Below are 72,089 nucleotides of genomic sequence, written 5' to 3' on the forward strand. Positions count from 1 at the left end.
CAAATGTGAAAATGTATATGCAAAGCAACATCTGGAGATAAGTGTCTCCTAGGTCACCTACTATATGTGTTTTGTTCTTCTGGTTGTCACACAGCTCACACAGTTCTTTAGTGACTGATTCCATTTCAAAACATCACACAAAAGAAAAGACTTTTAAAAATGACACAATTTTCTTTACTTGGCTACTGACTGATTATCTATTAAGTCCCTTTGTGATAAATCATCAACAGTGGTACATACCCTGATTAGGTTAGAGTTCAGATTGCTTTACAAAAAGTGTTTTTAAAAAGATCAAAGAGGTGGCAGACTTGGCCCAGTGGTTAGGGCGTCCACCTACCACATGGGAGGTCTGCGGTTCAAACCCCGGGCCTCCTTGACCCATGTGGAGCTGGCCCATGAACAGTGCTGATGTGCGCAAGGAGTGCCCTGCCACGCAGGGGTGTCCCCCACGTAGAGGAACCCCATGCACAAGGAGTGCACCCCATAAGGAGAGCCGCTCAGCACAAAAGAAAGTGCTGCCTGCCCAGGAATGGCACTGCCCACACGGAGAGCTGACACAGCAAGATGATGCAACAAAAAGAAACACAGATTCCTGTGTGACTGACAACAACAGAAGTGGACAAAGACGCAGCAAATAGACACAGAGAACAGACAACCAGGGTGGGGGGGAAGGGAAGAGAAATAAATAAATAAATCTTAAAAAAAGAAAGATCAAAGATAAGCAGACATAAACACTGGGAGGGAAAGACCTACTTTGTGATCAAGGGGAGCACTAATGAATCCCAGGTAAACAGAAATTCCCTGAAATGCTAGTCTGAGAATTGATTTTTTTTTATGATTGAAAAATTCAGCTTCAAACAATTATGCTATCTTTTTCCTGAGTAAAGCTTTCTCCTCATAACTCTCTTTACAGCTTCCTTTATCTGCTTGTTTCTAAGACTGTAGATGATTGGATTCAAGAAAGGAGGGACTATAGAATAGAACACAGAAGAGAGTGTATCCTGAAATGTGGGAGAGCTGGAGACTGGCTTCACATACACAGCAGCACCTGAGCTGACAAAAATTGTTAACACAATGATGTGAGGGACACAGGTGGAAAAAGCCTTTCCTCGCTCACCCCTGGTTGGAAACTTGAGCACAGTAGAAAATATGTGAATATAAGACATGATGATGAAGGCAAAGCTGCCACCAGCAATCACAACTGAAGAGATGAAAATTAAAATTTCATTGTTTAAAGTGTCAGTGCAGGAGAGCTTCAGAAGAGAGGACAGGTCACAGAAGAACTGATGGACCACGTTGGACTGACAGAAGGACAGCCTGAATGTGTTGCCAGTTTGGAATCCAGAGTGGACCAGACCACTGAGTACAGAGGCCAGAGTCATCTGAACACAGACCCGAGGGTTCATGATCACAGAGTAGTGCAGGGGCTGGCAGATGGCCACATAGCGGTCACGAGCCATGATTGTGACGAACAGCAGCTCTACTGTCACAAATGCGACCACAAGGAAGAGCTGAGCTGCACATCCAGCCATGGAGATTGCCGTGCTGTCAAGCAGGAAGATGACACATGCCTTGGGGACTGTGACGGAAATGTAGCACATGTCTAAAACAGACAGATTCCTAATGAAGAAATACATGGGGGTGTGAAGTTTCCAATCGAAGGTGATTAGTATGACAATGAGAAGATTCCCCACCAGGGTTGCCAAGTACATCAGTAATAACAGCAAGGCATGTAAGACTCTGAGCTCCCACACATCAGAAAACCTTGTAAGCAGGAATTCAGTCACTGTGGTGGAGTTGGGCATCTTAGGAAAATTTCCCTTGGCCATGAAGAGTCAGGCAAATAATCCCTAAGAAACATGGAAGATTCACATGTGGAAGGAATTAATCTAAGCTCATATATTGCCTCACATTAATACATTTATATTCTATTACAATGTTTTGGTCAGGTTATAACATACTTCCCATTCTCCTTTGGGCTCCCTGCTTTTTACACTTGTCTTCAGAATTGGGGTAGCAGTAAAATGTAATATTTACTAGCTTGTGCATATGTTTGCATCTATTTCTATCATTTACTACTTATAAAATGTATCTACTGGAAGTTAAGTATTTGCCCAGAAGATTAAAAAAAGATTTAATATAAGTAATTTCTATTCATCCCCATCTCATTAGTCAGGTTTCGTGTGTGTTAATATTTATGATAATGTGATAACCTTGTTGAATCTGAATAGAGATTGGAGGGTACTATTTATTCAGAGCTTATCAATATATTATAATCAATTATAATCCATTCCATGACCACTAAATCATTCCCATTAAATGCCACCATACATTTCTCATGCTTCTCCATGTACTCCTTGAATGTACATAGGTGCTTAGCTTTCTCTGTTGAAAAGAATCACTTACAACTCTTGATATGTAGGTATTACCTGTGGTGAAACTATTTATATATTGATACTATCAGGGTCTCTAAATTTAAAATGTTTATTCTTCTGTTTTTGTCAAATACTGTTATGTTTTTTCAATACAACTTGAACATACTTCAGAACTTGAAGAAGCTAATATGGAAAGACATTGCTTGAGTGTGAGTCATTACTTGTTGTTGTACTCACACATGATTCCTTCATAAAGTTCTTTTTCATATTCACTCTCAGCACTCAGCGACACTTACTCAACCCTCAAGTGCAGAATGATTTCTTCTGAAGTTCCTTTAGCTTTGAGTCATATTTTAACTCATGCCACTGAAATGGGAATGGCTTTCCTTGTTGCCTTGAAACCGCAGAATGTACCTTTCAGACTTGCTTTATCCAGCCTCTCTAACCCTCAGTGCTAATGCACTTCACCTTCCTGCTCTGTGTCCCTTTTTCTCCTGACAAATGTAACTACTTCTAGAGAAACTCTGCTCACTGTTAGAAGACAGGACACCTGTCACTTTCAGACTGACCTTCTGAGCTCAAGAGTAAAAGCTTTCTATCTCTGCTCCTCTTTATTTCAGAAATCTTCAAAAAGCTACTTCAATAAGTAGTTGTTCTTGTTTTATACCAACAAGTTTACTGAAAACGTATGATAGTATTGTATGATGAATCTGATTGAAAATTGCTAACTTCAACTATTCATAAGTAGTTCTAACCTATTTAAACTAGCCTCATGCAGAATTGAGATCATTAAAAATAATTGCTTAATTTTTTCCTCACTGAATTCCGTATCAGACTTCTACTTTATTACAAAAACACAATGGGATCTCACAGTTGAAACATAAAGTGAACATATTTTATTATTTCACAATCACCAATTATACATTTCTAGCTTAAATTTATAACATGTCAGCAGGACAGAGGTGAATTTTTGCAGACTACAGAAGAAGATATATTTTATATCTTGACTCTGCCATTTATTTCTATGTATGTAGATCTTCATATTTATCTTTGACTTTCAGTTTCTTTTTTGATAAAATGTGTAAAAATGCCAAGTTCATGAATTTAATATTTTTAAAAGTAATTAGAGATTCTCATAATGGTAGCAATGTTAATGAAAAATAAATGAATATGTACTAAAATTTCTAAAAGGGGGTTTAAGCACTACATTTCTTCCATCTCAAATTCATATTACTCTTATTTTTTTCAGAAGCAAACAAAGAAGCAAAGGAATGCTAGTACTCTGAATTTGATAAAGCAATTTTCTTTTAAAAGAAGTACATCATAAAGGTTATGCACATGTAAATACAGATTGTTAACCATGACTATTCTTAAATAGTATACAGATTACAGGAAGATAACTCACAAAGTAATGTCTCCTGGGATAACTAAGTTATTGCAGAGATGTTCCTATACATAAAATTGTAAAAGCAAATGACTGCTTGCCTTTTCTGCAAAGACCTAAAAAATTTAGATGACATATTTTGGTAATTAATATATTAATTTGTGTATTTATTGATTTAGACAATCCTTGTAATGTTCATTTACAATATGTACCTTTAAACATATTTTGGGGTGAATTATGTGCAGGCATTTGTCTGGAAGCTGTGGAACTCAATTATAAACAATGCTTACATGGGTTTCACAATATGTTATTAGAAACTCCCAGAATTACACGTGAAGTATAAGGAGCCATGTGCACTATTCATTTTTATGACAAGGACTGACTTACTCATTATGTACTACGGAATGAATATAACAGAGTGCTGGGGAAAAAAAAATGTGAAAATAATCATTGAAATTAATTGATTTGCAATAATACACATAAATCAAAGTTTATATTCTTTTAAGATAAAACACATCAATCAGAATTAGATCTGTTTAAGTATAAACTTAAATTAGCATTCTGCATACTGGAGCTCTGGTCAGTGTGCTGAGCAGCTCCTGCCCCTGCTCTGTCTGGTGTTGCAACCAGCTCACTCTTTGCTTCCAGGAACAGCTATCAATTCTGCTAACACTGCTTGAACTGTGAGTTTATTTCATTGAATAAAAAAGAAGTGGTTTATTTCACTGTGTGAGTACCTTTCATAGACCCCTTGACAGTTTCTCTTAAAAAAGCAACTAAGCAGTGCAGGAAAGAAATGCAGGTGATTTTTGGAGGGAACAGAAAGAAGAGAGAAAGAAAAGAGCTAACATCAAAGTCTCAAAAGTTGATTTCATTTATTACTTACACTGGATAGCCACATCAAGATTTCTGATAAGGGTCTACCTGGGGACAAGAATGAATGGGCATATTTGGTAGAGGTCACTGACATCCTGTCTGGAAACTTTCTTTTGTAATAAGAGCTTTTGTGTAAAGTTTTATATCCAAACAAGGGTCTCCAATGGCATCATAGAAAACCCCAGGAGCCCAGGCTTTGGCACCAATAATAGCCAGTGCCCACGGGTAATTTCAAAGAGATAATTGGTTGTAAAGGTTAGGGAATAGGACCCAAGTAAAATCTGTCCATGAACAGCACTTGTGGAGAAGACAATAGTGTATTCGAATGTAGAAAATGGTGTAGATTAAATGGCTAATCATAAAGAAAACCACAGTTCTCCTAATATTCTCAGTGCTCTTAGGGTGAAATGCCTGCGGATCTGAGGGACCAAGGAGCAGGGAAGACCCAGAGCCTGGCCTCGGCCCAGTCCCAGGACACTGAGGTTTCCTGCTCATCCTGAGGGTTTTCCTCTTAGGAACAGAGTGATTTTCTCTAGTCCAAACAAACTCACGGTATTTTTAAGGATGACAAAACAGTGTTTCTGAAATTGTCCAAAGCACATATGAGCCTGGTGCCAAAGCCCAGCACAGCGGCCTGTGAGCTGGATGATCTTCATCACGTTGCTTTATCTCTGATAACTCAGTAGCTCAACAGGTTAGCATATTAACAACGGTGTCCACCCTCATGTGCCATCGGAGGGTAGGACTAAATGGAGAATGTAACCACTTAGACTAGTACCCGGCACAAAGTGCAAACATATTAGGAAGCACTACAATAACTGTTCAGTCTTCACAATCATGAAATAAGTGGGTCATTTTTATCATGTTAGGGAAGTAGAAAGTCTCAATATGTTTCTTAGAAGTGCTATGGACCTTTCTGTCATTGATTTCCAGTATAATTCAAATGTAAGTAAACAATATACACTTTTTTGTCTTTATTTTTATACTATTACATTAAAAAAATATGAGGTCCCCATATACCCCCCATCCCCCTCACCCTACTTCTCCCCTGATAACAACAATCTCCTCCATCATCATGAGACATTCATTGCATTTGTTGAATACATCTCAGACCACCACTGCACCTCATGGTCAATGGTCCACATCATAGTCCATACCCTACCACGTTCCACCCAGTGGGCCATGGGAGACATACAATGTCTGGTAACGGTCCCTACAGCATCATCCAGGACAGCTCCAAGTCCCGAAAAAGCCTCCACATTTCATCTCTTCCTCCCACTCCCTACCCCCAGCAGCCACCATGGCCACTTTCTCCACACCAATGCCACATTTTCTTCAATTATTAATCACAATAGTTCATGAATAGATAAGTCCACTCTAATCCATACTGTATTCTTCCATCCTGTGAACCTTGGAATGGTTGTCTCCACTCCACATCTGTAACAAGAGGGGGCTTAGATTCCACATGGATGCTGGATGCAATCCTCTTGCATTCAGTTGTAGGCAGTCTTGACTCCCTGGTGTGGTGGTTGACCTTTTTCACCTCCATGTTAGCTGAGTGGGGTAAGTCCAATAAACCAGAGTGTAGGAGAGCTGAAGTCTGTTGAGGCTCAGGGCCTGGCTATCACATGGTCAATCCAGAGATTCAGGTCCCCTGGATATATATTAAACACCAGCACCAACTACAGTTCTGGTAAAAGTAACAAGAGAGGCTTGTGAACAAAGATTACATCTGAGTCCAGCTCCATCACACAGAAACACAAACTCCAAAGTAGGGCCAACTGACATGGCACTGAACTCCATCTGCCATGACCATAGAACCTGTTTGTCTCTGTAGCCCTCAGAAGAACCAATACCAGGGTTGTATCTACTTTATCTATCTCTGGGACTCTGCTGAGGTGTGCATAAGGGCAACCCCTCTGATAAACTTCTGGCTCTTTTTGGAGACTTGTAGCCATCTAAACTCATTTGTCCTTTCCATTTCCCCCTTGATTCAGGTCAAAAAGCATTTTTAACTCCTGGTATTATATGTAGATTGAGATATTCTGCTGGTCCGAGTTGACCCTTTTACTCAAGATCATTTTCTAGTTACATCATCAGCTGGTACTTGGCAGTAATCCCTTGGTGCCAGGGAGGCTCATCCCCGGGAGTCATGTCCCATGCTGGGGGAAAGGCAACGCATTTACATGCTGAGTTTGGCTTCAAGACTGGCCACATTTGAGCAACACAGAGGCTCTCAGGAGGGAACTCTTAGGCACCCTACAGCTCTAGGCATTGTTCTTATTTCAGGTGCACAGGTTAACAAGCACAGTTATTAGTATAAAGGGTTCATTGTTGGGCCTTCCTTCTTTTTTGGTCTTTGCTGTTGCACTTGGGGGATTGTTGCTGTTCCTTTAGGGACTGTGAAAGAGCTCCCTGGCTAGGAACTTCACACTCCCTCAGTTGTTGTTCTTAATTGTATCCACTATGAAAATATCCAAACATTTTTATGTTCCCTGGATATATGCCCTATAGAACTCCCTGCCAACCTTGTGTCCCCTCTCAATAACATTCCACACCAGTATTCCTCCCCTACCATTGTTGAACCTCTCTGTGATCCAAAACTTCCTGAAAAGTGAAGTCCAATATATTTCCAGGTTCCTTTAATAGTAAAATGGAATATAGCAATAAGTTTAAAGGTTAGATATATAGAATGCATATTAATTTAGAAAAATTAAGGTAAAAATAAATTGGGGCATCAAAAAATTTAAAAATGCAAAAGCTTTGTATTTGATGTTTTGCCTTCCATCACTGCAATAAATGTTGCCCTATATGCAAATTGGCAAGGCAACTACTTACGTCTTTTCCTCAGTGTCTACGTCCTATCTTTTCCTTTTATTTTTCTAATTATTAAGCTTATCTTCACAAGTTTTAGATCACAGTAGTTCATATATACAATATACAGTACTCCCACATATCCAACATAAAACCTTTTCCCTTCAACAGCAATAATCTTTTTACATATTCATGTTATATTTACTCAAACTGATGTACAGTTATTGAGACAAGAGCTTTCAAACAAGGTAACATTTGGGTTTACACTGTGGTTTATATTTTAGACTATATGATTTCTAAATGTTTAGTTATCTTATGTTTTACATTATGATTTACATTTTAGCCTATCAGCCCCTATATATTTTTGGTGTAATTTTACATGTCTTATATCCATCCATGCATATTCTTGTGGAACACTTCTATTGCCCACACAGTTACATTGGTTCCATCTATTCAATACCTCTTTCCCCCTCCCCTCAGGGCCCACAGTAACAGTCAATCTTTATTGCTTGAAGGGCCATGTTCAGAGATACTTGCAACGGTGTTGAGGGCTTGACATGCTCAACTGCCCTAATGCCCTGGGAGCCACCCTTTCTCTTGAGAGATACAGTTCCCTCTATTTGAGGGCATCAGTCCTCCCCAGGATGTGGGTATAACTTCACTCTCATTATATGGGTCTCTATCCAATGATATAATCCACTTTGGCAAAATGAGCATTCACATATTCCCTAGGAGCCTGTCCTGTGTCAGATTATACCCTTTAAACATCTTAAACAGGTAACCATCCTTATTATATTTTTTAAGAAGTTTTCTCAGCATTATACTCTCAACCAAATACATGACAATCTCCTATGTTCATATGATGCCCCACCCTCCCCCCAATTTCTTGGGCAATATTACTCATCCTCCCTTCCCTAGCCCCCCTCAAGCCCACAAAGCCACACCCAAAGGTAACCCTATGCCCCCATTTTATCCCTTCCTTGTACACATACTTATCTACAGCTTATCATAGATTTCACCCATGTAGGTGTCAGCTTACATCCTTCCTCTACCCCCCATTTTCCTGTAAGCCTATCATCCAGTCTCTAGCTTTCTAAGGGAGCTTGGTTTACTTATTTCATATCATTGAGGTCATGTACTATTTGTCCTTCAATGCCTTATGTTGCTTCACTCAACATAAGGTTCTCAAGATTCATCAATGTTATCACGTGTGTTTGTAGTGTATTCGTTCTTAAAGCCAAGTATTATTCCACTGTATGTATATAACACATTTTATTTATCCATTCATCTGTTGTTGGGTATTTGGGTTGATTCCAACTTTTGGCAATAGTGAACAATGCTGCTATGCACATTCGGGTGCGTATATCGGTTTGTGTCCTTGTTTCCAGTTCTACTGGGTATATACCCAGCAGTGGAATTGCTGGGTCATATGGCAAATCTATGGCAAGTTTTTTTGAGAAACCACCAAACTGTCCTCTAGAATGGCTGGATCCTTCTGCATTCCCACCAGCAATGGATGAGTGTTCCCATTCCTCCACATCCTCTCCAGCATTTGTATTCTTCTGTTTTTTTCATAGCTGCCAATCTTATGGGAGTAAGATGGTATCTCACTGTAGTTTTGGTTTGCTTTTCCCTGATAGCTAGAGATTTGGAGCATTTTTTCATGTGTTTTTTAGCCATTTGTATTTCTTCTTTGGAGAAGTGTCTGTTTAAATCTTTTTCCCATTTTTTAAATGGGTTGTTTATCTTTTTATTTTCAAGATATAGGAGTTCTTTATATATGCAGGTTATAAGTCTCCTATCAGATATATGGTTACCAAATATTTTCTCCCATTGTGTAGGTTCTCTTTTCACTTTCTTGACAAACTCCTTTGAGTTGCAGAAGGCTTTAATTTTGAGGAAGTCCCATTTATCTATTTGTTCCTTTGCTGCTCGGGCTTTTGGTATGAAGTTCATGAAACCATTTCCTATTACAAGGTCTTGTATATGCTTCCCTACACTGCTTTCCAAAGTCTTTATGATCGTGGCTCTTATATTTAGGTCTTGATCCATCTTGAGTTGATTTTTATATAAGGTGTGAGATGGTAATCCTCTTTCATTCTTTTACATATGGATATCCAGTTCTCCAGGCACCATTTATTGAATAGGTCATTCTCTCCCAGTTGAGAGGGTTTGGTGACTTTATCGAATATTATATGACTATATATATGAGGATCTATATCAGAACTCTCAATTCGGTTCCATTGGTCTGTGTGTCTCTCCTTGTGCCAATACCAGGCTGTTTTAGCTAGTGTAGCTTTGCAGTATGTTTTGAAGTCAGGTAGTGTGATTCCTCCAGTTTCATTTTTCTTTTTCAATATGTCTTTGACTATTTGGGGTCTCTTTCCTTTCCAAATAAATTTCATAGTTAGTTTTTCTAGTTCCTTAAAGAATGCTGTGTTGGTTTTTATTGGGATTGCATTCAATGTGTAGATCAGTTTTGGTAGGATAGACATCTTAATAATATTTAGTCTTCCTATCCATGAACAGGGAATATTCTTGCATTTATTTTGGTCACCTTTGATTTCCTTGAACAGTCTTGTGTAGTTCTCTGTGTATAAGTTTTTTACATCTTTAGTTAAATTTATTCCTAGATATTTGATTTTTTATTGACTATTGTAAATGGTATTTGTTTCTTGATATCCTCCTGAGCTTGCTCATTAATGGTGTACAGAAATGTTACTGATTTTTATGCATTGATCTTATAACCTGCAACTTAACTAAACTGATTTATGAGTTCTAGAAGCTTGTTGTAGACCCTCAGGGTTTTCTATGTATAACATCATATCATCTGCAAATAATGAAATTTTGACTTCTTCCTTTCCAATTTGAATGCCTTTTATATCTGGTTCTTGCCTAGTGCTTGAGCAAGTACTTCTAAGACAGTGTTAAATAGAAGAGGTGAGAGTGGGCATCCTTTTCTTTTTCCTGATCTTACTGGGAAGGATTTTAGGATTTCACCATTTAAACAATGTTGGCTGTGGGGTTTTCATATATACTCTTTACCATGTTCATAAAATTTCCTTGTATTCTGATCTTTTGCAGTGTTTTATCAAGAAAGGGTGCTGTATTTTGTCAAATGCTTTTTCTGTATCTATAGATATAATCATGTGATTTTTTTCCTTCAATCTGTTTATATTGTGCATTACATTGATTGATTTTCTTATGTTGAACCATCCTTGCATACCTGGAATGAATTCCACTTGGTCATGGTGTATAATTTGCTTAATGTGTTGTTGAATATGGTTAGTAAGTATTTAGTTGAGGATTTCTGTGTCTATGTTCATTACAGAAATTGGTCTGTAATTTTCCTTTCTTGTGGTGTCTTTGTTTGGCTTTGGTACTAGGGTAATGCTGTCATCATAGAATGAGTTAGGTAATGTTCCTTCTGTTTCAATTTTTTGGAAGAGTTTCACCAGGATTGGTGTTAGTTCTTTCTGGAATGTTATGTAGAATTCACCTGTGAAACCGTCTGGCCATGGCTCTTTTAGTTGGTAGGTTTTTAATGACTGATTCCATCTCTTTACTTGTGATTGGTTTGTTGAGATCATCAATTTCTTCTTTCATCAATATAGGCTGCTTATGCATTTCTAGGAATTTGTCCATTTCCTCTGAATTGTCATTTTTGTTGGAATATAGTTTTTCAAAGTATCCTCTTATGATAGTCTTTATTTCTGTGGGGTCAGTGGTGATATCTCCTTTCTCATTTCTTATTTTGTGTATTTGCATCTTCTCTCTTTTTTTCTTTGTTAGTCTCGCTAAGGGTTTGTCAATTTTATTGATCTTCTCAAAGAACCAGCTCCTGGTTTTGTTTATCTTTTCAAGTGCTTTCTTATTTTCTATTTCATTTAGTTCTGCTCTTATCTGTGTTATTTCTTTCTTCTTCCTGTGGGTTTACTTTGTTGTTTTTTTACTAATTCCTCCAAAAGTGCAGTTAGTTCTTCAATTTTTGCACTTTCTTCTTTTTTGATGTATGAATTTATGGCTATAAATTTCCCTCTTGATACTGCTTTTGCTGCATCCCATAAGTTTTGTTATGTTGTGTTATCATTTTCATTAGTTTCAAGGTAGTTATTAATTTCTTTAGAGATTTCTTCTTTGACCCATTGTTTTTCTAAGAGTGTGCTGTTTAATTTCCATATCTTGGTGTGAGATCTGTGCTTCTGGCCCTTGCAGATTTCCAGCTTCATTCCACTGTGGTCAGATATTACTTTGTATGATTTTGATCTTTCTGAATTCATTGAACCTTTCTTTGTGACCTAACATAAGGTCTATCTTGGAGAATGATCCATGTGCACTGAGAGAAATATATATCCTGCTGTATTGGGGTGTAATGATCTATCTGTATATGTCTATTAGATCCAGCTCCTCTAATATGCTGTTCAAAGTTTTTGTTTCTTTATTGATTCTCTTTTGAGATCTTCTGTCCAAAGTTGATAGTGGGGTATATAAGTCTCCCACTATAATTGTAGAGGCATCTATTCTTTCACTTAGTTTTTCCAGTGTTTGCCTCACATATTTGGAGGCACCCTTGTTAGGAGCATACATATTTATGATTGTTTTATCTTCTTGAAAGATTGTCCTTTTCACTAATATGTAGTATCTTTCTTTGTCTCTCACAATTGTTTCACATTTAAAGTCTATTTTGTCTGATATTAATATAGCTACTCCTGCCTTTTTTGGATTATTATTTGCTTGTAAGATTGTTTCCCAGCCATTCACTTTCAAATTCCATGAATACCTGGGTCTAAGATGTGTTTCTTGTAGACAGCATATAGATGGGTCATATTTCCTTATCCAACCTCCCAGTCTGAATCTTTTGACAGGTGAGTTTAATCCATCAACATACAGTGTTATTACTTTCAAGGAATTATTTATGTTAGCCATATTTTGTTTGGACTTTTGTTTGTCATATTTTATTTGTTTTTTTCCTTCTCTTTTTGTCTTTTTTGTTGCTCTTACACTCTCCTCTAACTCTGCCTCTCCTATTTTTTCTTTTCTTCCTGCAGAACTCCCTTTAATATTTCTTGAAGGGGAGGTTTCTTGTTGGTATACTCTTTCAATTTCTGCTTATCTGTGAATATTTTGAACTCTCCATCATTTTTGAATGCTAGTTTAGCCGGGTAGAGTATTCTTGGTTGGAAATTTTTTTCTTTTAGTACCTTGACCATATCATACCACTGCCTTCTTACTCCATAGTTTCAGATGAGAAATCAGCACTTAATCTTATGGAGCCTCCCTTGTATGTAATAGTTTTCTTTTCTCTTGTTGATTTTAGAATTCTTTGTCTTGAGCATTGAATAATGTGTGTGTGTGTGTGTGTGTTTTAAGATTTTATTTATTTATTTATTTCTACCCCCTCCCTGGTTGTCTGTTCTCTGTGTCTATTTGCTGCGGCTTGTTTCTTTGTCCGCTTCTGTTGTCATCAGCGGCATGGGAATTGTGGGTGGTGCTATTCCTGGGCAGGCTGCACTTTCTTTCGGGCTGGGCGGCTCTCCTTACGGGGCACACTCCTTGCGCGTGGGGCTCCCCTATGCAGGGGACAACTCTGTACGGCACGGCACTCCTTGCACGCATCAGCACTGCACATGGGCCAGCTCCACAGGGGTCAAGGAGGCCCGGGGTTTGAACCGCGGACCTCCCATGTGGTAGATGGATGCCCTAACCACTGGGCCAAGTCTGTTTCCCATGAGCATTGGATAATTTGACAAGTATATATCTTGGGGTGGGCCTGTTGGGATTTATTGTGTTTGGGGTGTGTTGTGCTTCCTGGACATGTACATTCATCTCTCTCAGTAGATTTGGGAAGTTTTCAGCCATTATTTTCTCCAACACACCTTCTGTTCCCTTTCCCTTCTCTTCTCCTTCTGAGATGCCTATAATACATAAGTTTGTGCATTTTGCATTGTTATTCAGGTCCCTAAGTCCTAGTTGGATTTTTTTCTTTTTATCGATCAGTTCTACTATCTGTTTGATTTCAGATGTACTGTCTTCCATGTCACTAATTCTCTCCTCTGCCTCTTCTAATCTTCTGCAAATTGCTGAGAGTGTATTTTTGATTTCTTGAACTGTGGTGTTCATTCCCAACATATCTGTTATCTTTTTGCATATGTCTGCAATTTCCTCTCCAATTGTTTTCTTCATATTATTAATCTCTTCCTTTACTTCATTAAGTTGGTCTCTAATATATGGTTTGAGATCTTTAATTACTTGTCCAATGTTCTGCTCCCCTTCCTGGTTTTTAGTTTGTTCACTGGATTCTGCCATGTTTTCCTGATTATTGGTTTGGTTTGTGGTTTTTTGTTGAAGTCTGGTCATCATTTTATCTTGATGGGTTTAATCAGTTCCTTAGCTTCTTTGTCTATTCTTGGGGATTAATTAGTTGTTATTGGTGCATAAGTGTTATGTCTTCTCTTTGTCACTTTGTTCTTCTTACTCTATTTTCTTGTTGCTGGGTAAGTTCACTTTAAAGGAAAATATTAGGGCCCGGGAAAGCAAAATGAGTAAGAAAAGAAAATGTATAAAGTAGTGTTGGTAATAAATGTTAACAGAGCAACAATGTGAGATCTGGGAGAATGGGTATTAGACTCATGTAAGTTGTGTAGGGTTATAGCAGTAAGTAGAGTATGTATAATGAGACATTCAACTGAATATGGGGAGGAATATAGTATGAATTAAAAAGCCAGTGTTTTCATGAGAGAGGGAAAGAGAAAAGAAAGAAAATAATATCAAGAGTGGATAAAAGACAGAAAACAAAACAAAGGTATTAGAAATTAAAAGTCAGACAATTTGGGGGCCAAAGAAAGGGACGTGGAATATAAGAGAAACAGTAGATGATGGAGGATAGAAAGATGTGGGGGAAAGAGAATAGTATAGGTGGCCAAAATCATTTCACACAGAAAAGAGGAAATGGAGGATTAGGAAACACAGCAAGTGTGAAGCACTCCTTGCAGCAGCTATTATATAAAGAAAATAAAACAAAATAAGAAGAAAAAGAAAATAAAGAAAAAAAAGAGGAGAGATAAAGGGGGTGGGCAAAGAAAAGGGGAGGAAACAAGCAAGAAAAAGAAAAGGAGGAAAAAAACTAAATAAATGAAGAAGGACCTTGGGGGATAAAACAGGAGAAAAGACCAGGAGACAATGCAATATTAGCAACCAAGACAAGAAAAAAAAAAAGAAAAAAAAAAAATACAAATGCCAAGGGCTAGTATAATCAAGGACCTCAAATGGACCTCAGGGTGCGGTGGATTCAGGGATGGGATGTCTGTGACACTGAACACTCAAGGTAGTGAGTCTCTGGAGCGTGGGCCACCAGAGTTTAGGGAACTCAGACCTGGGAACCATGTGTCCGGTTAACAGGGGGCCTGGGAGCACTGCAGCACAACACAGCCTTCAGGGATCCCCGCAGCTGGGCACCAGCCCTAGGGGGAGTGGTCCCGCCCACACCCTCTGACCTCCATGTCAGAAACCCAAAATACCACCTTTCACGAGTGTCTCTTCTGTCACTGTCTCACCAAATCAACATCCAGATACCTCCAGCCCTGCAAGCCCCAAAACAGCCCACTCAGGGATTGGGAACTCCCTAGTGCGCAAAGCCTTCAGGAATCGCCGCCGCCGGGCTGTCAGCCCCAGGGGGAAGGGTCCCGCTCACAACCCCAACCTCCATGAAAGAGACCCAAAATTCAACCTCTTGTAAAAATCTCCTCTGTCACCGTCCCACTAAATCGACGTCCAATCACCTCCTGCACTGCAAGCACCCGAAACAGCCTGGTCCAACAGGACTCCAACCCTACTCAGCCACTTCTTTGCAGGAGAGATATGAGGTGCACTCACTCAGACTCCATCTTGCCCTGCCTCAAGTATACACTTTTTAATTTCAAACTACTTAACATACACTTGAATGCACTTTCTACACCATTAGGAGTATACCTTTCCTGATGGCTGTCTCATGATGATCACACTGTCTGAATTGTTTTTACATATCCAGGTATAATATGGGATATTTTAAGTTGTCCTTTGTGATACAATGTGTTGGGCATTATGTATTTGGAAGCCATGATAATAGGTGAATATAAATTTAGCATTGTTCGTCTACCATGATGCAAAATAATCTTAATCTTGAGCCATACATCTTGCCTTCAGGTGTACACTGTTTGATAAGAAGGTAGCCTTTGATGTTTTCAACTTATATGCACCCTAGAAAATCATGTTCTAAAAGCTAACCCATTCCTCTGCATGTAAACCTGTTGTAAATAGCGTATTTTGATTAGGTTGCTTCAGTTCAGGCTTAGTCCAATGCAAGTCTTAATCCTTTTAATGGAGTCCTTCATAAAGTACGAATGTGATTCAGGATGAATATGAAGTCAAAGGAGAAAAAACACAGAATCAAGAAACTGGAAGGAATTATACCTGGAAAAGAAGGGAGACACCAGCAGATACTGACATGTGCTGTGTCACACGGCCTAGTCCAGGATGGCTGGCAGCCAGGCTTCCCAGAGAAACATCTCCCCGTGATGCCTTGATTTGGACATTTTTCTCAGCCTCAGAACTGCAAGCTTGTGAACTAATAATGTTCTATTGTTAACGGCCAACCCCATTTTATAGTGTCTGCCTGAGCACCTTAGCAAACTAAAATGCAGCAGTAGAGCCACAGCAGCTTTTGGTTTGTGTTGTATCTACATCATCTATCTATAGATCTTTATCTATATCTATATTGTTTTAAATTTACCATCAATGTATATAATTTACATATATTTCAAATAATCTTTCTTATCCACAGAAAGGTCTTGTATATACGTCAAGTCTTACATAGGTAAATAATAACATGAAGGTGATATCTATACCTTAAGTGCAGTTACTTTAAGTTTCTTCCCATGGTGTAGGTTCAATGTTGTCATCAGGATGCAAGATTTAAAATTGGGAAAATCAGTCATTGACATCTCATCCCTCCAAACATCAACATCTTCAATAATATATTTATTTGATCATTGCTCTATAGTGCCTTCAGTTAGGCATTCATATTTTCTAGAGTTTATAATGATTAGAGTTGGTCCTTTGGTAATATACTCAGCATCCAGAAATAGAATGGTTTTGTTTGTGTGTTTTAGTAGATGCTTCCTATCATATTAAAGAAATCCCATTCACTTATTTTCCCCGAGGTGGCTCCCTTGTCTGTCTGCTCCCCGTGTCCCCTCGTCTTCTTTCCTAGGAAGCACCAGGAACGGAACTGGGCCCTTCCGTGTGGGAGGTCAGCACCCAACCGCTTGAGCCACATCCACTCCATCCATTCACTTTTAATTCGATGAAAGTTTTCAGCCTGAATAAGCTTTGACATTTATTGTTTTATCTACAGTTAGTGTGAATGTTACATAAATTTTCTCCTTTATTCTCTTGCATCCTCACTCCAAGAGTCTTAAATGAGATATAACAGCCACCTACAGAATCTCACTTTAATCAAGAAAGGAGCCCACATCAGTCCCCCCCGAAAAATAAGAAAGGAAAAAAAAAAGAATCAATAACCGACGAGGCCTAATCAACTGATAAAACAAGAAATCAACGAGGTGATGGAGTGTTTTGGTCAACTTTCCATTGAGATCATTGGAACAAAGTTCAAATTCGGGTCATAATTAATAAAATGGCCAGATACTTTGGATATTGCTGGGGGGTCACCGCCTCAGACTGCCAAGGCTGCTGATGCGGGGACCTGAGCAGCGGGCGGCAGCGGCGGGCGGGTGGGCAGAGCCCGGGATCCAAAAACTCCCAGGGGCCCAGAGAAACCTCGGCGGGAAAGGGGGCCGGAGCGCAGCGCAGTGCTCACTACCGCCGCCCCCGGCGGGGCCCCGCACTGCGCTTAAACCCGGGACGAGCTGCCCGCAGCTGCTCTCTGGCCCACGCGGCCTGGTTTAAAAAAAACACACAAAGTAAAACAGGAAATCTCTATGAATGAATCTCTGGCACAGCATCATAAATGTGAAGTTGCTTATCCAAACACTTGAAGTTATGTGAAGATTTGCAGCACTAGGAAAAAGTGGTTCCTGCAAAGGAAAGGGGTAGATACAAAGAGAGTGTGCTTCCTGGGGGATCCCTGCCCAGGGAACCAAACTGTAGAACCAAGAAGAACATTGTTGAAATAACCGTGTTATGAGGTCTGGTTTCTGTTTCAAAAACTGAAACACCTTGGCTATGTTTCCAAGTTAAATGTTATGTAACAATAACTCTGTAGTAATTTGGGGTGTGTGTATTCATGTATTTAATTGTACTTAATAACAAGACTTCTCCAAATTTCAACATAAAATGTGTGCTATTTATATCCATACAACTTTCCTATCTTTTCCTTAGCAATGGCTATTAAACAGATTGTATCTATTAGGTGCTCATTAACAATTCAGTGAATTCTTAAAGCTAATCCTGTGAGGGTGCCTTTTCTCAATCTGGTAACTTATTTACAGTTTTTTTCATTTGTCAAAATAGAGCGAATGATACTTACTTGTCAGGGTTGTAGGGTTTCTTGGCAGTACCAGGGATTGAATCCAGGACCTCATTCCTGCAGAGCAGGCGCTCAGCTCCCGAGCTACACCAGCTCCACACTGTCAGCCTTGTTTCTAAGATGAATAGATGATTCTTTAAAGTGCCTAGTTCTGCCTGGTAGGTAGTCAGTTCACTCTTAATGTAATAGCTGTTTTTAATTTTATGGTTTTGCTAACTGTTATCAGTGCTAATTCTGGGAGAGGTATCATTTGTTCTTGTGTTCCTCTCGGATAGTAAGGATTTTTTTGTTTGTTTTATTTTCTCAAAAAGACATCCTTTTTTAAAACCCTGAAGATAAGAGTGAAATGAACAGACCGCTAACATAAAGGGTGTCATCACTGTAAGGGAGTGGGATTTTTTCTGATCGTTGATGGATGTTGTTATCTACTTGAAGAATGGCCATGGAATAAATACTTGGCTTAGGTTTTTCCCAAATTTCAAAATCTAGCTCTTTGAACTACTTTGATCTGTTTAAATTGGAGAATGGTCTGTTTTCCAGTCAGCCACTGTCTCCAATGTTAGAAATATCTGGCATAGTGAATTTTTATGTATGCTTTTTGGGATATCTTTGAGGTATACACGACATAAAGTAAACTATACAGATTTGAAGTGTGCAGTTTGATAAACATAACATACATCTACACCTGTGAAACTATCACCACAATCAAGGTAGTGCACATATCCATGACCCCCAAAAGTTTCCCTTTCATAAGTCCCCCTTTCCATTCACCCCTCTCTCCCCAGACAACTATTCTTATGCTACAGATTAGCTTAATTTTAGATTAACTAGAGTTTTATAAAAATGAAATTATATAATGTAGACTATTAGATTTGATCTGGCTTCTTTCAGCAAATTATTTTGAGGCTTGTCCATGTTGCATGTATCAATTTATGTCTTAGGATTTTAAATTTCACTTCTATTTGAGTTCCTACATGGGAAATATTAATTCTTTGAAAACTGTTACCTAGATTTTTAATTTGGTTCAGGAATCATTTGAATCTTAGTCTTAGTGAAAATCTTAAGATTGCTACTCTATATTGTCCTTGTACAAGTCTCACTCACCTTATATTTAGATTAACTTCCTCATGTATTTTAATTGGAAACTTTTTAGGCATTTAACTGGCATATCATGTTACCTTGTTGGCAAGAGTTTCTTGGGAAATAGAGAGTGCATTTAAATATTGTCATATGTTTACTTTGAAAAAGTGCCATATGTCTAGTGCTAATACCATCATTACAAATTCCAGATTTATTTTTCTTTTCAGATCCTTTCCAGGAGTTCAGTTATGGGTGTTAGAGGCTTGCAGGGATTTGTGGAAAGTATCTGTCCGCATATATGCACAGTAGTAAATTTCAAAGAACTGGCAGAACAACACTGAAGCAAGTATCCTGGATGTACTCTGACCATAGTGGTTGATGCCATGTGTTGTCTCAGATACTGGTATACTCCACAATCTTGGATCTGTGGTGGCCAATGGCAAGAATACTATTCTGCTTTCAGAGATCTTGTTAAAACTTTCACAGCAGTTGGCATCAAGTTGATATTCTTTTTTGATGGCATGGTGGAGCAGGATAAGAGAGATGAATGGGTGAAACAAAGACTCAAGAACAACAGGGAGATATCCAGAATTTTTCATTATATCAATTCACACAGGAAGCAGCCAGGCAGAAATATGTTTTTCATTCCCTCAGGGCTGGCCATATTTACACGATTTGCTTTAAAGACACTGGGTCAGAAAACTTTGTGTACATTACAGGAAGCAGACTATGAAGTGGCTTCTTATGGGCTCCAAAATAACTGTCTTGGAATTCTTGGAGAAGATACTGATTATTTAATTTATGACACTTGTCCCTATTTTTCAATTAGTGAGCTCTGCTTGGAAAGTCTAGACACTGTTATGCTCCATAGAGAGAAACTTTGCGAGAGTCTGAATCTCAATATAACAGATCTTCCTCTTTTGGCCTGCCTACTTGGCAATGATATAATCCCAGAAGGCATGTTTGAAAGTTTTCGGTACAAATGCTTGTATTCCTACACCTCTATAAGAGACAACCTTAACAAAAAAGGTAACATTATCCTAGCTGTAGCAGATCATATATCTAAAGTTCTTCACTTGCATCAAGGTGAGAAAAAATTAGAGGAGATTTTACCTTTGGGACCAAACAAAGCTCTTTTTTATAAAGGAGTGGCATCATATCTTTTGCCAGGACAGAAATCTCCATGGTTTTTCCAGAAACTCAGAGGTACAATAACTTTGGACAAGCAAGTAGCATCCATGAGTTCAGACCCTGAATCCAAGCAAGTTCCCATGTGTACTGACCCTAATTCCAAGCAAGAAGTTCCCATGTATACTGATCCTAAATCCAAGCATGAAATTCCCACACACCCTTTCCCTAAATCTAAGCTAGAACTTCCTGTGTGTCCTAACATTAAATCCAAGATAGTTTTCATGCGTACTGACCCTAAATCCAGACTAGGACTTCAGATACATCCTAACATTAAATCCAAGATAGTTCCCATACGTATGGACCCTAAATCCAAGCAAGATGTGCCCATGCATACAGAACCTGAATCTAAGCAAGAAGTTCCCACATATGCAGACCCTGCATCCAAGCATGAAGTTCACGTGTGTATAGACCCTGAATACAAGCAAGTTGTTCCCACATGTACAGACCCTGAATACAAGCATGAAGTTCCTACATGTATACACCCAGAATCCAAGCACGAAGTTCTCACATGTACAGACCCTGAATACAAGCAACTAGTTTCCACATGTACAGACACTGCATGTAAACAAGATGTTCCCATGCATATAGGCCCTGAATCCAAGCTAGAAGTTCCCATGCATACAGATCCTGAAACCAAGCAAGAAGATTCCAGGTGTGTAGACCTTGAATCTGAGCAAGAAGTTCCCATGTGTATAGATCCTGAATCCAAGCAAGAAGTTCCCATTTGCACAGAGCCTGAATCCAAGCAAGAAGTATCCATGTGTACAGATCCTGACTCCAAACAAGAAGTTCTCATATGCACAGACCCAGAATCCAAACAAGAAGTTCCCATGTGCACAGACCCTGAATCCAAGCAAGAAGTAACCATGAGATCAGGCCCTGAAGTTAAACAAAAATTACCCATAGATACAGACCCTGAATCTAAGCTAGAAGCACTCATGCATATAAACCCTGAAATTAAACAAGTAGAATCCATGAATGTGGAGCCTGAAACTAACCAAAGAGTAACCAAGAGTTCAGACCCTGAAATCCAGCAACAAGTAGTTATTTATTTAGCCCCTGAAATCAAGCAAAAAGTAACCATGATTTCAGACCCTGAAATCTTTTTTTTTTAAAGATTTATTTATTTAATTAATTCCTCCCCCCCTCCCCTGGTTGTCTGTTCTTGGTGTCTATTTGCTGCATCTTGTTTCTTTGTCCGCTTCTGTTGTCGTCAGCGGCACGGGAAGTGTGGGCGGCGCCATTCCTGGGCAGGCTGCTCTTTCTTTTTCATGCTGGGCGGCTTTCCTCACGGGCGCACTCCTTGCGCGTGGGGCTCCCCCACGCAGGGGACACCCTTGCGTGGCACGGCACTCCTTGCGCGCATCAGTGCTGCGCATGGCCAGCTCCACACAGGTCAAGGAGGCCCAGGGTTTGAACCGCGGACCTCCCATATGGTAGACGGATGCCCTAACCACTGAGCCAAAGTCCGTTTCCCCCTGAAATCTTAAAGGTATTTAGATATGCTCACCCAAATCTAATATGTCATGATTAAGAATGTGTCAAATGATGGGTTTGTCAGTGAATATTTATTGAATATATTTAGTGAATATTGAATATATTCAGTGAATATCTCTGCAGTGGCTACGGACCACAAGAATGGGAATCTATGAGACTAATTAGGAGGTATGGCATAATGGATGTGAAAATTCAAAATAGAAACTCTATTTGATATTGTTAACATGATATTACAGATAAGAGTTCTAGGAATTAGGAGAGAGATCATTGTGGGTTAAGATATTTAGGGAAGTTATTGAAAGAGGTAGAACTGGAGCCAGACCTTCAAAAGTTGCTTTGAAAAGGCAGAGTCTTAGGGCATGGGAGAGCACTAAGTGTGTAAAGTTGGGAATCTTTTTGTCTCTTTGAGGAACATAACAATAGTCAGGCTGGGGCATGGGGTTTAAGGGGAGAAAAATTTGGAAAGGTAAATTTTGCAGCTTATTTTTAATTACAGATTAGGGATTCAAATTTATCTGCAAGTAATACAGACTCTCAGTGGAGCTTCAGAAGTAACATTAGATATTGAACTTGCAAACTAGGTAGCAGTTTGCCAAAAGGACAGGGTGGGGAAAGGATGCCAGATAGAGCTAACAGCAAAAATCTGGAGATAAGAGAGTATGCCTGAGGCATAGAGGTAGTACCTGCCTTGACTTGGTATCCGTGAGCAAACCCAGCACATGCTTAGTTACACATGAGCCATAATTCCCTACCAGCGTGTAAGGCAATCATTCTGGACCCTTTGGATTCTGGCTGAATCACAGTGCTTTTATAAGGATAAAATGATGTATAAGGCTAGAAAAGTAAATGGAAGCCTTAGAACGGGAGGTCTTGAAAGTTATGGTGAAGAATTTGAGGTAGCTATTCAAATGTTTCAAGGAGGATGGTGACTGGCCCTCTCTTTCCGAGAAAATAATATGACACTAGTGCAAAGGATAGGTTGGAGTCAGGGAGAAAAGGAGGCAGAGGGTTCAGTTAAGAGCGTTTAATAGTTTTATAGGAGAAAAGCAATGAACACTTGGTTAGTATGAGAGTATCAGGTAGACCAGGGGTTCTTAACCTTTTCTTGTTGCACGGACTCCTTTGCCAGTCAGGTGAAAACCACGGACCCCTTACTAAGTCCACACTATGCTGAGTATTATTTAATAAATATGCCATACCAGCACCAACATGTCCCCACAAGAATTTTTTTTTTTTATTCAAGCTCCTTTACCCCTTGTACGAACCCCTGAAGTAGACAAACTGATGAGCTACTGCAGAGGTAAATCTGGTAAGACTGATAGATGATTGGAGCAAGGGGGAGCGAGAGTCATAGAGATGAAGTTTGGAGGCTGGAAGCCCAGAGGAAAGGAAACAAATACCAGCTTGCCATCATGAGTTCGAATGGCAATTATTCCATTTCTGAGTGCCTTAAAAAAAACGCATAGGATATGGGTGTGGGTATTTTTTATTTGAAGGTTACTAGTTTGTTTTCAAGGAAACCTCAGTTGAACTGCATTTAAATTTTGAACAGATTGCTAAAGCACATCATGTCCAAGCTGAAAGCTATCTGGTGTACAATATTATGTGCAATGGAGAGATTGAGAGCGGCAACACCTTGGAAGATGAGCTTGATCAAGCTCTACTGAGCCAGGCCTTCATTTACCATCCTGTTCGACAGCGTGTTTACTCACTCATTTTGGGAGAATACAGAGGTACGAATTAGTCTCTCTCAGTAATGGTTCTACATGGAGTCGAAGCCAGAGAATTTGGCCAGATGAAACAGTGCATTCTTCCAGGACCCCAAGACAATTAAAGGGGATTTGGTTCTCTGTCAAATCTATAATTGAGAATACCATTCACACCTGTAAAAAATTAAGGATAAATGCCATGGGACGTTTATATATAATTAGCAAGCAGTTGATCAGTAGTCATTAAATGGAGAGTGCATTGTTTCTATAAAAAGTCATATTTTTAGGCTTTAAAAGAATTTGTGTTTTTTTAAAAAAGTAAGGATTCTTTCCTGCTATAGGAGTGTAGGGTATGTTTATTATTAGACGACAATGGATACTTAGTCTCCCCTCAAAATGTGATTTTCATAAAATAATTTTGCAGAATCTAGTATATCATATTTTTTAACATACACAAAAAATGTTTTGTGGAAAAGAAAATACTGCTTTATGTCTTTGAAATTAAGCTTGTTTTTTCACCCATCTGTATTTCCATCGTGTGCTAGCAATAAGAGTAGAGGAAGAATCCACCATGGCCAGAGCAGTGAAAAAGGAGAGGACCTTCAACACCAAGTATAAAGTTAATCAGCACTCTACTACCTTCTATTAGAATAGTTTAGGGGGATAAGGAATATAGAAGAATGACCCGACCCTCGGATCAGTCTAACCAAGACCTGAGGGAGGGAGCGGGAATGAAAGGGACAAGAGACACAAAGAATGGAGACAAGACAGGATTCTGATCAAGTCTCGTTTATTGAGGGTCAATCAGGGGTTCTTATAGCCAGGAATGAAGGAGGTGGTACATATGACAGCGCAGTGTCGGTAAATGATTGGGTGACTAGCTTTCACATTTCGCGCCATAGCACGCGCAGATGATTGTTTGGTAATGTCCGCGGAAAGACTTTCGTGCTCTTTAGGGAGTGCCCAATCGGAGGCCCGGGGAGTGGCGTGAGGGTAGAAACTTAATTACTTTAGCGAGGGCGGGGAAATAGAAATTTAACTGGGTTAGGCGTATTTCACGAGATGGCTGCAACTGATACTGGCGCCAAAAGCGGCCTCCCACAGAAGAACACTTCATAATTAGAAAGCAGGGATGCTTAATGCGTTTACTCACCTCTTGGGTAAGGCCCAGCTCATGTCACAGACTGACTGGTACTGTATAGTCTGATTGGAGAGTGCTTTGATAAGAAATGTGGTCTACTAAACTATTACCAGTACCAGAGGGAGAAACATTCAAATCCTGGTGAAAGAACATCTGTGACCTGTTTGTGTAAACACCATTATTTCCAAACATATCAATATTAATATTATTCTAGAAAGTAAATATTTAAATAATCTAGAGGTGATAATAGAATCATCAGAATAAAATGTAATTATTTCTTTTTTGGGGGGTGGGGCGTAGAGTGTTCACTGAATTCCAGTTTTCATTAGCTTCAGCACTAACTATCATGTAGTACTTTCTCCCACATGTACTGCAAGAGGTCAAACACTTATGTGATCAATGGACAACATAAGAAAGATGTTTAAGATGATTTTTAAAAACCAACAAAAACAGAAGCAAAAGAACCTATGTAATAAACTTTGAGGCCAAATATTGTGTAAATTTTTTTTTCTTTTTCTTTTGTGGCTCTGTGCCCATATTCCTTATTTGTTAACTTGAATGATGGCAAATTTACACTAATGAATTAAAAATATGTATCTTCAACATGAAAATTTTTTCACATTGTACAATCGTATTGACCTTGAATTGTTTTAGAGTATGTCATTAAAAGAGATTAAGATATATAAATTTTTATAGTATATTTTTCAATTTCATAATTTGTTCATTCATTTCTAGCCATATAGATACCTTTATTACATTACTACGTAAACAGTAAAAACTATTCAAATTGAGCTCACCTTCACAGTTGATCTTTGTTTTCCTTCATTCTTAACATTTTGAAGTTTTACAATATTAGTATGTAAATTTTATTATGAAAATAAAATGCTGCTTTTGCTGTTTTATTTACAATGTTAGTGATGAAACTTATTCTGTGTTACTTGCTTGGCCTAGTTTATTCCATGTGCATTAAGCAGTTCTTAATTGTAGTGTTCAATAAATATCAAGTGTTAATAGAGTTATTCAAGTCTTATGTCCTTACTGATTTTCTGTCTACTTTCCTTAGTTCCTGAGAGAAGAGTGTTGAAATCTCCAGATATTATTGTGGATTTGTCTATTTCTTCCTTCAATTCTATCAGTTTTTGCTTCAGGTATTTTGAAGCTCTGTTATTAGGTACATATACATTGAGATTGTTATGTTTCTGAATGAATTGACCCTTGTAACCTTATACAATTTCCCTCTTTTTATCTGGTAATACTCTGTGTTCCAAAGTTGGTTATGTCTGATATTAATGTATGCATTCTAATTTTCTCAAGATTAATGTTTGCATGGTGTATCTATTTCCTATCCTTTTACTTTAAACTGTTTCTTTATAAGTTCATCTCTTTTAAACAGCATATCTCTTCTTTTGATTGGAAAATCAACCCTTTTGATTGTTAATCCTTCTTTTGATTGGAGTGTCTATATCATTTACATTTAATATAATTATTGACTTGGTTGGGTTTTGGTCTTTTTTTTCTCTCTTATATTTTTTCTTATTTTCCCTTTTTCTGACTTTATTTTGAATTAGTTGAATATTTTTAAAAAATATTTTGTTTTATCTCCCTTACTGGGTGATTTCAATTAGCTATTTATTTTTAATGGTTGCAGCATTTACAATGTACATTTTTAACTTACCAAAATTTGCTTTCAAATAATATTGCCACATATAATGGTAATATAAAAAAACCTTACAATGGTGTACTTTGATTCTCTCCTCATTTTTGCTGTTGTCTATGTTTCCTGTATTTTAAAAAACTATTTATTGTGAAACAATTAGACTCCCGGGGGTTGCAAAAATAGAGCATGGTGTCCTATGTACCCTTTATCTAGCTTGCCCCGAAGGTGGCATCTTATGTAACTGCAATATCATATCAAAATCAGGAAATTGATATTGGTACAATACTATTAAGTAGACTACAGACCTTATTCACTTTTCACCATTTTTATATGCATTTGTGTGTGTACATTTGCGTGTGTGTGTGTAGTTCTTTGCAATTTTATTGTATGTATGGATTCACGTACCACCACTGCAATCACAATACAGAACTCTTTGGTTATCACAGAGGAAATTCCTCATACTACCCTTTTGTACTTGTACTCCCTCTCCCTGCCATCCCTTTTCCCTGGCAACCACTAACCTGTTTTCCATATTTATACTTTTGCAATTTCAAGGTTGTTACATAAATGGAAGCATATCATTTGTAACACATGTTTTAAGTTCCATAATACACTGTTTTTAATGTTACTTTACATAAACTTTCTGTGAAGGGCCAGATGATAGTCTCTGTTGCTACTACTCAATCTGCTCCTTTAGTACAAAAGTGGCCATAGACAATACAAAGATAAATCAGTGTGGCCGTATTCCAATAAAACTTTATGTAATTTTCTCATACCATGAAATTGGAGTTTTATATAATCTTCCTGCGTCACAAAATATTATGATTTTGATTTTTTTTCAACCATTTAAAAATGTGAAAACCATTTTTAGCTTACAAGCTCTACTAAAACAAGAGGCAAGCTGGATTTGGCCTATGGACTATAGTTTGCCAACCCCTGCTTTAAACAATTATCTTTTTAAGAAATGTGGTGTGGGTATTAATTTTGAGTTTTTTCCTAATGAAAGTCTTATTTCACATTTATTTCAGAAGTTTCATTGGATGTATGGATATAATAGTTTTGTGGGTTTTTTTTCTTCCCAGTGCTTTAAAGATGTCATTATATTGTCTCCTGGCTTGTATTGTTAATTATAAGATGACAGCAGTCATTCTTATTGTTGTTGCCTTTATGTAATGTTTCTTTTTTTCTCTGTTTTCAAGATTTTATTTTCTTAATCATGGTTTTTTTTAGCAGTTTGATTAAGATATACTTTGGAGTGGTGTATGTTGTATTTATCTTGCTTGGGGTTCTTGAGAGTCTTGGATCTGTGGTTTGTATTTCCTGTCAAATATGAAAAAAAAGGAGGCATTATTTCATCAAATATTTACTTCTGCTTCAACCTCTTTCATATCTCTGTCTGGGCCTCTAGTTACTTATATATGTTATGTTTTAGATTGAATTATATACCCTAATTTAGACATGTCCTTAATATTAATCCACATCCCTGTGGTTGTGAACCCATTGTAAATAAGACCTTTTGAAGATATATTTTTAGGTAAGCTGTGTCCAGCTAAACCAGGGTGGGTCTTCAACCAGATTATGGGTGGTTTTATAAGAGAAGGCCCCAGGGAGAAGCCAGTCAGCAGGAACCCTTAAGAGGAAAGAGAGGACATTTCCATGTGACAGGAAAGCCAAGGAACCCAAGAATTGCTCGCCAGCTGGAACACTACCAACCCTGGGAGGAAGCAAGCCTTCTAGCCTCTGAAACCATGAGACAATAAATTCCCATGGTTTAAGCAAACTCATTTTGTGGTATTTGTCATGGTAGCCTGGCAATCAAAGACATGGTATGTGACTTCTTAATGTCCCTCAGGTCATAGAGGCTTTCCTGTTAAGACTCTTTTTTTCTCTGTGCTTTGATATGAATAGGTTTTATCGCCTTGATTTCAAGTTTACCAATTTTTTCTTCCACAATGTCTAATCTGCTGATAACCCTGTCCAGTGAAGTTGTCATTTCAGATATTGTATTTTTCACCAGTTTTTTTTCTTTCATGTCTCTTTCCTGTCTTCATGTTTTCCTTTAAATCCTTAAGTATATTCAAAACAATAATAGCTCTGTAAAGTCCTTATCTCCTAATTCTATCATCTCTGTCATTTTTGGGTCTATGTCTATTTATTGACTTCTCTCCTCTAATGTGTCCAGACATTTTTGGTTATTCTTATGTGTAATATTTTTGGGTTATATACTAAAACATTTTGGATGCAATAAAGAGCGTTGGGATTTGTTCTGTAAGGCAGTTTATTTACCTTATCCTTTTGGGGTTTGTTTTACAGCATTAGTAGGGCCAGTCTATAGTAACCATTACCTTAGACCTAGAGAGGCCCTACTTTTTTTTTTTTTAAGATTTATTTTATTTATTTATCCCACCACCACCCCTTGCCATTTGCTTGCTGTCTGCGCTCTGTATCCTTTCACTGTGCATTCTTCTGTGTTTGCCTGTCTCCCTTTGTTGCATCATCTTGCTGCACTAGCTCTCCTCAGGTGCAGACTGTCAGCTCTCCACAGGCACGGGCTAGCTTGCCTTCACAAGGAGGCCCTGGGAAGTGAACCCAGGGCTTCCCATATGGTAGGCAGGAGCCCAGTCTGTTGAGCCACATCTGCTTCCCAAGAGACCCTACTTTTAATACATGAGCTATCAACGGAGTGCCCAGGGTGTTTGGCAAGGTTTCTTACTTTGGCTGGTGGGAAATCCAATGTCTTCAAACCCTGTGCAAGCACCATTAGTTGTTCAGCTCATGGCTTCCAGAAGTTATTCTTTGCCTGACCTCACTGAGTCTTGCCCTATGCATATATAACTTACTATTCATCCAACATCTCAAGGGCACTTCTAGGAAGATTTCTGGAATACTGTTTCTGCCTAGCTTGCTCGCTCTCTCTCTAGCTCACCGTCCCCTCTTCCCCTTCCTTCCTGTCCCCCCCCACCCCCCCCCCATGCTCTACCCTGCAAGTCCCAGCTATCTCAATAGCCTTGATCTCCATCTCTGTTCCTTCATCCTGGAGAGACTGTCTTGGTCTGCTAGGGATCACTTTCTTTAAGCTGCAGTCTGGAAAGTGCCTTTGGTTGGAAAAACTGGTGTGATTGTGGATTTTACATTGTTTTTCTTCTCCCAGGATCATAATCCTTGCCCATTGTCCAACTTTTAATGCAGTTATTTGTCCAGCATTATAGTTATGATAGGAAGACCAATCTGGTAGCACTACTCCCTCATGGCCAAAAACAGAGTCTATCTACAGGATTTTTAGTCATTGTTCCATTGTCATTTGGCATCAAGTATGGCTAATGAAGTCTAGTGCTAGATTGATTAATGTTCCTTTTTTGGTGACATTTTTCTCTTGGAAAATTTTGAGCTATTCTCTTTATCCTTTACGTTTAGAAATTTTCCTCTTCTATACTACCTCTGTTTTCTGTTACTAGACTTGCAGTTAGATGGATGTTGGACTTCCTAGATTGACAGTCTATGATTCTTCATATTTTAATTCCAATTTTTGCCTTTTTGTTCTACATTATGGGACAATTTGTCAACTTCACTTTTCAATTGAGGAAAAATTCCCCTCTTTCCAGCTAGACCTGCTTTTCCCAGTGCCCTCAACTGAATGTACTGCTCTTTGCTTTTCTCTATTAAAGTAGCTCTGCTGAAATTTTTTGTCTTCTGTGTGACACCACCTTCTCCTGGTTATCTTCCTCTCCTTCCTTGGCTTCTGCGTCTTTGTCTGGCGCTTGCATTTCCTTGATTGACTTCTACATGTTGTAGTTTCTAGGAGCTGGGTCTTTGGGGTCCTCTTATGCCCATTCACTCACATTGCTTAAACTTTATCCATGTTGGCAGATGCCACATTCATATTTCTGGCTCAGGCCATTCTTCTGAACTCCAGGCACGTACCTGATTAATGCTCTTCAACCCCCCAAGTCCCACCTTAAAGTTAACTTTCCCCAGTTCTTTCCATATTCCTGAGTCAAAAGTAAGTTCCTCTCTCAAAGCACCTTATGCTTTTCATTCTCAGACTTATAAAAGTTTGTAATTACATATTTATTTGTGCAGCTGCTGGTCTAATATATCCCTTCCCCTCTAGGCTGCAAGCTGAATTGCTAGGGGATGTTTTTTGTTTGTTTGTTTGTTTTTGGAATATGGTTTTACATCCTTTAGCCTTAATGATGAACCTGCCTCTAGGTGTACTGTGGGCCTTCAAAAGAGAGTAGTTCCAGGAGCGTTTGTAGCTCAGTGGTTGAGCACCTGCTTCCCACGTACAAGGTCCCAGGTTCAGGGAGTGTTTATAGTGTTATTTGCTGCACTTGGCAGATTTCTTGGTGTGAATTAGGTAATCAATATATGTTTGTAGAATGTAGGTTTAAAATATGACTTTTTCAGGAATATTTGCATTTAAGGAGCCATTCCTTAGAAAAGAATGACTAACAACTGAATTTCAGACACATGTGGGGAGATTCATGTCTCTCATATCCCATTAGGTAAGCAGCTGTCTCCAAGTGAAGCTAGCAGGTGGGAGCTCACTACTAGAAAGTGAGATTTAAAATCAAAAGTCCCTTTAAACTATACCGTATGGGCTCTAAGCACTAGAGCCAGTCTTTTAAATATGCACAACGAGTCTGAACCAAAAGGTTTTAAGTCACAGACATTGAATTGATACATTAATACATCAAAATTCCTAATTATGGGTGCAATTTGAATAACTGACCGATTGGACACACCAGTTCATCTAATATCAGAGTATCACTTCCTACATCTTTTTATATAGTTGAGTACACAATGTTTAGCTTTACTAGATGGCTTAGTGGTCAAAAAGGGGAAAAGAAAGCTTGAAATCGCATACACATCCACAGCCCGAATCTGGCTTTTAACTATTTTTTTTAGTCTCTCTGAATGATATTCTTAGCTTAAAGCACTTCATAAAACTTTACAAATTTGAGGAAATAGAAGAGATTCAGGAAGGTATAAGAAGCAGAATCTATTCTCTTCTCTTACCACTCACATAGTTGTGGGCAGCCTTTAACAATGGCTCCAGTTCCGTTAAGGCAATGGTCCTTGTCATTCTCTCCTTCTCACCTAGCTGAACTTCTAAAAAATCCATCGATAATTTGGAGAAATCAGGCAGCATTGTTAGGGAGATACACATTAGCCTTCTGAGTAAACAGTCACTGCCCGGTTGGTTTAACACTTTACAGAGCTGCCACAAGGCTATCAATCCATTAAAATCCTAAATATTTACTTAAACGTTGACTTTTTTTTCCCCCCCACAGGTGTATACAAAAAAGAATTCTGGGGTGCTTTTCTGTTTGTTTCTTTTTTTTAAGGACTAAGGCCACACACAATTTAGAATAAACCAACAGTATAAAAATACCACAGAACCGTAAGAACAAGGTATATATTTTTTATAAGTCTGGAGAACTGTTATCAAATTTTTAAATCCCAATAATTAAAAGGTTAAACTCAATGTTGCTTCTCCTCATCCTCTTTCTCCCTGCCCAGTGCCAACCCTCCCACCCCCGTACATCCTCATATACCCCTCATACTTGAGCAAAATCGGCCTCCTCTCAAGCTGGTATGAATCTGTTCAACCCTTTCGAGAACTTGTGTATTTGCCTAATCTAGTCAGAGTTTTTTGGGGAGAGCGTTCAGAAGTATAGACAGTTCCACAGTTTTGCTCCCAGGGGGAAATGTCTTAGTTATATATAGAAGCTTTTACAAAGTTGAATAACATGTCCTTTGGGGATACCAATAGGGCAATTTGATTATTTTTCCATTTTCCTTTTGAAATGTCATAGGCAAGAAGTAGAGTAAAACTAACAAAGGATTTTTATTTAGTTAAGGACTTAGTTTCAGTTGAAATAAACACCTTTCTATTTCTTCTAGTATTGAAATAAATAAATCAAAAAGTATAAACTATGCTTAATATAGTTTTCAAACTGCTACTTAATTTCAATTTTTTGAATAGTGCTGTCAGAATTTGATTCTTCTCTACTTTTTTAGAGCCCTTAAATTAAACTTCACCTAGGCAATATCTTATTTTGTTTCTTTGAATCTGCAGTGCTTGCTACGTTGGTATAACTTTATTTGTTCTCTTGAACTCAGAGCCCAGCAAAGTGAAAGCTCCAATGAGAAAAAAAAACAGTCTTTCCTTTTAGGATTTCCCAGACTTAATTTTCTCTTCTTTTTTCTTGATATATCAGACATTTAAAATGAGTATTTCATTTTTAATTCAGACAAATCAAATTGTTGAAAATGTTGCTACTATGGTTTTAAAAATGAGTGTAAGATTAAAATCTGAAATGATAAGACATACAAGAGTATTTGCTAAACTTTAGGATTTTCCTATACATCATGTTTATTTTTTATTTCAAGATGTAGTCTCTGATATTGCTTTGCATCCACTTCAAGTTTTTTAAAGTAACACCAGGAATTGTAAGTCTAATTATAAGAATGATAATCTGAATTAAAAATGAAAAACAATTCTCATCTGAAGATTTAGATTTGAATAGACATTATCCAGACTTCCAACATTATCCTTTATTAACATCAGTTATATTTTCTAGCCACTACATGCTAGCATTTTATCCTTTTTTGATAAAAGAATGAAACTAAAGCATATAGGTCTCATAATTTACATGTTCACTGTTGAAGAATTAGTCACAAAATTAAGGCTAGAATGTAGAACCTGAAGACACTACTCTATTGTTTCACTATTGTGATTTAATTAGTCTACTGCTACCTCAGAGAAAATACTGAATTTTGATCTCCCTTTCTTTTGGCTACCCAATTCCTTTCTGGTATTCTACCCCATAATTTACCACAATTTCAGATGAAATTTCATTTAGACAATGAAACAAGGCATCAACAGACTTGAGTTTAACTTTTATTCTTAGGTAAATTAATTTTATATGTGAAGATGAATAGTTTTTCACATTCAATTCTCTGTCTAGTAAATAGCTATGAGTACTGAGTTAAGAAGCATAGTTTACTTTTGTTCTGTGACCATCTTGCTTGGTCAGTAAAAGTCATCAGATAGAAGTAAATCAGTTAAAAAAAATAAAAGCTTTAGTTAATCTCTTCATTTAAGAATGCAGTGTATTCTTGCTTTTTGCTGTAGTTATAGTCTCTAGAGTTGCTGCAAATGCTGAATTAGCAAATACTGAACCAAAGGAGATACGTAGTGTTAGGTTCCTTTGAACCTCTGGTCACAAAATTTCATCAACCAGTTAATAAATTATCTTGTTTTATGTGCTTTTCTGTAACAACACCTTATTTAATGTATGTGTTTGATTCATTAGCATTTAACTCATGGCCAATAGCACTGTAATTGTGCCTCAGTGAAGCTTATGTAAACATCTATATTTACCCTATAAGACACATCGCAGCCTTCTTGCATTTAGGACCACTGGACAGCCCTTCAGCACTACACTTGGGGATTATTTTAAACAGTGAAATCACACACACACACAAAGTACAAAAATGTGAAAAATGTGGCACTAAATATACCACGAAAAAGACACTTGTTTACTGTGTGAAAACTGAAACAAAAGAGTCAGGGCACCATAGTTACTAGTAATAATTTGACGCTCTTTCATAATTTGTTACAAATGTTTCACAGCAATGCAAGGTGTCTGTGGTGGGGTGATGCATAGGAGCCCAGTGTGATGCTATGCATGTTTGTTTCGTAAGTTCACAACTTTTACTATATACTTATTGTTTATTAGGTTCATGTATGAGTGATATACTTCAATAAATTCTTTTTAAAATGAAAAAAAAAAAAAAAAAGGGCAGAGCATCACCTTGTTCAACCACAGCTGGGAATGTGCACATCAGATGATTCAAAATTTTCAGTGCTTGCTCATGTCTTGAATGACTATAAAAGTACCACAAGGATTGATTCTGGGGTTACAAATAAGTTTTAGTGAGTAGACAAATTTGCAAATATGGAATCCCGTACAGTGGGGAGTGAGTATACTTTACAATTAAATATGGATATTAACCCTAGTTGGCTAATATCGATTATGGAGGAAAGAGGGAATCTGGTCTTTGTGCTTCCCTCCAGTCTTGTTTTGCTTGCTGAGTCTTGTACAGAATCATGGTTTTATAGATTTATGATTCAACTGTTCTAGATGACCAGCTGTTTCATTCTGGACTGTAGCTGAATTACTGACTCAATTGTGTGGCATTTCTCTTGGAATTTTTGTTCATAAAATTGACTTACTTAGGTTTTAACAAGAAAGGAAGTAATAGAAAATCTGCTTTTTTTTTTTTTTTTTTTTAAATAAAGAATACCAGTGCCTAACATGAAACTCTTGACTCTCTCTGTATAAGTTATTTAGACTTAAAACTATTTGGGAAGTCAACTCTAAATCTCTGTGTTGTGAACAGTTTAGGATGAAACATCACTTTCTGCATTGATGGTATAATTATGGCTTTGTATATATTTTAGTAAATTCCTAAGGAGGACATTTGGCAAACTGAGCATTGACAGTTGTAGAACATTCTTACCTAGTGAGTTACTAAAGCCTAGTAATATTCATCTTTTGGCATGACAGACTAACTTCTTTCTGATATAGCAATTTAGGATACAGTTCACTGAGTCGACCAATTTTTTTTTATTAGAGCAGTTTCAAGTTTACAGAAAAATTGTTCAGAACATTCCCTTACACCTCTCACTCACATGCAGTTTTCCCTATTAACATTTTGCATTAGTGTGCTACTTTTGTTACAATGGATAAAACAATATTATGACCATGCTATTAATTTAAGCCCACTGTTTACATTAGCGTTCACTCTTTGTGTTGTACAGTTCTATGGTTTGTTTTTGTGTGTGTGAGGTAATTTATATACAACCTAAAATTTCCCCGAGTTGACTATTTTTTAACATAGTGAAAACCTAGGCCAGGAGGATTACATAGGAAATGGTTTGGATTGTTTTGTTTTTCCACTATAAGAATACTTTCTCAGACTTTCTCCGTATGTGTGAATTTAGGCTGAGTTGGATTTGTTCATTCAACTTACTTTAAGGAGCATCTGCTCTGTGCTGGAAACTGGAGATACCATATGAAGAAGACATAGTTCTTGCTCTCATGGAGCTCACAGTTAGGAGGGGTTGGTTGGCATTTGCCTGCCATTAGCCAAAGTACCCTGAGAGGTTAGGATGCTTCGGAATTTACGGGAAGGGCATTAGACCCCATCATTGAGGAGCTGACATCGAAGCTTAACAGAAAAGTAGAAATGACTGAGTGAAAAGCAAGGGAGGTGAGCCACAGAGGAGAAGTGTTGGGGGACCAGGGGGCCCCACACCAAAGAAACTCCACATCCAAACCCTGATGTATGAGGAGGCGTGAGTTGGAGGAGCCTGAGGTAGGTCAGCACGGCTGGACCCCGAAGCGTGAGCCACAGGCTTGGTTCCCAGAGGCCAGCAGCACCTGCGCTGTCTGAGCACTCGTTAGAAATGCGGCTTCGTGAGTCCCACCCGCATCTGCTAAGGGAGGGGGGCCAGGAATCCGCTTCAACACGACCTCCGGGGGGTCTGATGCTCGGTGGAGCATGAGAACTGCCGGGGAGGAGGACAGTGAGCAGTGGGCTAGGGAGGCAGCAGCCGCCAGATCGGGAGGGCCTTAGGCCGTCCGCCATCCTGTGTTCGGACTTTCACCCTGGGGGCATCGGGGAGATTTTAGTTAGGGAGCAACCTGATGAAATTTTCATTCCAAGCATTGGATTGGGGAGGGATGAGACTGAAGTCTGAAAGAGTTATAACCAGGAGGCTGTTATAACTAATCCACGCAAAAGACAGTCATGGCCAGAACTAGGGTGGGATGGTGGGGAGAAAGGGACTGGGTCCACTGCCGAGACAGTTCCGTTTATAGGACTTGATTTTATTGGCTGTGAAGGGCACGGGCAAGGGTAGGCGAAAGCATTTTAGTTTGGGTGCCCAGGAAGTTCAAAGTGTCATTCACTAAGATAGGGGATATGACAGGAAAAAGAAGCTTGGGCTGGAAGGTGGTCACTTTAGCGCGGGCGTGTTGAGCTGGAGGTACCCGTGGGAGGGTGTAGCGTGACGCTGGCAACAGAGGTCCTGGGCTCAGGCCCCCCAGAGCCTTGGTTTCCTTTTCTGTATCTCTAGAGTTGTTACAAGGACGAAATGAGAAAACGCATGGTAAATGTCTAGCACATAGTAAACAAAAGCGTTAGCTGCTGCTGTCATCCCTAGCACAGGTGCCTGGGGCTTGGGAGAGAGCCGGGCGGACACGCAGGTGAAAGTGTCAGTCTAAGTGTGGAAGCCTTGGGAGGAGAGGAGTAGCTGGAGCAGAGCAGGAGAGGAGAGCCCTGAGCAGGGAAGGGACGGGCAGAAAACTGCAGCCTTACAAAGGAATTCAGGAGGAGACCTGAGGGGTGGGAAAGAAACCAGGGGAAGGGGAGGCCACAGAATCCGAAGGAAGTGGAAATGCTGATAAGGAGGCCGTGTGGCCAGCGGTGTAAGACAGAAGTGAGATCTAACTGACAGGGACTCAGCACAGCCACTGGAGGCGGCGATGAGAGGCCCTTGCCGGCTGGCCTTGGCAAGGCCGGGTCGGGGCGTAGTGTGGACGGAAGCGGGAAGCGCGACGAGCGCGCTGGGAGTGAGGGGCAGGAAGGCCGCTCTCCAGCCAGGTTGGCTGTGAAGGGAGGCAGCAGCCGAGGGGGGCCTTGCCGTCCAGGCAGGGCCTTTTTTTTTTTTTTTTTTTTAATAAAGGCTCGAGCGTGTTCAGGTGAGGGAACCCACGGAAGAAGAGGCTTCCAAGAGGAAAGGAGGGCCTAGTGAGTAGAGAAGCGCCAAGAGGGTGGGATCCAGAGCCCAGATGGAGCGAGGCGGGTGTTAGGGGCACGAGGGGGGTGGCGTGGAAGCTGTACTAGAGCTCCAAGGCTGCTCTTACCCGATGGCCCCTGTGTTCTAACTTTAAGATAGGCTAGTTGAGAACACGGAGTCGGAGAGCTTTGATTTCACTTTAATTGTATCGCGTAAGGGAAGAGAATTGAAATGGAGAGCATATAGAAGCACATTTGTTTTAGATTATTTCTCCCACTTTTGGAATAGTCGTACGAAATACTAGTTTTGACAGTTGTTTAAAATAGTGTTGTTACTGCCTCCCTCCACCCCTCCTCCCAGCCCTTGTTATCTTCCCCCTCCAGCCGTTGCTGTCCTTCCCGCCAGTCCCGCCCACATTGCCAACATATAATCTGCCTCCTTCCTTAGCCACTGCTTACCTCATAGCCATCCGCCCACTTCCACCTATCCTCTACCACTCCGTAGCTAGCCTGCCCTAGCTCCAACCCCTCCCTCCACCCAACCCTATATAACCAAGTGTACTTCCGCAATAAAGCAGACCTGTTCCTGCGCTCAGGCGGTCTCCGTGGTTCTTTCCTAACCGCGCGTCCCCCATGCCTGGAGAACTCCGGCGCTCCTTCTTGGAGTGCCCCCACCGGCGGTTTCGCAGGAGCAAGCCCCCCCCGATTCTTGGGTCTGAGCGAGGTCGCAACCCTCCAGCCCAGCGACATAGTGTAAGACAGAACGGCCTTGTCCTATTTCAGAAAGTTGTCCTCAGTGTTTTATGGAGCACGTGGGAGGGAAGGCAGGAAGGCCATCTTGGTAATCGTTGATCAGCTCTCTGCTCTCCTTCAGCTATTTACTGACCTAGATTATACCCCCTTTGCTTTTTAGACTTTTGCTTCCAAGAGTCCCTTGTTCCTTCAGGCCCCTACATTTTAGTCAGAGCCAGAGATTATTGTTCTTTCTGGAATGAATGAATGAGCCCCAGAGCTGATGAGGGTAGAAAACCAACTGCTGGATCACTAAAATCACCTTAATCACCCTTGGCCATGAGAACACACTTGCGCTGATGGATTTTGAGTTGGTTAAACGCAGGCAAATTTGGGTTTGTTACACTCTTAACCTGGTAGCGGAAGTTGGCATTGGTGTGCATTTCTTGTCCCAGCTGTCTTTGTTTAGGTGGTGGCAGCTCCTTCACAGTGAAGGAGTGGTGTGTGTACTCTGGGAACCCGCTGAAGTGCCCGGATCTGGTGAAGCCTCTACAGATCAACATCCCAGGTACAGGCAAACTGGACTACATTAAAACACAGATCTGTGTATCAGATCTTCCAAGTCCCCGAAAGGATCAGGCACGGACATGTACTTTTTCCAGATCTACATACACACTCATTTTCGTTTCAAACCTTAGCCCAAGATGAATGTATTTATCTAGTATTGTTTTGAAAAGACAGAGGCAAGGACATTGTAGCAGACTCATCCTAGACCTGCTGCAATTCTGCCTCTCCTGGACAATCTGCCATATTGCTTTGCTCCTATCTTCTGCCTCCACCCCTGCTCAAGGTCCACACCAATGGGAAGAGAAGAGAGCCCTTGAGAAAACCCCACGCCCCAAAGGTCAGTGTTGTTGTGGTTTAGAGCTCTTTGCTCCTGTCCACCCAGTGTCTGAAGCATAGTGGGCACCCAGAAAAGAGCCACCAAATAAACAAAATTGGATTCTTGGTGTTCTGTTTCAGTCAACTCTGGTCTTCTCCCACTACTGAAAGTTTATTTTGGGGGGTGAATGTGGCTCAGTGGTTAAGCTCCTGCTTCCCACATATGAGTTACCCAGTACCTCCTAAAAAAAGAAAGTGTATTTTAATGAGTTCTAGAACTGAAGGGAGAGATAAAAAGAACAACTTAAACTGAAGAAACAAGTTTTACTTTCATTAAAACATGTCAAGAGAAAGGAAGAAAAACAAAGTTCACTTAAAACTTGGCAGCTTTTCTTCCTAAGAGTTCTTAGCATCTGAAAAAGGCCAAGAATTTATGACTATAAGGGATAATATTCTACATTAGATAGTTAAAAAAAGAGAGGGTGGATTTTAGAGTTTATTTTTAGTGGCCCTTTTCATTGTTTCAGAGAAACAAATATTTTTCTAGAACTTTGATATTCCATTTTTGTGTGCATTAAGTTCTCTCATGCCACTATTATTTTCCATCACATGAGCCTGTAAGTTACCAAATAAGGATTTGAATACTGCAAAATGTTTTTATAAAATGGAATTAAATTGGGAGAGAAGTTGAAAAATGTTATTCTAGGGAAAAGTTCCCTATTCTATCAATCAGTGATAGACTCAAGCTAAAAAAGTACTTGTCTTGAAAGTAAGATACACTGAAATTTATTTTTACTGCAAGAAGTATTTTAAAATAATAGCAAACATAATTTTTTAAAACTAATGTATATAATTACTCCCTATAATCTCTTTCCAAAAAGAATAAAAGAATTATTATAGTTCTCTTCATGGTTTGAGTTAAAGGGAATATTTGACTATCCATCATTATATTTTCAATTAATTTTAAAAGTTACTCTATATAATATTTTAATAAACTCTAGAAATAGTGTAATAATCAGAGATACTACTCCTAGAGTTTATTAAAACATTCTCTTTGGTCCTAAAAGAACTGCAAAGCTTATGCATATAGTACTACATCACAGAATTTTGCTTCTGGAAGGAACTTTGAAAGCCTATTCATATTTCATATCTAATAAACTAGTGATGTGATTTTGAATTTTTATTGCAGATAATTTAACTGAATGAATCTCATTGTGTATGCTTATGTTAATAATGATAAAGTAACATTTTAAAATTTAAAACTTTCCTGTATCCATGAGGAAAAATGCCAAATGATTTTAAAACTAAAATAGAAGCTTTTCTGTTACAGGTATTCTCCATTACTTACAAAAGCAATTATTATTAAGAACAACAGAATTCTACTGATTGATCCTCTGCTTCTACCTCTGTCAGGAAAATCTGAAATTTGCATTCCACCTTTCCCATAGGTGCTAAATACTGTTACATGACTAGTTAGTCATTTCCAAGTAAAAGAAGCAACAAGGTCATCAAAGAGTTGAGCATAGCCATTAGAGTACTCATTTCAGATTTTACTTGTTCTTCTGAGAGCATTTCAGTTAAGTTCATCTCATAAATGCTACATTTTTCAATGAGTTTCCTAACATTGTGGCTGGAAATGTTCTCTTTTTTTCTTTTTCTTTTTTTAAAGACCCTTTCCTTTAGCAGCACATATGATTTAGTGCTTGCTTTCTTAAATGGTAGAAATGAAAATTTTCCCTTTAAATTTTAGATAGCTTATTTATATGCATATATTTCCATCTCTGTTCCCCATCTTTTCATAAAGTATGTGTTACGTATGATATATACACACATCATATGTATATTACATTTCACTTATCTGCAATATATCATGAAAGATGTTTCTGATAACACAAGAAGGGTATACACTTTGAACTTTAGCTTCCTTTATCCAAACACAACTCTTAAAAACTCCTTGTGTTGCATATGTGCTTGTTTATTCACTCTCAACACACGTTATCCCTACTCTCATTCTTCTTCCCCAATTTACTAGTAGTATGCATTGTGTGGGAATGAATCTTAGACCAAACAAAAGGCAAATATTTGAAATCACTTTTTCTACAGAAATTAGAACTGCTTCTTTAAACAAAGTACAGGGATTTTTTTCTCTTCTCAGTGTCATTTTTGTTGTCATAAGACATCTTCATTTTAGAAATCTAGAAAAGTTCATTTCACACATCTAATTGATAATTATCCATCCTGAATGATTTTTGAAGTGTTGTTTGGTTCAAGAAACAATAAGTAACCTTAATATTTGAATCACCAGAAGCTTGCAGAGCATCTTAGAAGACTTTCAGAAAACAGAATGGGGTGAAGTGTTATATTTCATGAGAAAAAAAGTTTCTGCATTTGGTACATTCATTCTGTCATTTGCTATTACACAATTTTAGTGAAGTTTTCTCGGTTCGCTTTTACATATACTGTTGAAGGTTTTCATCCTGACACTTGTATACAAGTCAAGAAAGTCTTGTCAAATCTTAGAGGTTTCTATGGCTGGTGAATAGAAGACTTAAAGTCACCACCTGTTAGATGTACACATGTGTATGCAATTGGCACTGCAGGATATGTATTCCAACAGATGCTAACATTGCTGCCAGTCTCAAAAATTACCTAGCCTGACCATCATGAATCAAGCTAAACGAATTTAAAAGCTCAATAGTGACCTTTCTTCTACTTGTAAAATATAGTTTGAAAATTTGTCAAATAAATGTAATACAAATACACATTAGAGTGACAAATCAAGAATTCAGTTTTGCATTGAATACTTTTATAGCCACATTAATTACATTTTGAATGCATTAGATAGTAGCAGTGTAACAATATCATTTTGCAGACATGAAATTATACAGCTTACCCATGTAAATGTAGAGTTCAATGTCTTGAGATGTTAATATGTTCTCCATTTATATCTCAATTGTTTGTTTATTGTAAATAGGCTGTTGAAATTTATCATTTCATTAAAAAGGAAAGATTTAGTTTGCATGTGAGTAGTCAGGGTTTTTTTGGTTGTTGTTTCATTTTGGCCAAGAATGTGCTACCAACAGAGATTGTTAAATAAATAACTATTTGAATTGAACTTATGAATTAAAATCATCACTGATGAACTTGAGATGTAAGAATCTCTGCAGGGTAATTCCAGAAGTTTCACTTCTCACATTCTGACAGTGGACTCAAGCCAGACAGTTTTATGGTTTTCTCACCCTAAGAATATGCAAGAAAAATAACCATATGATAACTCTAAAATCCAGTTATTAGAATACTTGTTTCCCTATGAAAAGCACATAGAAATACCAAAGCTTAGGGTCTAGGAGTCTGTACTTATTCACTTGTGTTCACGGCTGTAAAAATACAAATGGGACACTTGCTTTGTTACTAATGAGGCAAGTCCAGCAACTGTCCCCCTGGGGTTGAGTCCTCTCCTGCAGCTCTCACGACAGTCCTCAAAGCTGTCAGTCATAGAAATGACCTTCCTCCTGCCCTCTGCTTGAGCCTCTGGGGTCTGTCCAGCCTGAAAAATCCCTTGGCTGCCCTGTCCATCTATTCTCACAAAAACTTTGACCAATTTATATAATTAGGTTTTGAAGTTGGTGCATTTTCGATGCAATGCTGGCGAGTGACCTAGAGACCAGAGTGCCTCTAGATTCAGCCCTCTAGATTATTCTCTGAACTATTTCGTATGCCCATGGAACCTGGGTGAAATGTGAGGGCACCTTGATTTTTATTGGAAGAACCTGCTTTTCTCATGATCCGGAGAGGTATATGTTGGGGCAGGGGGGACTCGCCAGATAGCTTGGAAATTTGAGCTTCTCTTCCTCTGATAGTTTTAGGCCTCTTAGAGTTAAAAAACATTTTTCTTAGAGTAAGTTTATCAATTAAAGAGAACCTAAATAGTCCTTCAAAGTAATTCATATCCTTTCCTGATTAAGATGATTGGAAATCTATCAACTAAGATGCACATCTTGGGAAGTATATTTGGCTCAATGGAGAGAGCATCTGCCTACCACATGGGAGGTCCAGGGTTCAAACCCAGGGCCTCCTGCCCGTGTGGTGAGCTGGCCCACGCACAGTGCTGATGCGCGCAAGGAGTGCCGTGCCATGCAGGGGTGTCTGTCTGCTGCATAGGGGAGCCCCACATGCAAGGAGAGTTGCCCCATGTGAAAAAAGTGCAGCCTGCCCAGGAGTGGCACTGCACACATGGAGAGCTGACGAAATAAGATGATGTGACATAAAAGAGACACAGATTCCTAGTGCTGCCTCACAAGAATGCTAGCAGACACAGAAGAACACACAGTAAATGGACACAGAGAGCAGACAACTCGGGGGGGGAGGGGGAAGGGGAGAGAAATAAATAAAAAGTAAATCTTTAAAAAAATTATTCTTTGTTTTTTTCTGGGTGTAAATGATTTCTTAGCCTTTTTGTTAGAGAATATTCTTTAAGAAAAGAAGTGTTATTTAAACTCTGCCTATGAGGTTTGTTAAAACACAGATTGCTCAGTAAGTGGATGTGGCTCAACTGATAGTAAGTCCTTCTACCATATGGAGGGTCCAGGGTTCGATCCCCAGGGCCTCCTGACCCATGTGGAGTAGGCCCACATGCAGTGCTGCCAAGCGCAAGGAGTGCTGTGCCATGCAGGGACGCCTCCTTGTAAAGGTGCCCCATGTGCAAGGAGTGTGTACCCTCCAGGGAGAGCTGCCCTGTGTGAAAAAAGCACAATCCACCCAGGAGTGGTACCGCACACACGGAGAGCTGATGCAGCAAGATGACGCAACAAAAAAGATGCAGTTTCCCAGTGCTGCTGGATAATGTAAGTGGATGCAGAACACACAGTGAATGGACACAGAGAGCAGATGGGGGTGGGCGGGAGGTATTAAATTAAAAATAAATCTTTAAAAAAAACAGGAAAACACAGATTGCTGAGCCCCATCCCTAGAATTTCTGATTCGGTAAATTTGGAGTCGGGGAGTGCCCTAGGAATTCACATTTCTAACAAGTTCACAGATATTCCTAATGATCCTAGTCAGATAAAAGATATGCTGAAAAGAAAACTAAAATCCATCAATTATGTGTTACCAGATTTTTCTTTTTCATTTATGTTGTTTCAACTATATACAGAGTTCCCCTGAAGGTTGAGGGTTAGAGAAACCATTTAATTCATATTTATTGAGTGCCTTCAATTCTAAGTGCTGTGCTCATTACTAAGTAGCCCCATTACAAAGAGGCCACACTTTGAAATAGTATTATTTTCTATGAATCTCTCCACCATCCATCTAGAACAGAAAGCATAAATCTGGGAGTCTTACTTAATATATCTGGTTTTTCACCATGTCCTACCTATTTTCCTCCTAATCATCTCTTAGCTCCATCTACTTCTTTCCAGCTCCAGCTCCTTTGTCTTCCTTCCAGCCTGCTGTCATACCTTCTTGTACTTTTTGCTCATGTCCCATTTTATGTACCTCCAATCCATTTTCCACTGCAGCCAAAGTGACCTTTCCAAAATGCAGACTCAGTTATGGCATTCCTTTGGTTTAACCCTTCATTTTCTTCCCATTGCTCATAGGATAAAGACCTTTTCCTGGAACCTCTCTCTCCTTTCATCTGATTTAATTGCTATTCTTCCTTCAGATCTCAGTTCAGATGTGTTTTTCTACCATGTTACTCCCCAGATAGTTCAGGTCTTCCAGAATATGCTCTCAAAGTACTCTGTATTTCTCCTGTATTGTATAGTTAGCAATTATATAGGCATGTGATTGTTTGGTTAACATCTCCCTTCTCTCCTAGGTTGTAAAGGCCCTATGGGCAGGCACTGTGTCTGTTTCATTCCATCCCCTCATGTATCTCCAGCACCTACCAGGATGCCTGGCAGATGGTAGTTACTAAGAAATATGTGTTGAATGCATAGTTGCTTGATGTTTATATACATGGTAGGAGGAGAGAAAACAGCAAACGTTTTATTTTTTGTAGCAAATTTTTTTAATGTCCTTTTTTTAAAAAAGATATATAGATCACACAAAACAGCACAGGTTTTATAATATACGCATTGCTGCCTCCTCACAATCCTAGAAGAAATATCCTGTATCCAACCAAGCCCAGCCCAAATGTTCTACCCGTCTCTTCCGTGGAAACTCCCTCCTTCCCGCCCCAATTGGTTACTCTCTTTGAACTTCAGTATTCCTCTAATAAAACTTCTGGGCCTCTTGTATTATAATTTGTTTGCAGGACTTTTTTCTGCAAGTTCTTCCAAGGCAGGGACTGCTCATATATCATATGGGGCAACCCATTAACTTTTTCCATTCTCAACCTTCAGAGAAACTTTGTATCAAGTTCATGGAAAGAAAAAAAAAGGTGGTAAAAACAACTTATAGAACTCACTGGTTTTGTTTTTCTCTCTCATATCCTTTATTAGACAAGATACTAGGACACACCTCACCTGAATATTTCACCCAGTTTTGTTCCTGTTGGGAATGAATAGCAGGTGTCCACTAGCACCATCATTTTGTTGGCAGTTTCATTGGTGAAGTCGTGGCAGTAATTCTTCATTCAGGAAATCCTTCGTTTAGCATTCTGCTACTCTTGATTCTAAATATATTTTGTGAATCTCCATTTTTTTTGTACTAAAGTTTTATTATGAGCAAATCAAACACAAAATCTGTCAATCTCTGTGCACTCTATGATAGAGACTTGACCTTTTAGATATGTTTGTAAATGTTTTATATGCATTGAGGAAAGGGCTAGAAATTGTATTTGAAAATATGGTTTTATCTAGGTAGTGAGAATATAGATTATTTTTTCTTTTCTTCTTTATGTTTCTCTATTTTTCTAAACTTTCTACAATGCAGCAGAGTTTTTTCATCAAAATAAATGTTTTTCCAAGACTTTAGTATATTTGAAAGAACTTAGATTCATATTCATTGTTTACCTTAAATCAGAGGTTGGCAAACTTTTTCTGTAAAGGGTCAGAGAGTAAATACTTCAGGCTTTGCTAGCCGTGCAGTGCCTGTTGCAATTATTCAACTCTTCTTTTACAGCGTAGAAGTAGCCATAGATAATAATAGATGAGAATGGCAGTGTTCCAATAAACTTTGTTGGTGGACATTGAAATTGGACTTTCATATAATTTTCACATGTGATGAAATATTAGTTTTCTTTTGATTTTTTTCCCCAACCATTTAAAAATGTGAAAACCATTCTTAGTTCACAGACTGTACAGAAGCAGGGAGTGAGCCAGGTTTGGCCCATGGGCTGTAGTTTCTATTTTCTATCTTATATGATGCTTTTCCTAAAAGCATGCTTCTAAGAAGTCCAGCTGATAACTTGTCATTTTCTTGGGAAAATATCTCTATCTTAAGTACTGCTACCACAGGTTTTTTTTCCCCCATGTTATCTTCACTATATTCTTTCTCCCAAAAGAAAAATGAAGGTTTTGTTTTGGTTTTTGTTTTTCTCCCTGAAATAAATATTGAAAAAGTTGTGTTTTGTTGTTTGTTTTTGGTGAAGAGAACACTTTAGCCATTTCAGAAATGCAAATGACTTTTACTGAGTTGTTTCACTTCTGATGGTGGGTAGGAAATACACCGCTGAGAATATTAAATAAATAACACTGCGAGAAAGGCAAAAAAAATAGGAGAATTTCTTTTTTTTTTTTTTTTTGAGTCATTAAATTCTATTACCATTTAGTTAGTGGGTTTTGTTTCTTTAATAAACCTGTGGAATATTTAGACCCCAACCATCCTTGCACTTTAGTTGTCTGTTATAGCCAAGTGTACTAATAGAAACTCACAGCTGCTATTCATAAAGGGAGATGTGTTACCCATTATAGATTAATCTGCCTTATCTTAAAACTGGCACCTTTCTGTTTATTCAATAAGCAAAAGCAAAATTGCTCTCCTGTGGCTGCAGCTCTGTATATCTTCATTAAGACTCAAGTGTCTCGGCATAGTATTTGTTTTATCAGTGATTTAAGTAAATGAGGAAGGGGCTTTTCTTTTGATTGTAGTAATTTAGACATAGATAGAAATGATATTTTAAAACTTCTAATTTGTTTAATAGTTTCAGAGAAGTGCTTTCCAAAGTGTGGACTCCACAGACTTCTGGGTTGTTATTTAAAGTACACCCTCGCAGAAACTGTCATAAACCTCATGAAACAGAATCTCTGGATAGAGAACCCAGGAAAATGCTCTTTTTCCCCCAATACAATCTCTACAGCTGATTTTTATGCACACCAAAGTCTGTAGCATTGGTTTAGGGAAATGAAAGCAAACTAAAGGGGTAAATTGATGGTATTTCAGCGAAGTACTCTCAGCACAGTTATTTTATCTCACTGAAGCAGTACTTTGTTATATCCTTAAGGTAGTGCATTTGGAATATATTCTGAAAAGCGTTCTTAACAACATAATATGCAACTTGAGTAGGAACAGAACCCCTTATTTCCCCAAAACTTAGAAAAAGAATGCTTTCAAATATATTTATTATAAAAGCTAGCTCTTTAGGGGTGGTTGGTTTTTTTAACCAGAAAGCTCTGTTCATGTTTATTTTCTAGTTCCTTCAAGCTTTAAAGCCCCAAGTAAATCAAGAAGGGAAGAGATCTGTTTCCTTTTATTGTGTTTCTAGAAGCAGTATGTTATAACTTGCTACTGCAAAGAATAATGATAAATGACCTTTTCCTTCTTTTTTTTTTTTTAATCAGGGGGAACACCTAATTTGAAAAGGCTGTAGCTGAACCAAGAGTCAGGAATACAGTGTCTGTGCTTTGACACACTCCTGGCCTGTTTCCATCTTTCCTGTGCAAAAGAAGAGCTGCAGACTTTAGAAAACCCATTTAAAGCTTTATGCTGCCTCTTGGTCTACCTCTTTGTGCAGGTAAAGCCGAAGTGATTTGTTCTAGTAGCTGCATTCTGCTGTTTACTTCTGGCCCTCATCTTTCACGAGATACAGTGTTATGAGATATTTCCACGGAGCAGTGCCTCTGGGTCATCTTGTTCCATTATACGTTCCACAGAACTTTAGACCTTTGAAATGCTCTTAAAGAAAAAAGAAAAATAAAAAACCAGCTTCTGGGTGAAATAAGTTTGAGAAACATGCCTGCTGTATCTGACTCTTGCGATTTTTAATGTATATGAAGTATAGTATTGCCGGTAAAGAAATCTGTTTCAACTTTAAACCAACATTCCCAAACTTCCTAGGCCATGGATTTACCTGTACTCACCCACTTAGTTGTGTTTTCAGTGGTGGTGGTTATGGTTGCTGGGTTTCTTTTAGTGTAACAGTTAGAAGATTCAGCCCCGGAGTCAGACAGACCTGGCTTTTCCACTCAGTAGCTGTGTGACTCTGGACAGAGCATTTTCAGTTTACCTAAGTCACATTCATTCATCATCCATTGGATGCTTATTGAGCACTACCCTTAGTTTTCTAATCTGAAGATGAGATACTAGTTCTTCCTCAGATTTCAAGGGATCATATTATATGACACACACAGTGTTTTGGCACCATGCCCAATAAATTGCCCACTATCATCATCATCAATGTCCTCTTTGTCCTACTAAACTAGTGTGCCAAAAACTATATACTTTGGATGAGTCCTTTTTCATTAGTTTTATTCTTTTTTTTTTTTGCAGTTCTACCCATATTCATATTTCACGTATTTTTTAACTTAATTTTTAAAAATATTTCTATTCTTTTTTTCTTTTTTAAGATTAATTTTTTTCTCCCCTCACCCCCCCGCCCCCAGTTGTCTGCTCTCTGTGTTCTTTCGCTGCGTGTTCTTCTGTGACCACTTCTATCCTTATCAGCGGCACCGGCAATCTGTTTCTTTTTGTTGCATCATATTGTGTCAGCTTTCCGTGTGTGTGGCGCCATTCCTGGGCAGTCTGCACTTTCTTTTGCGCTGGGCGGCTCTCCTTACGGGGCGCACTCCTTGTGCATGGGGTCCCCCTACATGGCGGACACCCCTGCGTGGCAGGGCACTCCTTATGCGCATCAGCACTTAGCATGGGCCAGCTCCACATGGGTCAAGGAGGCCCGGGGTTTGAACCATGGACCTCCCATGTGGTAGGTGGATGCCCTATCCATTGGGCCAAGTCCGCTTCCCTTTTTTTTTCTTAAGATACATAGATCACACAAAATGTTACATTAAAAAATATGAGGTTCCCATATACCCCACTCTCCACACCCCCCACTCCTCCCACATTGACAACTTCTTTCATTAATGTTGTACATTCATTGCATTTGATGAGTACAATTTGGAGCATTGCTGCACTATGTATGACAATATAAACAGTCAGTTAAAAGATTTGCCTTTTAATAGTTTTCCTCATACATGATAATTTTTGGACATCTTAATGAAAGAAAGATTGAAAATAACATCCTTCTTCTAGTCCCTCTTTCCATATCTTTTCTCCACCTCCCTTCTACAGTGCTGTCATTTTAAATGATTTTTGTCCCACTGTTGTCATAACAACAACAAAAAGCCCTTTAAAATTGAGTGTCATTTCTTTAGCCCATCTAAATAGTCTTATAAATTCTCTTGACCCCTTCAAGCTATCTTGTCAAGTCCTCTGATCTCTGTATGAGTCTACTCTGGCAGAACCATTAAATTATCATTTGCCTAGAATAGTAAGTTAGGTAATTGTGTTTTCAAACCTGAATTTACTCTACGGTTTACTAATTGTAATTAAGAAGCTTATTGTAGAATTACATCCCAAGAGAATATTATCCTGGTTTTTTCATCCTAATTGTCCTCTTGTCCTTGGCCATTCTATAGCTAGCTCTTTATTTTATTTTTTATTTTCATTTTTTTATTTTTTAGGAGGTACTGGGGACTGAACCCAGGACCTCATATATGTGAAGCAGGTGCTTAACCACTGAGCTGCACCTGTTCCCCAAACTTAGTCTCTTTATTTGTTTGTTTATGGAGGTGTGGGGGATTGAACCATGCAAAGCAGGCATTCAACCACTGAGCTACACCTGCTCCCTCTCCATTTTAAATATCAGACAAATGTGGTATGGATTAAACAACTCTTTTTTTTTCATTCACCATTCCTACTCATTTGTTTTGTGCTTGCTATCTTCTCTCTGTGTCTGTTCAGTGTATGCTCATCTTCTTTTCAGGAGGCATTGGGAACTGAACCTGGGACCTCCCATGTGGGAGGGAGGCGCCCAATGGCTTGAGCCACCTCTGCTCTCTTCTTTTGGTGTTTCCTCATGGTTATTTTTCGTTGCATCATTTCATTGTGTCAGCTCATTGTATTAGCTCCCCGCGCCAGCTTGGTGTCTTGCTTGTCTTCTTGAGGAGGCACTTGGAACTGAACCTGGGACCTCCCATGTGGTAAGCAAGTGCCCAACTGCCTGAGCCACATCTGCTTCCCTTAAACAACTCTTGGAAATGTTATTGCTTTATTATTGGTTTCACATGCACCAATAGAAACTTTAATTTTTTTTTACATTTTGTTTATTTGTACAAAACTTAGCAAAGTATAAAACCATAGAGGATGACAGGAATTGTTTTGTATTTAAATGTAAGCACACATTTCTATTTTATTCTATATTAAATATACATGACTATATGGATTAATATTTTATATCCATAGTTTATTAATCCATAGGTGGCTATGGTTGAAATTGAGCCAAAATGGGAACTGGAAAGTGGAGGAAAACCAATAAGCTGAGTTATCTCACCCATAAAAATAAATATGCTGTTCTCTGTACAGGATTGGTATATATAGAGATAGATAAGAATGCCTTTGTATTAGCACTTATAAGACATACATTTTGAATGATTTTTTCCAGTAGTAGAAATGGGTTATGTTGAACCCATTCTCACTAATTCCGCCTAGCTCTGTTTTCTGTCCAGTTAGGCAGTTGATCTACAGATATTACAGTTCACTTCAAGAAGAAAAGACCCAAAATCCCAGAACAATAGTTTTATATCTGTATTTATATAAGGCTGAAGCAAGAAAAACAACAGAAGGAAAAGTTTTCCTTGCACCTTTTTCCTTTCTACAATTTGCTTTTAAATAAAAATGTGTAATTCAGCATAAAATAGACTTGATGATTTGGCTTTAAAGGACACATTTAAATTATAACTTTAAAAATTAGAAAACATCAAAACCATACTTGGTAAATCAATAAAGCTGTAGTCTGTTAGATTAAGAGGTACTATATTAGTGGCAACAATTAAAAACCACAGTAGGGGGGGTACTGGGTTCCTGGCCAGTGGTGCTCTGTCATGGTCCCTAGGGGAGCAGTGACAGTCTCCCAGGTACAGTGGCGGGGACCAGGAGGGAGTGAGGGTTCAACAGTGAGCCCCTGATGCTAATGACTATGCTTGTGAGCTGATAAACCTAAAATAAGAACAAGGCCTAGAGCAACATTGTGCCTGGGAATTTCCTCCTGTCAGCCTTCATGTTAGTCAAATGTGGCCAGTCTCGAAGCCAAACTCAGCATGTAAATGCAATGCCTTCCCCCCAGCATGGGACATGACACCCGGGGATGAGCCTCCCTGGCAACGAGGGACCACTATCAACTACCAACTGATGATGCAACTGGAAAATGACCTTATACGGAAGGTTCAATGCGAATCAGCAGAATATCCATGTCTACATAAAATACCATGACTTTAAAATGCTGTTTGACCTAAAGTAAGGGGGAAATGGAAAGGAGAAATGAGTTTATATGGCTACGAGTTTCTAAAAAAGAGTCTGGAGGCTGGCAGAAGGATTGCCCTCATGCACAACTGAGCAGAGTCAGAGAGACAGATAAAGCAGATACAACCCCCAGATATTGGTTCCTCTGAGGGCTAAAGAGACCCATGGGAGTTATGGTCATGGCCGATGGGGTTAACTACCAGGGCAGATGGCCCCTCTTTGGAAATGGTGTTTATGTGTGATGAATCTGGACTCAGATGGGATCTCCCTTCATAAGACTTTCATGCTAATGTGCTGGAGGTGCAGTTAATGTTGGGGTTTAAGATATATTTAGGGGATTTGAATCTCTGGACTGACAATGTGATAGCCAGGTCCTGAGCCTCAACAGACTCCAGCACCTACAATCTGATCTATTGGACTTACCACACTCAGCTAAGATGGAGTTGAAGAAGGACAACCACCACACCATGGAGCCTAGAGTGATTACAACTGAAAATGGGAGGATTGCATCCAGCATCCATGTGGAATCTGAGCCTCCTCTTGACATAGAGGTGCAATGGACACAACCAATCCAATGTCCACATAGAAGAGGTGGCATTGGATAGGGAAAAGTGGACATGGTGGACAATGGGTATGGGGAAAGGCAGGAAGAGATGAGAGGTGGAGGCGTCTTTGGGACATGGAGCTGCCCTGGATGGTGCTTCAGAGGTAATCACCGGACATTGTAAATCCTCACAGGGCCCACTGGATGGAATGGAGGAGAGTATGGGCCATGATGTGGACCATTGTCTATGAGGTGCAGAGATGCCCAAAGATGTACTTACCAAATCCAATGGATGTGTCATGATGATGGGAACGAGTGTTGTTGGGGGGGGGGGGGAGAGGGGAGGTGGGTGGGGTTGAATGGGACCTCACATATATATTTTTAATGTAATATTATTACAAAGTCAATAAAATAAATAAATAAAAAAAAGAGGTACTATATTATTATACATAGGGATAACTATTCTCTTACAATAAATGAGGCTAAAATGATAAATTTATTAACATATTCTAATTTTATGTAGTTAAGCCTAAATTAGAAGGTTGATTTGCAATGTGGGATAAAATTGCTTACTTATCAGTGTACAAAACCTACAGAGAAGCTAAATGCTCATTTGGTCCAACCTCCATGTTAAAAAAAAAATTATAAAAAACAAAAAATAAGTAATTTTTCAATGACTTGCCTGAGAAAGTCTTCTGGAAAGGGAAGTTTGTATCATAGAAAGTATGAAATCTATAGTACAGCAAGTACTTTAAAATAATGATCTCCATTATGTGAAGTTCTAATAAAATATATTATTAAGAAACTTTGGACCTATGACATGTTTTAGATTTGTTAGCTGTAAAGATGATAGCAGAGTGTGAAATTGCTTAACTATAAATCATGACATAGGAGATAGGTGTTCTTTTCTTATAGATTGATATTTTTAAATCAGCCTTCTTCAAAAGTTACTAATGGCAAGAAGTAAAATTAAATTCCAGCAAACCTCAGTCTAAGCAGAAAGAAATGGGGGTTTATGGATTTAAAAAAATAGCTCCTGTGTTTGATCTCGCTTCTCTAGATGGGGATCCATCTAATGTACTGTACATTTACAGATAACTGGCTTTCCCTAAAATAATTGCAATTGCTGTCATTTATACAAAGGTGACACCTGCTTTGAAATGAAATGGAATAGGATGGGGGGGGGGGCGTTCAGTAAGAACATTCTTAGGCCTTAGCAGCCAGTCAATACCTTCCGCTCGGGTGGAGATGGTGAGCGGCAAACACACCATCCAGCCTTACACTCCTCTTAGTCACCATCCCCCCACCTTCTTAATGAGAGATTTAGCACCTCTCTCAAAAGGGAGGAGAAGGCTCATGGTGAGGAGCAGCAGGAGCCCCTAAAGAAAAGTATTTCTGATATTTCTTATTTATGGTGGGATCATTTTGATCCTTGAGAGGCACATTAGCCATTTTTCTTATCCAGGAAGAATCAATGAAATTGTAAGCAGAAGTTTGTTGTTTTCCATCTTTGTTTTCCCCCAGCCGTTACTTGCTACAGAGTGTGCTCCTCTGTAAAATTCTCATGAGTAATTCTCATGTTCATGTAGGATAACAATTATTTAGGGAGAGGGCACCATAGTGTTTTTTGTTTCTTGTTGGGTTTTTTGGTGGGTTCTTTTGTTTGTTTTTTGTTTTTTAGGAGGTGCCAGGGATTGAACCCAAGACCTCATGCATGGGAAGCAGGTGCTCAGCCACTGAGCGACATCCACTCCCCAGTGAGAGTTGGTTTTCTTGTTTGTTTATTTTTAGGAGGTACCAGTGAACAAACTGGGACCTTGTATATGGGAAGCAGGTCCTCAATCACTGAGCCACACCAGCTCCACCATATTGTTTTTATGTGGTTTGCAATATCTGATTGCTCTGCTAGAAAAGGTGCAGCCTCATCACCATGTGAGAGAGGAGAAAGTGCATTAGACAGATGCTGTGCTGCCCCTGACATCTGACCTGTCCCCGTCATCTCAGCTCCTCAGGTCCTCTCTGTTGTGACCATTCTTTATTTGAGACCCAACTATTGCCACAGGGTCTCTTTCTTTCTGTGCATTTCTCTGTCTCTCCTGGTTTCTCACTTTTGTTATGCCTTTTGATTTCACAGAGGATTTGAGGGCCCTCGTGTTTTAGGTCCCTGGTTCATTTTCAACTGGGATCCAAGGAAATACGTTTCATCAGGGATTGGTGAAGGTGGGTGTTTATCCCAGCTCTGTTCACCTCCCAGCTCAGCCTAGCTGTGGATGGTAGTAGTAAGTTGAATTGTGTGCTCCCCCAAAAAACGCATGTTCTCAGTGTGCATTCTTGTGGGTATGACCCCACTGTCAAGAGGACCTCTTGAAGAGCCATGCTTAAGGTGTGGCTCCACTGAATGACTGGAGTCCTTTTTTAGCAGAAAAATAATTTCGGCACAGTTGGAGGAGGCCTCAGGGAGAAGCCAAGAGTCAGGAGGAACCCGCAAGAGGAAGGAGAGGACATTGCTCTGGGATGGGAAAGCCAAGGAACCCAAGGATTGCCAGCTACCAGAACACTCCTGATCCTGGAGGAAGCACGCCTCAAGCCTCCCAAACCAACCCATTGTGGGTGTTTGTCAGACCATGGAAACTAAGACAGTGGTCTCTGTCTGGAAACCTCAGAAACACTTTTTTTCATTTTAGGGTCAGCTCTGGCAATTTGTCCCATCTCTCCCCCCCCCCCCCAAAAAAAAGTGATCAGCTGTACTACTCTATGAATTAGATTTGGTCAGTACCTCATGATTACTTCCAGACATTCTGGGCTTTCTGTATTGCTAGAGAGAAAGGATATTAGAATTCCAAGAACAAGAGCTTCTGCCCCTGTGAGTTAGGTAGAAGGCCTTGGGCACAGTGGAGAAGATTTGATTTTACAACCACTGATTTTGGACTGTGAAAGAAGAGATTGTATTCCCTTTTATCTGCATTTTTCTCACTTGTCTTGTTTTTCTCTCTCTGCCTTTCAGGTGGACTCTCTTTGCCTGGAGGATTTACATGCTTTCATTGCTCAGGCTGTTTGTCTCCAAGGAAAATCAACTAGTCAACTTGCAGGCATTCAGGTACAGACATGACTGATTAATTACCACATTTCCAGTGATAACCCCAGAGGATGGAAGGTTCATTCAGTGTTCCAAGTAGTTTTTTCCTTCATTATAGTTGGTATTTCACAGAAAAGCTCAAGATCTTTCAGTCAAGGTCTTTTTTTTTCTCTTTTTTTTTTAAGATTTATTTATTTCTCTCCCCTTCCCCCCACCCCCTTGTCTGCTCTCTGTGTCCACTTGCTGTGTGTTCTTCTCTGTCTGCTTGCACCCTTGGAGGCACCAGGAAACTGCGTCTCTTTTTTGTTATGTCATCTTGCTGCATCAGCTCTCTGTGTGTGCGGCGCCACTCCTGGGTGGGCTGCTCTTTTTTTCACGCAGGGTGACTCTCCTTGCAAGGGCATACTCCTTGTGTGTGGGGCACCCCCACACAGGGTGCCCCTGCATGGCAGAGCACTCCTTGCTTGCAGCAGCTCTGCATGTGGGCCACCTTACCACACAGGTCAGGAGTCCCTGCGTTTCAAACCCTGGACCCTCCCATATGGTAGGCGTACACTCTTAACAGTTGAGCCACATCTGATTCCTGGTCAAGGTCTTTTCATAGTGCAATGATTAGCTTCATTTCTTAAACAGTAATTTTGTAATAACTAAGCTGAGATTCCTGTCAGATTAGTCAAAGTAACTATATATATATATATATATAAAACTTCTGCATCCCTCTAGAATGAGGCCATTTGAGATTTCTTCATGAGCAACTGAAATCAAATGCTTACTAGTACTGGCCAAATTCTATTTTTGAGAAGCTTGTAGTTCTCAATACTGCCTTGATATTCCAATAATTGGGAGGGAATAGTTTACTTAGATCCTTTATAAGCTTTACTGACCTTAGCATAATATGATACTTTGCTCTAGTTTTGGTAATTCTGGCCATAAATGAGTTGTTCTGCCTATTTTGTCTGTGAGTCTTGCCTCCAGACTGCACTGTTTAATACAGGAGTCTTGGATCCATATCACGTCTCTCTTATATCCTCTCCCAGTGTTGTGCTTAGACACTAGGGGTTAAGTAAGTCATGTTTACATAGAGGAAATAAGGCACTTCATTTCGGGGATTCATACCCGCCATTGTTTTTATTCAAGTTTCATTTCAATGGCCCAATCACAGGATAAACTTGGTAGCTCTTCTCCAGAGCTTCATCCTTTTTGATCTGACTGATATTTACTGATGGGAAATTCCAAGGCCAGGTAGTTGGAATCTTAAAACTTTGCTTTGTAAATGCCATTTGATTATTAGTTTTATCCATAGCTTCTATTTTACTGAATTAGTTTTTCATGTCTTTCTAATGGAAAAAAACTAATACCATTTATAAATTACTTTTTAATCTAACTTCAAGATTTGCATGCAGGGTTTAATTCATAAACTAATTCTAATAGCAGTCCAATTTTTTTTTAATTGCCAGATTTTTTTTTTCTTTTGTGTTAGCCATTTTATCACATCACTTTCAAAAAAGCTATTTTAAAGTGCTTTTTTTCCTCAGGCAAAACAAAATTTTAAAATGTGAATTCTGAGTTCATATGAGGTCTTTTTGATACTAGATTGTAGTTCTAACACTCAAGACCTCCCTTTCAGACCATTTCCTACATACCACCAGCCCATTAATTCCTGAAACCTGTTAAGCTCTTCCATTATAACCTGAGGCCCTCTCACTGCCTGTCCTGGTCCCTGACAATAAAATCAAACAACTCAGTGAAAGTAGAAATGAACTATGAGGTCATTTAGTTTAATCTTTGTGTTATAAATGAGGAGACGCAAGCTCCTAAGGCACATAGGTAGCAGAAAAAGCTGGAGATTTGAACCATACAGATAAGGGTTAATCCTGGATTATGTCCCTTACTAGCTGTGTGATGTTGAACAAATTCTTAAAAACTTGAATCTAGCAACTGCTCTATATTAGTCAGCCAAAGGGGTGCTGAGGCAAAGTACCAGAAATCTGTTGGAAGGTGTTTATTTGGGGTAGAAGCTTAAAGTTACAAGGCCCTAAGGAGTCCAACTCAAGGTTACTTCCTCACCAAACTCAATTGGCATGTGTTGACGCAAGATGGCAGGTGGTCTCTCCTGGTCTCTCCTTCCTCTTAAGGTTCCGTAGGCCCAGCTTCTTCCGATTCATCGGCTCAAGGCTGGAGAGCTCATTTCTCTCCAGGCTCTTCTCAGCCGCTCAGGGCTCTGTTCTCTTCAGCTGCAAATGGCTCAGTTCTCTTTGGAGCCCTTGGGTCAAGGTTCTCTCCTCTGGGTGTCTGTGGAGCTCTCTCTTTCTTCCCTGGGTCCTCTGTGTGTCTTCTTGATTGATTGCCAATTTATATTGCCCACCGAGGGGGCAGGGACTCAACCCTGAGTCACCCTAATAATGTGGGCGAATCAAAGCCCTCATCTTGATTTAATCAAATAAACATTAAATTTATTAAAATTTATTAAAATCAAAGGGTATGATGCCCAGAGGAACAGACCAGTTTGCAAACATAGCCAAATATCTTTTTTGGAATTCATAAATGATACCAAACTGCTATACTGCTCTGAGGCTCAGTTTCCTCTTCTAAAATGAAGGTAATAACCTCATGTACTTGTTGCCAAGACTACCTGCAATAAAATATGTAATGTTCTTTGTCTTCCTAGGCATTTATTAAATGTCATTCCCAGTCCTACACTGGTTTGTGACCTGACTGTGTTTACCAGCTCATTATTGGTAGAGCTGAGGTAAAATCCTGATCTTTTGACATGCAATCCAGTGTTCTTGCCGCCTCACCATTTTCCATGAGAAAGATTATAAGAGTAAAGATATAATAGAAAAAATCCACTTTAGAAACAGACTCTTACAAGTTTATCCCCCTATAATGCAGAATTCCATTACTCTTAAATCTTCATTTGCTGACTTTTGATATACACAAACAACAGGGCTTCTTTTCATGGTTCTAATTTTTTTTCCTTCAAAATATGGACCTAGGCCAACTCGTATCATCATTGGTTTATTCTGGTACCATAAATGGGTAGAACGTGTCCTTTGAGTTTAAAGTAATGCTCCCAGTGATCGTCAGAGCCATTCAGGAAAGTGTTTTAAAGAGGATGGTGGTTTGACCAAGCCATGGTACTAACAACAGAGTATGACTTTTAGTTCCTCATTCTTGAGCCTAAGATTTGCTGCTATAGACATATAATGAATGCTTATCATTAGCCCTCCCCTTTTGGCTCCCCAGATTGACTTTGTGGAAATAGAGTAAAGGATGAAAATGGAGGCGGGAGAGGGGAAAGGAGTATCAGGTACGGGCAGAGTCTCATTTCACGTTTTGACTCGGTTCTGGTTGCTGAGGAACACATTGTAGGTTGAGTTAGCCTTGGCATTGGTTTCAAAACCCCCTGTCTTGATAAGGAGATAACTGAGCCACTTAATGTCTAGTGGGCCTGTTGTCAGTGCCTGCTGCTCCCTGGAAAATTGTTTAAATGCCCTGTTAGATCTTTGCCCAGTGTTATTTTTCTTGTCCCAACAGCTCAAATACATTCTTTACAGCTATGCATGTAATTATATATTTCTTTATTAAAAACTCAGATGATTGACTTACATACATAAAGATATGTATTTATATATTTATATATATAGTGCACATTTGTTAACAGACATAAAAATCTCTATGAAATAAGGGAATATACAAACTCAGTCTGCAATAATTATATAAAAAACAAAAGGAAAGACAGCTATCTTTGAATTGTCTAAAAGCTTAACACAGAGAAGATGATAATAGGTTACACCTTTTATTGATACTGAGGATATGAGAAACTGCTTATACGTATGTTAAAATTAAATTGCTATAGTTTTTAAAGTTATGGATGTGTCTTCTCTGTCAGTAGGTACTTTCAGGGATCATGGTCTATTTATACTTTTAACAGTATACATGATTCTTTAATAACTACTTCTAGAACCCATATTAAAATACACACACACACACACTCGTATGCACACCCATATGGGAGTTAAGTTAGAATTTGTTAAAATAAAGTAAAGTAAATTAATCCACTGAATTAGTTGGCAAATAAATAACTGAGAGCTCTCCTTTAGATAACTTTAAAAGGCCGGGCACAGATTCTTATCTCTGGATGATTTAAAACAAGTTTGCCTAGGGCAGAAGAATAATCTCTCTGAGCTCTGACCTCCAACTCCACTGCTCTGGCTAGTACCTCTTTTATTTATGCCATGATATGTGTTCTCCTATAGATATTCATAACTCTTTATCCCTTTCCCAATTATTACCCAGCTCTTTCACAGCTGGCACCCGCTGTGATATGATAGACCATGAACTTGGAGTTGAGCATCCTTGTTCAAGGTTTAATTCTGTGCTTAGTAGCTGCTAACTAAGGGCAGACGGTTTACCTGTCAGGTATGTAAAAGAGGTTGAAATATCCCACCTCACTTATCTTAAAATATTTCTTAAGAATCATATACATGCTCAGAGTATTTTGTCGACCATAAAGTCCTCTTTAAAACATACTATGATTGCCATTATTCTTACCACCGAGCCAAATATAGTGTACACTCTATGTATTCATATGGGACCAGAACCTGGATGCTGCGTGTAATATACTCTTAAAAGTCTGTTTGTTCCTCTCCTACTGCACAATGGGACTTTTAAATTTGCTCTTGCTCTCTTTTTTTTTTTTTTGGTGGGGGGAGCCAAAACAACTGCTCTTGCTTTTTTGCCCATCACTTTATCTCTGCTGCTGTGGGTCCCTGAAACCAACAAAAGAGTCCACCCCTCCTTCTGCTGGCTTGGTCTCCAGCCTCCTTCCGGGTGAACAGTCCTCGACTGTTTTAAGAGTCAGGGTTCAGAAAGCACACAGAGGGGGTCATATCTTCCAAAGCAAGGTCCTAAAGAATGTGCCACCTCTATTCCAGACACTGGGCTTCCAGGAGATTCCAGTCACCTTTTTCTTGTCCCTCATAACCTCATTCGAAAGTTCTTTGTCTTTTTTTTTTTCTTTTGGTTTGGGAATAAAAAAGAAAAGAAATAGTTAATGAAAGGAAAAATTCTGTTATAAAATTCAAGCCATCGCACATTAGAAAGTGATCTGTTGTAATTAGCTTCTATTTTATTGCTGCTGAGAGGACTTTTTAGAATTTCTGGTGGAGCACGTGGCCTTAACATTGGAAAGGACTTCGATGTTAATAGGACTGCGTACTGAATTCTACCCACGGCAGCAACATCGCATGAGGAGGAGCACAGTAGGACTTCAGAAAGGGACAAACTGTGTGTGCACTATTTTTGTTACAGTCATTATAGTTGATGGTTATTGTCCATTCTAGCAGCATCTTTTGGTTAAAATATTTTATGGCAAACTCAGGCAAGGCCTTATGCCCCAGTTTTTACTTTATTATGATCCTGTTTATTCTGGGCCCTCAATTGCCCAAGCGACAAATTTACTTTTCATTTTGTTTAAAACTGTCACAGTTGTGCACACTAACTGAACGTTGCCTTCCCACCATGAGATTATGTCAAAAAAGCATTTATTAAAATTGAATTTTTTAAATAATTTTCTTGCTGGGTTATCTATTTAGGTGAGTTAGTTTTAAATTCACGATTCTTAATAGTTTGTAAGTCTTCAAGAACTCCTTGTAAAGCATGTACCTTTTAAGCTTTCACTCTTTAATAATTTGTTTTAAAAATCATAGAAATAATTCAGCAGTTCACTTAAAATGGGTGAATTTTCCTATTCACTACAATTTACGATGCCAGGGCCTTTGAGCAAAGCTGGTCTCTCTACCTTGACTCTACGGCCCATTTCCCATACCTCCATGGGGAGTTTGCAGTATAAATTATCCCCTTCTCTTTATCTTTAATTTTATCTTTTCTCCTGACTCTGGTCATTTGTTGAAAAACTCAAGAGTCTCCCAACTGGAAAAAAATAATTCTCCTGTAGCAATGTTTTCCATTCAAGCTCTTGCCCTTCTTTCCTTTTCAGAGCCAAGCTTGAGGACATAACTGGACATTTACTCTCTGCTTCATTTCCTCTCATTCAGCCCATTACAATGGGAGTTCACAGCATAAACTGCTGAAGCAAAGGTTAAAATCTGGTCTTCTATCACTTTCTCTAACCTCTCGCTCCTTTGAGCCTGCAGTGTATCTTTTGTTTATCTTTGTTAAATGATACCTTTCACATTTTAGACCTTTTTCTAAATACACATGTTGAAGCCTCACCCTACAGAATCCTGGGTTGGTAGGTCTGAAGCAGCATCCAGGGCATGTTGTTTTGATGTGTACCTTTGTTTAAGAAACCTTTAGTATTCCATTTATGGGTTTCCATGGTTTCCTTCCTCTACTAGACTAGGAGAAAAGAGTGTTTTCACGTATCTTTTTCTAGTGCCTAAAATTAACTGTAAACATCATGCTCTGAGATGGATGGTATTAATATGCATCATATGGGGAAGCGGATTTGGCCCAATGGATAGGGCATCTGCCTACCACATGGGAGGTCCAAGGTTCAAACGCAGGGCCTCCTGACCGGTGTGATGAGCTGGCCCATGTGCAGTGCTGATGCACGCAAGGAGTGCTGTGCCACACAGGGGTGTCACCCGCATAGGGAACCCCATACACAAGGAGTGCACCCTGTAAGGAGAGCCGCCCAGCACAAAAAAAGTGCAGCCTGCCAGAACTGGTGCCGCACACATGGGGAGCTGACACAGCAAGATGATGCAACAAAAGACACACACAGATTCCAAGTGAGACTGACAAGAATACAAGCAGACACAGAACACACAGCGAATGGACACAGAAAACAGACAGCTGGGCAGGGGGGGGGAAGAGGAGAGAAATAAAAACATAAATGTCTTTTAAAAAAAGAAAAAAATATGCACCATATGAATATAAAGCTAAACATCTGGAAGAAGTTCTACTTTTGCAAAGTTCCCTTTGCCTCTCTGATGCTTCTACATGGAGTTCTCAGCTATACCAGTTCTATAGAATCGGTGAGGACTTCAGCTGCCTGAAGAGTTGATTGTGCAACTTGGAGTTGATTCTGGGGATTAGGAAATGCCAGTGGATCCTCCAAAGGCTCAGGGGTTTCTGGCTGGTACTGCAGAAACAGAAACACGGAAACCTCCCATTGATACATTCTTCCTTCTTCCCCAGATAACTGGCAACATTTTGTGTTACCACTGTGCCCTGCAAAAATGCTACTGGCTTGTAGACTCTGTTATGATGTTCAAACCTAAAACTGGTGAAGGCAAAAGCCCCTTTGTAAAAGTGGACTCAGATGGCTGAAGAATGATTTGGGGATTCACTTGACTGACCTCCTGGGTTGCAAAGCAAAGCTAGGGCTCTAAAGTTTGCAGTACAGAATAAGGGAGGGCAGAAGATGGAAGCAGAAGTGGCAGGGAGAAGGAGGGAATAGTATAGAATCTACTGCGTCTGTGGTATTATATTTCTGTTGGTTAGGTCTGAAACTAGAATCCTACCCTGTTTCCAGCAGCTCCCAGCCCAGTGCCCTTATGTGTGTTAAATTGGAAACACGGATTTGTTTTTGTGAAGCTATTCACACTTTTGCAGCCATTTGGATTTTCTGAGACCAAAATAGTGTAAACTAAAGCTAAAGGGAAACTTATATCTAAAAGGTTTAGGATAGCAGGCAGAGGAAATGTCAGTGTCCATTTTCTTTTTGGTCTTCTAGACAGCCTTTCTTGCCTTATCAGAGATAGTATTTATGGTCTATATCATGCATTTTTTATTGGTTTATTTAGATTGGTTTTATTTAGAAAATTTTAAATGCTGTTTTATAATCATGTGAAAACTTGTTTCTACAACTATATGGTAAGCTCCTAAGGGCTGGCACTATACCTTATCTTTTTTTGTAAGTACTCAATACCTAGCATAAAATAGATACTCAATAAATGCTTGTTGAAGTGCATAGTAACAGTCATTTAAGATTTTTATGGAATGAATCTACAACATTTACTTTTACCAACGTTGCTGTCTTTATTTAATATAGGGCTAAATTGTCCTGCTAGAGCACTGTCTGATGTTATACCAGTAGAATATGTCTAAAGACATGAGGCATTTTACCATATGGTTAGTTTTATGATTTAAGGTTGGGTTTGGACTTGACCCTTTGATTTTGTGAATTGTTTTCAAATATGTCCATTGGAAAAAAGTAAGTCACAAACAATGCTTTAAGTGATAACAAGTGCTAGACCATGAAACCATGGAGGAAAGAATTGCCAAGGAAAAAGGCCCCAGATATTTTCCATTCATTAAATATATCCCACTTCAGGAGAGAATTCAAATCAAAGAATTGTTGAGAAAAAACTGGTACCAGAATGGTATAAGACTAGGGCATGCCTTAAAATATCTTCTAAAATAACCTCTGTATACAGGATGCTTTATTCTTGGCCAGAATTTCCCATTTTCTCTCCAGCTAGAATTGTGGAAAGAAATCATGCAGGCCGTTTGGAGCCTACCCGAACTGCAAAGTCCTGTGATTGTTTGGTACTTGAAAATATATCCCATGACAGGTTCTAACTTTTGTTGGCAATTAACTACATGATTAGAAATAAAATGGGTGCCTACTGAATAAAATAACATAAACATAAAATAGCAGAGGAAAAAAAGTAAGCTGCTTGGTATGATGACAGCACCGATGTGCTTCTTGATCTCTGGAGGAAAATGCTTAGAGCCTAAATCCATTAAGGAAGTTAAATAAATAAGCAAAACAGATTTGGTGATATATGTCATATGTTGAGAGCCCAGATTTTCAGCATATATAAGAACTTCTCTGCAACTCTTAGGAAGTTGCACAGGTTACTTACTGGGAATTAGATTCTTATTGTCTGAGGGCTAAAATGTCAGCAAAGATTTCTTTAAAATAAACTGATGAAATGAGACCTTGGGGTAGAGTAGGGTAAGACCAGGTGTGGAAGAGCAGTTAAGAGATAAGCTTGGTTATGGATATGTAGAAGCTGGTTCCATTCTCACAGAAAAGGGACCATAATTTCTAATGGATTGATTAGTCACCTCCCAGTTGCCTTCCCATAGTTTCTACTTGCCCATACATAAAAAAGCTTTTTTATATGGACTTGAAAGGGATGATTGTGAACAGGAATGAAAAATGGGCAAGGTTAGGAAATAGAGTTTGCTTGGCTGGGGTGGGGCTTCACTTCATCAAGTTTTTAGGGTTGACCCGTGTTCCTACGTGGCAGGTGCTGCCCAGAGGGCGGGGCAAGGGGGGCCTGGAGAGGAGACAGCAGGAAAGTAAACAGTGGCACACGCACCTGCCCATCATCTGCTCTGCTGGCCGCCTGCACCTGTCAGTGATCCCGTTGTTACCCTGACAGGAGAGTGAGTTTCACATCTGACTAAGCTTTCACCAGATGAGGCAGATGGTGGGGCGAGCTGAAGCCCAAAGAGAGTCGGAGTGCTCCAGGAGCCTCCCACACAGAGTGGTCCTCCGGAGTGGGACTGAAGGGAGCACTGATGGTTCCGCCATACCCTCGCAATCACAGTGACTTAGCAAAGTTGTAGATCTAGCTGACCAATAAAAGACCTGGCAAGGGATAGCCTCCAGTTGCAAGCTTTTGAAAAAAATGTGTTGCCACAAATAGGGTATTTTGCTGAAATGAATACGTGAAATGAATAGTATTGCCGTCCCTTAATGCTTCTCTTAGTTTTGTGACTATTAATATATCAGAACGTGGAGTTTCATACAGATCATTTTCCTGGTTCCCCATTTGATGAGGGTAAGCTTGAGGTAATTGGGTTTTTAAATTGTTTTTCCTTCTTCTTGTTGCCATATTTATATTCAGGACTTTGACAAACAAACAAGATACTAGATATTTCTTCCCGTTGTGCCTGTACTACATTATCTTTCTTGACTTCCTTAGAACAGTATCCAGAAACAATTCTATAATGCTGAATTGAGTTACTTTTAAACTTATTATAAATTTTGGCAATTCTGACTTTAAACAATTTTTTTTCTTTTCACGTTGTAGGAAAGCCGTAAAACTCATCAATAGAAATTTTAAAGGAAATAATTCTAAGACATATCTTTCCAGATCATATCTTTATCTTGCTGCAAATTAAAGTTAGTGACACTTTAAATGATAGTCTCACATTGTCATTGGCAAATGACAGCCCATAGGCCAAATCGGTTCTGCCCGCACCTATTTTTCTAGGGTCTTCAAGTTAAGAATGGTTTTTACATTTTTAAATAGTTGGTGGGGGAGTCAAATAATATTTCACGACATGTGAAAATTATTTGAAATTACAATTCCAAATAAGGTTATTTATTTATCTATGTATTTTGAACACAGCCATACGCACTCATTTACCTCTTGTCTATGGCCACTTTTGCACTACAACGGCAGTCAAGTGGTTGTGATAGAAACTAGTATGGCCTACAAAACCAAAAACACTGAAAAAGTTTGCCAGCCCCTGACTTAAGTCAACGGCTCCTAGGCCAACAAGATAATCACTGGAGGATGCGCCCCCTCAGCAGGGACCCTTTCACTGGTCTTTATGCTGCCCTTAGCACCGTGCCTGACCTAGAACTTACAGGCAGTGCGACAGTAAGAATTCTTACATAGATATTGCAGTTTTATAGAAATTTTGAGGGCTTCAGAAATATTGTATAGTTTTCATATCTCTTTAAGATAAGTAAAAATCATATCATCTGTTTTACTGTAAGAAAAATGCAAACATGAAGGGGTAAGTTCTTGGCAGAGGTCACCATGAAGGAGCTGAAAGGAGGATGTGTATTTCTTGACCCTCGAGTCCACCAGCCCTATCATAAAACCTGCACCCAGGGTTTGGGAGACTCTCGGGGTCAAGGATTGTTGCATATTCATCTTTGGGCCCTCTGTGTCACCTGATGTGAGGCTTTACAAATACCAAGTACATAGCAGGTTTCTCAAAATGAAGTCTACTGTTGCTCATTAGAACCAGAGCAGAATGGGGCCTGAGAAACAAGTTAGTCAAACTTCTTGTTTTTAGAGATTATTAGTGTCTTTAGTACAATGATCTGCCCAAGGTTAAGGTGCTTGCAAGGGTCAGAGCCAGACTGAGAGCCCAGGTTGCCAAGTTCTAGTCAAGCATTCTCATTATTTTGTATCATCTTCCCAAACAAACAACTAAGCTCCTTTAAAGTTATGAGCAAATGTGCCATGTGTAAAAAGCAAATCTTCCATTATCCAGGTATCACCCTTGCTGTTGAATCCTCACTTTCCAAATCAAAAGTTTAAATTCCATAGATAAACATCAAAATGCTGAGGATATATGGAAATCACATTTTTGTAATATATCAAAATCAAGTCCTTAGATTGGTGCTTTATTGATTTGTTTAAATCCCTAAAACAACCACAGCAATACAGGATTATATAAGTATTTGAGGGAATATTTACAATTGCATCTTAGAAAAATGCTTTCAATAAATATGTGAGAAATGAATGAACAGTAGCAATAGAAGCTTTTAAAAGTTTTTCTGGACTTTAAAAATTGATATGTAGAAACAGAATGACTTCTAGACAGCTTAAGTTAGATAATCACTATGGCAAAGAAGAAAAATAAGGAAACTGTCTTTCATATTTTCCTCATTTTTTTCTTCTGTGCACATATGACTTTCAAATATTTATCAAAAAGCTCCACAGGTAGAGTATCATTGATTTGACTTCATGAGAACAAACTTGTGGCAACATTTTATCCTAGAAAAGGACTTTATTTGAGGCCCCATGCCACACTGGAACCAACTGCATACCTCCTGGGTTTGGATTTTGCCTGATGCCCCATAATCCTAATATTTGATTCAGAAAATATGATCTTTTGGGTAGGCAAGAAAGTACATGAAGAGACATAATAAAAAAGTGGAAAATTTAGATTATAGTTCGAAGAGAATAAAGAGGTAAACTGTCAAGAGCTATAGTGATAAAGATAAGAAGTCAGATTTTGAGGACAGCAGTGTCAGGGAGACCTGAACAGCTAATGGGCTGAGCTCCAGCCTCTCTTCTCAGAACCTTAGCCGTGTGGGTATTGCTTAAATAACCTTTGCTCGAACATAATTACTGTGCTCTTCTACTTCCTGCTTCCATATCTAGTTGTTAAATATGAACTTTCTCTTGGCCCAGTGAGCCTTAAGAAAAATAGATGTTTTTGGTAATCAGAAGAGAGCTGGGGCAGGCGCCGGTAGCTGAGACCAAGGAAATTTGTTTTGGCACATCATCTTAGGAGTGGGCTGGCACTGCCTTTGTCAGTGAGTCTTTGAAGGAGGGAAGTAGGTGAGAAATTTAATTGAAGAGTTCCTGAGGAGAGATCCATTAGCTGCCATTTCCAAATGCTCAAAACCTTGCCCATTCCATAATTTGTTCCTTTTTTTTTAAACTTTGAATGTTTATCTTTTTAAAATACAACTTCTGTAATTGATGTTTTTATCATTTAATTTCTTCTTTAATCTTTTCATTTTGAAATATTTCAAACTTACAGGACAGTTACAAAATAACGCAAAACCCATACAGAAAAGTCTACCTGGATACCGAGATCTACCACTCTTAACATTCTGCCACATTCTCTGTATCGGTCTATCCATCCTTCTGTCTTTCTATCCAGCCCATCTACCTGTCTGTTTTCTAACATTTGAAAGTAAGTTGTATATGGCAGGTTCCTTGAACACGGTGCTTCCTTGTACATTTCCTAAGGGCAAGGGTATTGACTTATGTAACCATAGTAAGTAGATTTATCAAGTTCAAGAAATTTAACATTAATATGAAGTCTACAGTCTATATTACAGTTTTTCCATACATGTCAATAGTGTCCTTTTGGGACTTCTATCCTCAACAATTAGATATGGTCTAGGATCATGCATTACATTTAATTGTCATTGCCTCTTTAGTTGCTCTTTTTTTAAAACTGTGGAAACATATATACAATATAAACTTTCCCATCTCAACCACTCCCAAGCGCACCATTCAGTGAGACTAATCATAGTCATAGTGTTGTGCTACTCTTACCACCATCCATTACCACTACTTTTCCATCATCCCAAACATAAACCCTCTATCATAATTTATTCTTAGAAAGCCAGACATCACTAGAGGCAAATCCTTTGAAGAGATACTGTATAAATCATCTATTTCCTTAATCAGGGTTTTTTCCATGATGACAGGCAAGCAGAACAAATAGTTTAAGGGACTATACCTAATTATCCAAAGCCTAATTTGTAGTGGAACTGTATCTAATGATCGATACTAATTGGAGGGAGAGACCAAAAATTGATATATTGATAGGCTCATTTACAGCAATATTCAATCTCTCCTGTCATCAAACAACTAATGTGCAGTTTAAATAACCCACAAAATAAGAGATTTAAAGCAGGGATTAGCCAACAACAGCCTGTGGACCAAAGCCCGCCTACTGCCTGTTTTTGTAAATAAAGTATTACTGAAACACAACCACATTCATTTATTTTCTACAACTGCTTTTACACTACAACCAGATTGAATAGCTGCAATATAAACCGTGTGGCCCACAAAGCCTAAGATTACTTATTTTCTGGCTCTTTACTGAAAAAGTTCATATTCCTTTTTTCAGGGCTTCAATGGTTTTACTACTGAGGATTTTTAAATATCCTAATCTAACGTCTCTTCAGATCCAGCTGTGCCAGCAACTTCTGCCCCTCTCAGCCACCCAGAGTCATTATGCTGCTCCCACACAGGCTGGGCCAGTGAGCCTTTGGGAGACCCCGTCTGCCGAGACAGCCCCTGTAACCATCTCTTCTTGGGGATTTGGCCACCTTGTGGGCTTTACCTGGGAAGGTGGTTGCAGCTCCTTTCTACTCTCAGATCCATGCCCACCTCCTCACACCCCCCACCTATGTCTGAGGGTTCCATCTCTTCCAGGAGGGACAAGACCGAGGACCCCATTTTCTGTAGGTCTTGCAATTTTCCTGCACACCTGGATTCCCCTTGTGCTCTTTCTAGCCAGAGAATCTGCATCTAGTCTTGGGAATGAAGATTCTTGCTCTGAGTCATGATATGTTGTTGTAGATCAATCGTCTATGCTGAGTTCTTTAAAGTTCTCCAGCTAAGGTTTGGCTTTTGAAACCCAGAAGCCAAAAATTGATAATATTCTCCTCTTCTGGTTTGCTCATTTATCCTACACCTATAGATTGATTGTGAAGTATCTTAGATGAGTAAAGGGGTTAGAGGCAGGGAGACAAGGGGGAAGAAGAGTGCAATTCTGATTAATAATCCAGATTATGATCTCACTACATTTCTTTTAATGATTAGCCTTTAAGCTCTTTGAAGGATTTGTTTTCCTTAATATACTTTTTGACTAGGATTCTTCCTGTATCTTTATCCTTATTAAATTATATCATAACAGAATGACCATGGTCCACTAAATGGTGAAAAAGTCCACACCAGAATGTCATGGTGAGGTTTTTCCTTCTTGGGATTAGAGCATTGAAAACTACCACAGAGCCTCCAGAATTCTGGGTTATGTAGTCAAGCAGGAAAAGTGTTATACTTTTTTTTTTACATACATTTTTTTACATTTGTTACTGAGAAATAACTTACATAGACCATACAGTTCACCCACTGGAAGTGGACAAGTCAGTGTGCTTTAGCATAGTCACAGGGTTGTACAGCCATCACCACAGTCAATATTAGAACATTTTCATGACCCCAGAAAGACTTCCAAACCCATTAGCAGTCACTCCCAATGCACCAGAGGGCCCCAGCCTTGGGCGCCCATTGGTATCCTTTCTGTCCATATAGATTTGCCTAGCCTAGACATTTCATGGTATTGAACTCTACAATGGCTGGTCGTTTGTGACTGGCTTCTTTCACTTAGCATGTTTCTGAGCTTCATCCATGTTGTAGCATCAGTTCTTCATTGCTTTTTCCAGCTAAATAGTGTGTCATCGTAGGCATATACCATATTTTTGTCCATCTTTTTATTAGTTGATGGACATATGGGTTGTTTCCACTTTTTGGCAAATATGAAGAACACTTCTATGAACATTTGTGTACATATTTTTGTGTTGACATGCTGAAGGAATTTCCTTAATATATGAATGTAATAGAAGTCAGCCCTCAAGTGTTGAGTAACTGAAGGCTTTCTCCTTTTTAAAAAGTACCTTTTCCACAATCAGAACCATCTCTCCTCAGAAGTTTCAAGAATTCCTTAAAATATTTTAAAGAAAAACCTCCACCTCAAGATGCATAAGGGAATAGGGACAATTCTCCAGAAATAAAAAATGAGGAAAGAAAAGAATCATTTGATCGCATTCATCAAAGGGATCTCAGTGACAAGAACTTTCTGGAATAAATTATAGGTTTGAACCCCCTATATAGATCAAAACTCTTTACACATCAGGCCTTCAAAAGACTGTGGCCAAAGAATATGGAATATTGGGGAGTACAAGATGCTGCTAGCTACTTAAAAGGTTAAGATAAAAATTGAAGCTGGTGCCTACTGTGACTTTTGTAGGAGCAGTACAGGATGCTGAAACTCTACAAAATGTTTGAAAAAGGAGAAAGATTACTTGGGGGGGGGGCGGGGGTTGAAGCATGGAAGAGGGAAAACCAAAGCAAGATGAGCTACGTATAAGCTTTGCTATCTTTCTTCAAGACATTTCTGGTTTTCAGGTGTTCACTTTAAGAAATTCAGCTTTTCATGCTTTTTCCCATGTTAAGTGAGCCAAGAAATTTTTTTAAAGTAGAGGAAATTAAAATTAAATTAGATAATTATTTCTCAGATTTATTCAATAATTATTTAGGAGTTTGCTCTACTGAAGCAAGTGAAATAAGGTTTTTATTAGAAATACCGATAGTTTATTTTTTGTTTAGACCTAACAAGGATTTATATTCCTGCCACTTGGTAAAAATATAGCAATGAGCTCTTTGTAATTTATTCTTTGTCCTCAGATTAACTAAACTTTTTTTTTTTTTTAAGGAGGTGCTGGGGATTGAACCCAGGACCTCCTACAGGGGAAGCAGGCACTTAACCACTGAGCTACACCTGCTCTCCTATGACTTTTTTTTTAAGATTGGCATTTCTTTGTACCGGATTTGTCAGAAATGCTAAGAAAGCCTCAATTCAGATACTGCTTTTACAAATTATTTAATTACTTTAATATTACAAAAAAAATAATGAAACCTTTACTAGAGTGAGAATAGTATCTCACAGTCACCCAATAAAAGCAATTTGACTATTTTATTTTCAAAAGTAGCATTGGCAGGGCAGGGTATTTAAATTCAGCTTTGCCTGGAAGTGTCTGCCAAAATGTCTTCCCAGTTCTGTGATTCCTTGAATTATAAGAGTTCTTAGAAGGGGAAATGGTGTAATTATATTAACTGATAATTATAACTCAGAATATTTTTAACTTTCTTCCCAACTTATCTATATAAATTGTGTGTGTGTGGAGAAAGAGACATGCCATTCCCAATCCGTCTTCTCCCTTGTTGCCTTTCTCTGTAGAGACTAGAGTCCCAGATTCCCTTTTCCCATCCCTCAAGAAGCTGGGTTGACCGTGTGGCCCAATCATAGCCAATAATACATGACGAGAGGTTGGGAACATTTGGGAAAGATCAAAGATCTTCCTTCTTGCCTTGAATGTAGACGTGACGTCTCAAGCTGTAGCAGCCATCTTATTATCATGAGGAGAAAATTCTAACGCTCTAAAGAAAGCTAGAAAGAGCTTGGGTCTAGATGATCCTGGTGAGCTGCTGACCTAACCGTGAGACTGCCTGCCGCTGGTTATTCTCATTAGGTAAATAGCCAATAGCTTTATGGATTAGGCCGCTTTTAGTTGTGGCACACACGCAGTCTGAAGTACTCCTCCTTAACAACTGCATGGTGCTGCTTTTTGCAAGTCTAACTTTTGTTCTCACTTGGCTTGCTTTTTATAACCAGTATATTGATGCCAGAGAGAAGTCAGATAAGGATTATTACAGGCCTGTATCCTTTAGTTGAATCTTAAAAAGGAAATTGTAGTTTTAAAGGCAGTGAGGATGGGGCAGGTGGGGTGGGGGTAGTGCTTTCTAGTCAGAAGGAAGAGCATGTTCCCAGCCCCAGGTAACGGCAGAGGTTGGCA

The 72,089-nt window shown here is 39.0% G+C and overlaps 2 protein-coding genes across 2 annotated transcripts; one reads left to right on the top strand and one right to left on the bottom strand.

Annotated features, from left to right (window-relative positions):
• Positions 1 to 866: 866 nt before the first annotated feature.
• On the bottom strand, positions 867 to 1,805 carry LOC101438551 (olfactory receptor 14C36-like). Its single transcript, XM_004472368.2, has one exon. It carries the CDS (start codon positions 1,803 to 1,805, stop codon positions 867 to 869), a length of 939 nt encoding a protein of 312 aa, XP_004472425.2.
• A 17,497-nt stretch (positions 1,806 to 19,302) lies between these two features.
• Positions 19,303 to 55,009, top strand: LOC101438108 (constitutive coactivator of peroxisome proliferator-activated receptor gamma-like). Its single transcript, XM_058276880.2, is given in 8 exon segments — positions 19,303 to 20,396; positions 20,643 to 21,285; positions 23,295 to 23,475; positions 35,692 to 35,711; positions 37,128 to 37,131; positions 38,287 to 38,364; positions 47,402 to 47,574; positions 54,905 to 55,009. Coding segments are annotated over 8 exon segments (2,298 nt in total).
• Positions 55,010 to 72,089: the final 17,080 nt, after the last annotated feature.

This window comes from Dasypus novemcinctus, chromosome 15, assembly GCF_030445035.2.
Source record: "Dasypus novemcinctus isolate mDasNov1 chromosome 15, mDasNov1.1.hap2, whole genome shotgun sequence".
Taxonomy (NCBI): Eukaryota; Metazoa; Chordata; class Mammalia; order Cingulata; family Dasypodidae; genus Dasypus; species Dasypus novemcinctus.

What these genes read in the sequence shown, in the direction of transcription:
- LOC101438551 (XM_004472368.2), bottom strand. Translation starts at nt 1,805, where the DNA reads ATGCCCAACTCCACCACAGTGACTGAATTCCTGCTTACAAGGTTTTCT.